At 38.9% G+C, this 72,089-nt stretch overlaps 4 protein-coding genes across 8 annotated transcripts in view; 2 read left to right on the top strand and 2 right to left on the bottom strand.

Annotated features, from left to right (window-relative positions):
* The window catches only part of LOC133724815 (double-stranded RNA-binding protein 1-like), a 5,519-nt gene extending 5,297 nt beyond the window's left edge, over positions 1–222 (top strand). For all 3 annotated transcript variants that reach the window (XM_062151664.1, XM_062151665.1, XM_062151663.1), the window contains one exon: positions 1–222. This exon is cut by the window's left edge and continues 274 nt beyond it. In XM_062151664.1, the coding sequence (XP_062007648.1) occupies positions 1–88 (88 nt within the window). In that variant the 3' untranslated portion in view covers positions 89–222.
* Positions 223–32,243: 32,021 nt separating this feature from the next.
* LOC133740379 (uncharacterized) lies at positions 32,244–33,204 on the top strand. The gene is made up of 3 exons (XM_062168334.1): positions 32,244–32,381; positions 32,472–32,825; positions 32,918–33,204. Exons 1-3 carry the CDS (start codon positions 32,298–32,300, stop codon positions 33,056–33,058), a joined length of 579 nt encoding a protein of 192 aa, XP_062024318.1. The 5' UTR covers positions 32,244–32,297; the 3' UTR covers positions 33,059–33,204.
* A 3,564-nt stretch (positions 33,205–36,768) lies between these two features.
* Positions 36,769–54,968, bottom strand: LOC133727309 (uncharacterized). Its single transcript, XM_062154906.1, has 3 exons — positions 52,802–54,968; positions 36,883–36,962; positions 36,769–36,780 (listed from the first exon to the last, which is right to left on the bottom strand). Exons 1-3 carry the CDS (start codon positions 54,702–54,704, stop codon positions 36,769–36,771), a joined length of 1,995 nt encoding a protein of 664 aa, XP_062010890.1. The 5' UTR covers positions 54,705–54,968.
* An 11,455-nt stretch (positions 54,969–66,423) lies between these two features.
* On the bottom strand, positions 66,424–68,285 carry LOC133736561 (uncharacterized). 3 transcript variants are annotated; one of them, XR_009859617.1, is made up of 4 exons: positions 67,934–68,285; positions 67,699–67,835; positions 66,901–66,958; positions 66,424–66,797 (listed from the first exon to the last, which is right to left on the bottom strand). XR_009859617.1 is itself a non-coding variant. In XM_062164106.1 (3 exons), the coding sequence occupies exons 1-3, from the start codon at positions 68,162–68,164 to the stop codon at positions 66,732–66,734; spliced, it is 324 nt and encodes a 107-aa protein (XP_062020090.1). In that variant the 5' UTR covers positions 68,165–68,280; the 3' UTR covers positions 66,424–66,731. The 3 variants fall into 3 exon arrangements, 1 of the variants encoding a protein (XP_062020090.1); XR_009859615.1 differs by having other exon boundaries at positions 67,965–68,285; XM_062164106.1 differs by lacking the exon at positions 67,699–67,835 and having other exon boundaries at positions 67,965–68,280.
* Between the last annotated feature and the right edge of the window lie 3,804 nt (positions 68,286–72,089).

Here is a 72,089-nt window from a genome sequence, read left to right as displayed (position 1 = left end):
CCCAGAAGACTGCGTTGTGTTGTCCCTTAGTGATGAAACTTGGGTTGCTGTATCGCCCATGAAGACAGAAGGTATAACAAATCAGTGAAATCACTCATAATGTGGTGGTTTGCCATAGATGGTTTCTTTGTTGTAAAATAGCAGTTGCCTTTCTGTATATTGATGTACTTTGCTTGAACCTCTTGCTTGGATTATATAGTGCTGGAAAACCATTATCATGAATTTCTGAAACTGAGGCATTTTCCTGATTGTTCAAAGTAGAATTAGTTTGAAAGATCTTGTATGCTCTCTGTTTTACTACCGGGCAAAACAACCGCTAGTTTATGAAAAGTGTTTGTATGATCTTTTGCTAGTAGCCTAGGCCATTTAGGAAGAGAAAAATCAGACTGCAAATTTACCATTCATCTTCACTTTGGTGGAGCTACAGCTCCAGGTGAACGCTGCAAATTCTAATGTGCAGTCACTACCAAAGTGTTCTCCCCTTGCAGCCAAACCTTTGAAGTGCTAGCTACTAAGATCAGCGTAAGCTGGAGATAAGATATTGGAGGAAATTAAACCCATTTTGCATATGAAATTAATTTCCTCCAATTGATTTCATTGGTGATATACTTGAAAAAGCAAACTACAGCAGAGAAACTGGAGGTGAGATATTGGAGAAAATTAAACCCAGTATGCAGATGATGGCAATGGGATTAATTTCCTCCAATTCTCACATACAGCTTTGTGCAGCAACTCTCTTTGCTGAAGAGCTTCAATTCTCATCGGTATTTATAGCAAGAACGACGAAGACAATTCAAGCTCATAACTTGCTCAAGGGCATACAATATTCATGTCAATATGGTACTGTTGTTGTTTACGTTGACTGCATAACAAAGAGGAATGTATACAGAACAAAATGAATGAATGTAAAAAATAATAATGAATGAAAAGAAAATTAATAATAAGTAAAAAGAAAACTAAGAGAAATAAAAACGCGTGTTCTATCAGTGTTATTGACCCAATAAGCAACCAAAGTTGTTGTTGTTTTTTTTTTTTGGTCTGAAACCAAAGTTGTTGTTAATCAACCCTTTTTTCTTTTTTTTTCCTTTTCTTTTTAGGGTGATTCTAGTTGGACCTCCAAATTTAATATTTGGACCTCCAACTTTTTTCAATTATTAATAGATTTTATCAAGTCATATGAAAAGAAAAATAAGGACAAAGAGAGAAAAATGGGAAAAAAAAAAAAAAAAAAAAACCTCTTCTTACCTCCCTAAATATAACATTCAATTAAATTCTTTTTTTATTTCTTCCGAAATTTCCTTGTATTGCCATATAGTTTTATAATTTACCTAAAATAATTAAGTAAAAATAATAATTTCTATACATGGCCCATCATTTAATACAAAAATAAATTCAAAATAATCTGATTTGGAATTTCCTTAAACTAAATTCATTGAATATTATGATATAGTTATTACTCAATCTTCCAACCGAAAACTCTTGAAATCCTTCTTTTAGCAAATTCAAAAGGATTTCAGCAATATATCAAGATCGAGAACCTTTGATTAATTTTGGTGGAGGAGAGAGCTACTCATAAGAGAGCAATATCATGTGATTTTTATTCATTCTTCTTCTCATGGTTGAAGATAGAGATAAAAAGTAGAGTAATAAATTGTTGTATCTCATATTCAAGGGTGTTTTGGTAAAAATAAGGAGGTCTACTTAGCTTTTCAAGTATTCTAAAAAGTAAATTAGAGGTGTACTAAGTATGAGATGTCCAAATAGTAAATTTGGAGGTCCAACTAGAATCACCCTTCTTTTTATCCCCTCCCACTCATTTCATTATCTGAGTGAGAACATATGATATCTGCAATGTCAGTTATTCCAGATAATCAACAGGTCACAGCTCACCTTCTATTGACCTAGCAATCGACTCATCAACTTCAATAATGTAATTCTACCCATTTTTGGCAAGCGATGTTGTATTAGAAGTAGCTGAATGATAACACCATTTTCAGTCCGAAGTAGTGGACAAATAATAATATAAAATTTTAATTTGCTTCTATCGAATTTGGGATTCAGTGGTTACTTATTGAATATTTAAATAAATTTGGTTAGATTAATCTGCATAATGAAATTGAATATTAGATTGATCTACTTTACTTTATTTAGAAAGTTTATAGAATAACCTCGAATAATTTTCAAGTCATGAATGACACCTAATGACATGTCATGAGGACCAAACGATTTTTCTATCACATATATTTCAATCTTGATTTGTAACATGAAATCTCATGAAGTTGCATATGCATATAGTTTTCAACTTTTCATCATAATGTGTCTTATGATCAATGATCGATCAACAATTAAGAGATTTCTAAGATTAGATCATCAAGTGATTTCCAAATATATTCTCCTTCATTGAACACTTACCGATGGCGTAAGGTAACACATTCTTTGTCGTGTATTCATATATCTCCATACTTTTCTCTTCTGTATACACCCAAATGACATTTATAGGAATTCAAATGTTACTGCGAATTTCGAGATGAAGTCTAAATATATGCGTATTCAATCAAACACGATATGAGAATTGAATCTTTAGATCATATGTTCAAATCTTACTAGTAATGATTTTCTTTTAACGGCATAACCTACAAGTCGTGCTCAAGTCAACCTTAAAAAGGCCGGACTCATGCTGGTCTAGCGTTGTTTAGCACATATAGTCCTTGTTCTAAGCATCAAGTCACAATATGATCAGGTCTCCCTGTCCTGTACACTCTAATAACAGGAGAGTAAGTGTCCAATAGTGGTTGTATGATCAAAATATCACCATGTAAACACTTAAATTAAAATTAGCATTATTAGTCACTCATTACATAATATATTGGTTCAGATACATATGCTGCTCCAAATGACAATAGACCTTCCCCATTAATCAATAGTAGCTTGCCTGTTTTTTGATCTGTTCATCTATAAGGTCTCAGTTGAGCCTGCGGCAGACATTTTTACACTAAGTTAATTAGATGCAGTTTAAGTGTAACTACGGCATACAAGCTGTGCCATACGTGAATGTAGTACACACACATAGGGGAGAGAGAGAGAGGCTAGTTACATGGTGCAGTTCATGCGATTAGAGATTGGGAAACTAAGGTGCGCATTGCATATGATGGGTAGATCTTGGATGATGGAGGCTACAAAAGGAAAACCATATGTACGAGACATGTCCTCAATGCATTGACATATATCGCGAGGTCCGTTCTCACTACTTTTGGCCATCTTGTTCAATCTCCTCACCGAATCACAGCACTGCGTTGACGGTTGCGAAAATAACCCGGTGATGAACCTCATGCAGTTGCTGAACTCGTTCCAGGCTTGAGCACAGAAACTGGACGCTTGACCCATGGCCGATCCACAAATTAGTGCAAATATCATCACATAAGCAAAAAGGCGACCCATCAGAATATAATTGTTTTATTGAATGAATTCTGATGCTTTCTAGCTAATAGCTAGCTCGGGATTATCTATATATATTTGTGTGTGTAACAAATACGTAACAATATGGGAATCAGTTTAAACAAATCATCATCATGCTTTATCTATGAATATTATTTTTTTTTGTTACAATTATATATGAATGATTTTGATATGTAGTAAGAGAACTTCTTGTAAGCAAATTTGATGAACCTGACATTGTATAGAACCTAAGTATATATTCATATATGATTTATTTTTGAATTCAAATGTCAAGTATAAGTTAAGGACTTAAGAAAATCATTTTGGTCCAACTTATCACATCTGTTAGAATTTGAAATTCATAAATACAGTTATGACTCATGAGAGTTTATCTGGTTTTTTGAAAAAGCAGTTAAGATGCATTGTCAGTTTCTTGATGGAAGAAACTGACAATACAATGCTTTATATATCAGATATTTTGGTCCCTTCTGATGCACGATTCATTCTCATCAATTAGTCCCATCACTAAGAGAATACTAAAGGTGAAATCAGGAGAAGACTAAGATGGAAAACTCAACTGTGTCAAGTAAGTTTGTTCTGTCTGTTTTCTGCAGTTCATGTATTCTGCAGATATAGGATTGGTACAATGACTTCAATCCCAAGCCTAAATGCAGAATCTAATGATGCACGGTGATTTCATTTATATTGCTTTACATATTATACAGTTTATACAATATGCATACATAGGATATACATGATGTTTTCAATCCCTATTTCATACTTACATTCAGTGTTAGAGTTTGAATGGAAATCAGTTTCCATTGAAGAGGATTAGATCTGTCTCAAAGGGATCTGTTAAGGATTTTCTTCCTCACTCGGATCCATCTCAAGGGGATATTACCTCTCTAAGATCTGTCTAGAGGAGATTTCACCTCACTTGAATCTTCCTCAAGGAGATTTCTTCTCACTTGGATTTAACTCAAGGAGATTTCCAAACACTGTTGGAACAGAATTCAGTTTTTGAATATACATGATTTGATCTAGTATAGGTTCTAAATACTGTGTTTGTGATTGCTTAAGCATACTGTTTCTAACACTTCTTGAGAATACGGCATAAATTATGACATCATGAAGTACTCGATAAACATTGTGTGCTATATTTAGCAGGACAAAAGAGTGTGAAAATCACTAAGATTGAAAAACTAGGTAAGATATAAAAAATTTGTGTCAAGCAGAGAAATATTTCACCTCTATTTATTCTACCATTATTAGAAGCATATGTCTTCCTAATAAAAGTGCGTGTGCTACAGCCGAGTTGCTCTACAACCACGTGGATAGGCAGTTCCACCCGATGACAACAATAGTATGGACTTGAGTTCATCAATTTTTAGTTTTGCAAATCATAGCTGCATTAGGTGATGTTCTTTTTTGTCATGCGCTAAAGGAGTGAGACAATTACTTAATTTTTTTATTTTATTAATGTATTCACCTTCTCGCCATTTAAACATAAAAATAAAATAAAATAAAAAACATTGTTCTATAACTTAGCAAGTTGTGACCCTTTTTTACGGTGGCCCTTGATGACATATGTTATGCACCTTCCGGAGGCTTCTATGGTTCTAAGTCACAAATCTTTGATACAGCCCTTGTTGTTCTTTTTCCATGGGGTGGATATGCTAGGACTCTTATACATGTTGTTCTGGGCTAATGTGTTGAGCTACCTAAATGGGTTGTATTTTCATCTTGGGCTCTACACCAAGTCGGGTCATTCTGTAAACGGATGTCTAGGGTATAGTAGATAGAGATATTTAAGCAAATTGCCTCCATTGTAAAAGATCAAGGATGAATATGAATGTTGTTTCATTATTTTTCCGGTCATTTTTTTGGGGTTTTTTCTAGGCTTCTTTAGTTCCGATTTAATTTATTTATTTATTTTTGTAAGTATCGCAATCATAAGAGCTCTAAGTTGGAGGGTTTGTACTTGGTATTAGTACTTTGGCGGTAATTTACACCATGCCCGACAATGAGATGGACATTGTGTATCTTGGCTTTTATCACTCACAGAAAAGTCATTGGATTTATGCCAAATCTTAAATGGAAAGTCTGTCTTAGTCGATGAGATCACTGAGCCAAGAATATAGAAGACAAGTTAATTACTTAACTCCTTAGAGAACAAGGATTTCCAAATTTTATGATTTTCAATTCTTAATCCTTAATGAACAAATATTCTTTTCAAAAAAAAAGAAGGAATTTTCAATCCTTGCCGAACAAGGATTTGTCAATCCGTAACCAACAAGGAAACAGAAAATTAACGATTATATATAGGAGTTATTGTTTGAAAGGCTACATCAATCCTCAGTATCGCTAGCTAGCGCTACCAAAACCCTAAGCTTCCTTGTTCATCAGTACTTTCATGCGCACCTATACTGCAAAATCCAGGGCAAGCAGCGAAAAAGGCCGCTGCTGGTGCTACAGCTGCCTCGGCCTCGACCCTTAAACAAAAAGAATCCTTCACCACAGCAAGTGGAAGTTTTCCGGCAACTTTCCGACGATGTTGCTTTACAAGCAGAAGCCCAAGGAAACCAAAGGCGACAATATGATGCTGATCAGCATCAGTGTGGTGGGCAGTACTGGCCCGTTCCGGTTCGTCGTGAATAAGAAGGAACTAGTCGCTGCGGTCCTCCAAAGGGCCTTGAAGTCCTACGCGCGCTTAGGTCGGCTACCAGTTCTTGGCTCCGATCTCAAAGAGTTCGTCCTTTACTGCTCCACTGCCGCCGGCGTAGATGCTCTGAGTCCTTGGGAGACAATTGGATCCCGAGGGGCAGTTAATAACTTCATTCTATGCAAGAAGCCACCTACGACTCAGCCACTACCATTGGCTGCAGCTTCTGATCAGAAGAAGAGTCTGATCAAGGGGTGGATCAATAAGTCCTTCAATCTCAACATCTATTCCCATTGATTAACTTACTTAATTAGAATTCCCGGCTCGACTTTTACTTTGTTCTTGAAATTTTATCAAAAAAGTGTTTATTATTTTTTGGTTTGAACACAACAGTTCTCGCTGGCTTTGTGCTTTTCTATGCAATTCAGTTATCGACAAAAGTTGCTGATCTCTCGAAAACAAAGTTATTGATCGACCAAAGTTAAAAAGAAAAAAATAATGTCATCACTCATCACTTGTCATTTCTGTGAAATATATACACGAATTATTTCTTAGTTATAACTAGAAGCCCTTTTTTTCTAGATCCCACATCAATTACCCAACTCCTATAAGTAAATTTAGACTAATTTCTTTAGAAAATTACACACAAGTGTTATTTTGAAATTTTAATTAACCACAAGGCCACTTAATTTTTCTTGTACATATAACTATATAAGGTCACTTTCATCTTCCATTTATTTTTTCCTTGACGATTTTGCCCCTTTATAAACAAAACAAACAGTCTCTTTAAAATCAAAACCCTATCTCTCTCATCTCTCTAAAATCCAACTCCAATTCTCTCCCTCCGTCTCAGCCATGGCTGCCATGTACAAATCACCCACCGGTTCGAGTCGTTTCTCAAGTACCTAATACCGGAGCCCTAGCCCAAATCCAAGACTCGTGAATCAGCAACTCCAGATCTCACAGAATCAACTGGATCTTCCAGATCCTTTCGACTTCGCTGTTGTCTCCCTCCGCCGACTCTCCCACAGATCACTGTTGCAGTCGACGGATTCCATTGCTTCTCCCACAAATCGACAGCGACGACATCATCTCCACCTTTGAAGGCAAGTCGAACCTCTTATGGTAGCTTCAACCTCATTCCCATCACCGGGATCTGAGATTGCATATCTGAGCTTCAGTTTGAATCCGTCGTTTATGGTCAGAGAGCTCTCCAATTGTATGACGTCGTTGACGTCCTTGATTCTTTAACGTCAATGAAATCGGAACAGTTTTCTTCAATTTTATATTACTACATTTGGATGAAATCGAATCGGATTCGATCAAATCCCTTCCCACCACCGCCTCCGTTTCGTCATCTCAATTGCCTCTAATAAGACTCCAACAATGTCCTCGATTTTTTTTTTTTTTTTTGAAGAATTGGTTTGTTTTGATATCTTTTTTGTTTTTGTTAATGATGAATATTATTCCTCATATGAATTGGCTGTATAATGTGCGAGTAAGTGCTTGTCTAATACGACGATTTTCGCATTTGGCATCATTGAATTTTGATATCCAATCGAGAGTGTTGTCTTGCACTTGCACTTGTCTTGCATCATTTAAAAAAGAGAGCAAATGAAGCGGTTTTCAATGTCGGCGAGAGTAGCTTTCGGTGTTGGTGAGAGTAGCTTTGTGTTGTTGGTTAGAAGAGTTTTTGATGTTCATGACAGTATCTTTTGTTGTTGGTGGGAGTAACTTTTTTATTTTTTTTGGGTTAACAAAAGAGGATAAGGTGGCTCTATCCCAAGTTGCCACCTCCATATATTACTAAGTTCCTTAAGCCAAGGCACCACCACTGCTGATTTGAGTAACTTTTGGTGGTGATGATTGTAGCTTTTTGCGGTGGTGATAGTAGTTTTTGACATTGGGGAGAGCAGCTTTTGTGAGAGTTTGGGGAGAGCAGCTTTTGTTGGTAGTGAAGATAGTTTTTTGTGGTGATGATAGTAGCTTTTGATATTGGAGTAGCTCTCTAGTGTTAGTGAGAGTAGCTCGCTAGTGTTGGTGATAGTAACTTTTTGTTACGTCCTGGATCCAAGTTACCATTTTACTAGTCTTTCGGACGGTAAATGAGAGTTATTTTTATTTTTGGCTCCGTTTCGACCTTTTAGGGGGCCCTAAAAGTTGACTTTTTGTTCGGGTCAAAATTTGAGAAAATTTTCTTCATGAAAGTCGTAGAGGACGTTAAACCGAACGTGTGCACATGTTGTACGTAAAAATCAGAGTTCGTATGTGAAAGTTATAAGCGAAAAGGTAAAATTACTGTTTATGGTGAATTAGTATATATTCGAAAATTTACTGTGGTAGATCAGTTCTACCACTCTCTCTCTCCTCTCTGTTTCTCTCTCCCAGACCCCGTCAGCTTTGGCCGGCGGTTTCTCCCTCGTCCGACAACGGATTTGGACAAGGCCGGCGGCTATGGAACCCTCTCTTCCTCCTCTTCACGTCTGTAGGACTTTGGTGGCACGATTTGGGCCGTAGGAGGTGCAACAAGGCGGTGACGCGGTGGCCATTTCGAGTCTCCGACGATTTCTTATTTTTCGGCCACTTCCAGCTGCACCACCACCCATTTCTTGGAGTTCTCTTCATCCTGGGACAATCCATGGCAGTGGGTAGCGGCAATTTTGCCGGATTACAGCGAATCGACGACGAGAACCTCCGCATGGATTTAAGGTAAATTCGAGTATCTAGACTTGAAATTGAGCTTGGCCACAGTTATGAAAGATGTTTAGGGTGATGAGACGATGCTGTGGATGAAATTTGGTAGCCAGATATGGTGGTTGACCGGCGGCGCGTGGGGCCCAAGTGCAGTCGCCTGTGGCGGTGCGTGAGGGCGCGTCCGGCCGTTCCTGGTAGGTTGTTTTAGTATGTTGGATAGTACTTGTTGTTACGAAATTTATAGATATGAGTTTGGTGGGAATCAGAAGAGATTTGGATATCGATCGGAATTTCCGAAGTTCGATAGTTTGGTTATTGATTTACGAAAATCCCACCGTCGGATTTCTCTCAATTCTCCCCTAGAAACTTTGAATTAAAGAATTGGTGTTAATGATGAAGTTTTGGTTAAATCGGATAAGAAATAGAAATGTTAATTTATGAGGATTTGATGTGGGAATCGTATTTAATTTCCGGATTGTTATTCACGAATTATAATTGTGTATAGGGCGACGTGCCGAACTACTGCTCGACGTAGGAAACCGGTAGCGTGGTCACCTAAATAGTACTGTGAGTGGATATTTGTTTTTAAATTAATTATGCATGCAGTATTATTATTATTTTCCAATTGAGATTTAATTTATGATTTTAATTATTGAGTTTTATGGTTTTATGAGCTTTGATTTATTTAGATTTATTTATGAATTACGAGATTAGTGAATTTTCTTCCGAGGGCTTATAGTAGATTTTCGAGCTATTTATTAATGGATTATTGAGTTGGGGAATGATTTTTGGGAAGTAATTGATTAAGAAAATACTATGAGAATTGTTGATTTCGATTATTGATTTATATGATAATATACGAATACGAATGATTTATCAAATATTTGAGCATGATGGAATTATCGAGATTTCTTGAGTTTTGAGCTCCGCACTTATCAGCTTTGAAGTTATATTGAGATTTCTTTTCGAAAGCATTTACTGATTCACCGAGTATTTGATTTATGCTTTCGAGGATTTATTGAGATATTGAGCTTTGGCTTTGAGTTATCGTGATATTCTTAAGTTATGCTTTCGGTGAATTATTGATAATTTATTCAATTAATATCGAGTTTCTTTCCGGAAGCAATTATTTGAAAGAGGTTGATTCCAGTTTACTGAGGAGGTAAATAAGTTAGCGCACGCATGCATTACCTGGTCGGCAGTCCCTTCCAGGTAAGTCTGGCCGGCAGTCCCCTCCAGACAATATTCTGGTCGCCAATCCCCTCCAGAATATTCCGGTCGGCAGTTCCCTCCGATGCGTCATCTGGTAGGTAGTCCCCTCCAGATGACATGAGGTAGTTAGTCGGCAGTCCCCTCTAACTACCTATGGTTAGTCGGCAGTCCCCTCTAACCATCACCTCTTCGTCCGGTCGGCAGTCCCCTCATATGCGTCACTGGTCGGCAGTCCCCTCCAGGTGGCATGAGATGACTAATCGGCAGTCCCCTTTAGTCATCGTCTATTTTGAGATATGAGTAATTTAACGAGATGTTTGAAATATCATTATGTATTTGAGGGATGTGAGATTTTAAAGAGATTTTGAGATGTTCTATTTTACGTGATTGAGATTTTAGTAAAGATGATGATTAAGAGTGTTTTCAATATTTTTACTGCATGCGAGGTTTTAGAGAAAGCATTAAGTTCACTTGTTCATTCGAAATTACTTATTTTTCGTCCACTCATTCTAACGGTTTTCAAATGATTTTCCCCTAGGCCCTTCGGTTTCAAATGCCCAGTTTGCAGGCCAGATTAGCTTGAGGTCGAGCGTACATGGGGTTGAGGCATAACTGTCATAGCTTCCGCATTATAAAAGTGTCGGTCCTTTATCTTGTATTCTATCCTCTTGTACGCCCTGTGCATTAGATTGCTCTGATAACCCATGAGATTAATATTCTTAAGTTCAAATTTGTTATGTGAAATGAGAGATATTGTGATTTAGGGAGCAGGGTGGCTCCAGAAGAATAAGGGTGGATTATTTTAGAAGTGTAAATGTCTTTCTACAGGTTTTGGGTAGTCAACTTTTAGAGGAAGTTCCGCCAAATTTTTTGTAGAATTTCTTCTAAGGTGGGCCCCGCAGGGCCACTTCGGATTTCAGGGTGAAATCCGGGGCGGGTCCTGTCACTTTTGTTGTTGGTTTGAGTAGCTTTTGATGTTGGAGAGAGAACCTTTTGCTGTTGGTGAGAGTACCTTTCTGATGTTGGTGAGAGTAGCGATTGTTGCTGGTGAGAGTAGCTTTTGATGTTGGTAACAGTAACTTTTGTTGGTGGGGATAGTAGCTTTTGGTTTTGGGGAGCATATGGTTTTTTGGTAAGGAGTAGCTTTTGATGTTGGTGATATTAGCTTTTGTTACCTTGCCGGAGGTTGCCAGAAATCTCACCAAAATAGCTTTTGTTGCTAGTGACAATAGCTTTGTTGGTAACTGTAGCTTTTGTTGCTGGTGACAGTAGCTTTTGTGACCTCGCCGGAGGTTGCCGGAAATCTCACCAGAGTAGCTTTTGTTACCTGACATACCTGGCATTCAGGTTTCTCTCAAGAGTATAGATTAATAATTGCCTTATGTGCTATTTAATTCATACTGCTAGCACACAAAAATGATGCAACAAACACTTGTTCATCAATGTTCTCAAAGCGTAAACCTCAAGAAAAATGTGCGGTTATCAAGTGTTTTGTTTGGAGTCGATGGCAAGACTACTCTCCATTTTTGTGTTTTTTCGGTCGAAAGGTAAAATCAACCAACAAAAATTAGGCAGATTGCTGTAAAAAAATATCTTTATTTTTGTTAAGTGTTTTTTTTTTTTTCGTCTTTCTAAATGTGCCCAGCAAGTATTTAAAATTTTTTTTTGGGCTAAATACTAGTTAGTACCCTGTGGTTTAGGTCCAAAATCAATTCAGTCCCTGGACTTCTAATTTCATCAAAAACACCCCTGCACTTTCAATTTTGATCTAATAGGTCCAATTCGTTAATATTCTGTTATGGGTTCAAGTTATAGTTGGATTATTTGTTGAAAAACTAATTATTTTTAATAGTAGGACTCACTCCTAAATTGACTATGCAGACCACCTCGACACCACATCATAAAACATAGGCTATATATGAGCCACATTAACAAGTTAAATAACTCAATTGTTGGAAAACTAACAAATTGGACCAATTAGATTAAAATTGAAAGTGCAGGGGTGTTTTTGATGAAATTAGAAGTTCAGGGACTGAATTGATTTTGGACCTAAACCACAGGGTAGTAATTTGTATTTAACCCTTTTTTTTTTCACGAGCAAATATATAAAACCTCTAAATACGAGGTCTGCTCACCTGAGGGACAATTTTTAAGGGACTGTGAGAGACAAGTAAATCTGACGACTGGGCCTGGCAACGTGCGGGTATAGTGCGGGTACCGTGCAGGTTTTTAACGGGCCGGGTTCTTAACGGGCCGACACGGTAAGAACCTATTAGTTTAACGGGTTTCACGGGCTAAACCCGGCGAGTTTGTGGGTTACCCATTGGAACCCGTTAAGACTCGCGAACAAATTTTTTTTTTTTTTCCTTTTCAAACCCATGAGCACTTTTTTTTTTTTTCAAAGCCAGACCAGTAACAATCAACAATTACAAACAAACATACCAAACATAATGGAATGGGCAGAGAGCAAGGGATAGCACACGTCCCAAAGAAAAAAGCTGACAAAAGCCATTAGGCTGCTCCAACAAGAACAGCAAACAAAAACTTAAAAAGCTTAACCAAAGACACCCCAACTTTGCAGAACAAGCACATTTGTAGAAGTTGGAGGGAATTGCAAGGAATACAAGCTAATTTCAGAATTGAACTTAAGCATCATCTAACTCGTAGTGGGAGGGAGGTTCTCATTTCAGAATTTACAATTCTCCTCTACCAAAAATTTATGTATAAGAATACAAATGAGCTATCAAATAACAACAAATAGGATTTAACACGACTTGTTCAAGTAGCCTAAATTCATCTAAAGCTGGTAAACTCATACCACATTGAAATCAAACCAAACCAGAAACACCAATTCTCCGAAGCAGTAGAAATCAAATCATTTAAGAAATCCCCATACCTTGAGAACTTCCGCAAAACACAGTAAAATCTCAAAACTATAAGAAAGTGAAGACCTTTGGAGAGAGGAAGCGAAACACAGAGAGAAGAGAGAGAGAATTGAGTTTTGGGTGATGGAAAAGAAAAGGGTGAAGGCTGCTCTGCTCGCGTTTTTTGTGGTTGCCAAAAGATGGAAAGTGTCGAAATGGGTTTTGGGAAAGGTTTTGAGTTAATGGGTTCCAACGGGTTTAGCACGCAAGACCCGTTAATTTCCAGGTTTTTGGCGTGCGGGCTTTTCTTAGCACGGATTAATAAACGGGTGGGTTCGTGCGGGCTTTTAGCGTGCGGTTATCGAGCGGGTTTGCGGGTTACGGATTTAAATGCCGGGCCTACTGACGACTGAAAAGAAATGCATAGTTTTAAGTTATTATAATTTCAGTTTTTTAATTTAATATATGTGGTTGAGATGTGTTTGTCCCTCACAGTCCCTTAAAACTATCATTTAGGTGAGCAAGCCTTCTCTTAGTACAACAGGCAAGTTTTCCTATTATATCCTTTTTGTTTAATTAAACCTAGCAAAACTCATACAGTTGTTACTCGTCTGGGTGTGCAATTCTTAATTTCTGGTAGAGTGATCCCCTCTATATTTTATGAAGGGTCTCAGTGTAATCACACTGTGAATACCACAATTGTGTGCCTTGGCGAGCAGTATGTTGAAGGCTGGGACGAGTCTAGAGTGGATTGGTTTGCCGATTTTTTGCATTCCCGAAATGCAGATTCTGATAGTTTGATTTACAAATCTCAAAGTCGTGAAAATAGTTTTATTGTTGGTAATTACCTTGAGGAGGCTAAAAATCTACCGGCAGTTTTTGCTAGTTTTTCTATAAGTGTTTCAGAGCAGTGTTATATTGTACAAGGACAATTTATTGGTGTAATAAATCTTCCAAGTTGTTCTAGCTTAACTCTAGGATTTATCGTAGCTCTCAAATTGAGAAGGGATACCATTTGAAACGATTGTAATTGTTAACTGATTCAATGAACTTATTTTTCAAAAAAAAAAAAAAGTCAAAAAAAATAATGACGCTTCTCCATGGAAAAAAATATATAAAAAATATTTCAAAATAATATCTTACTAGAAACGGAATCATGAACTTTTAATTTCGTATCGTGTATAAATGATAAATATTTGATTGATGGAGAAAAATCTTATCGGAGTGCACATGACATTCTGATACATAAAGCAACGAATTGAATAAGCAATCCAAGATCAAATATGTTAGGTCCATAATTACCTAGTAATTATTCCCCTAATCTTGCATTTTTGCTTAACCTTTGTGTTTAATTATATATATTTATTATGTTTTTCTTTTCATGCTAGGAAATGATGGAGAAGCTTGGAAATGCACTAAAACTCAACTTTAGCATATTTTCCTACTCCGGCTAGGAGAAACCGAGCTAGGCAAGGAAGGAGGAGCGACAGACTGACCAAATGAACTCCAAATGAGCTGAAAATTTTCAGATCCATTCTAGACATCCTAAGGATCATTCGTATGAAGAGTGAAAGAGCTAGTTCGGAGTGGAAGGGCTTCAAAATATCGGTCCAATTTTCTGCACTAGAAGATGAAAACTGTAAAACCGGACCTGTATGGATTCCGGCAGCATTTCCGACCAAACCACGGCGAACTAAGCTCTATAATTTTACATGGATGATTTACACTCATGGAGGAACATTTGGTATGAAGAAGTCGAGGGCCAATTCCTAACTCTCGGTGGAGATTCAATTGAAGGAAGAAAGGAGAAGAAAGTGCACAAACGGACAAAAAATGGGTCAACGTGGTCAACGTCGGATTCCGGACATTTCCGGCCGAGTTGGCCGGCCGAGAGCATGTGTGGAGGACAAGGAAGAGCTGACTAGGGTTAGAGACTTTAGGTGGGAAGACTTTAGGTCTACGTTATTTTGAAATTCAAAATTTGAAAGATGACAAGTGGTCTCATTCTTACACCTTATACCTTTGTCTCCCATTTATTACCTTTTTCCCTACACAATGACCCTTCTACCCCAACTTTTTCTCTCCACCAAAATATCTATGGGCTTTTGACAGGACCCGCCCCGAATTTCGCCCTGAAATCCGAGGTGGCCCTGCGGGGCCCACCTTAGAGATAACTCTACCGGGAACTGGTCGAGTCACCACTAAAGTGGACTACCCAAAACAGTAACCCACGATAGATCAGAGCCAAACAAAGAAGTGCGGAAGCTATTCATCAACTATGCCTCGAACCATGTACGCCCGACCTCAACTAATAGCGCCTGCAAACTGGGCATTTGAAACCGAAGGGCCCAGGGAAAAGTACACGAAAAACGTTAGAGTGAGTGGACAAAAATAAACAAATTTAAACCAAATGGATTTCATACTTTCCCACACTTATTCCTTTTAAAAACACGATGCATGCAACATTTAAGAAAAACACATTTAGCTTTAAATCCAAGGATTTCAAAACGATAAACCGACTAGCCTCGCTAGTCAAAACATTCGAAAATCATGTATCGTAAACCGAAATCTCGTTTCTCAAGAAAATAAGACCAGCCCCGCTGGTTACGATAACATCGAAATCCACAATTCTCGTGAAAACATACCAGCCCCGCTGGTTACGAAAATAACGGACTAGCCCCGCTAGTCAAGTCACGAAAAAGTATGGGGAAGAAGTTATCACCATACAAGAAGGGAGCCTCCCAGGCTCGGGTCGGAGTGTCCCACACTCTGGAGCATCCCATGCTCTGCTCTTACTCACCCACAAACACATAGTAAGCAGGGAGGAGTACTAATAGGCTAGCTAGCAATAAATATGACGACCCAGGTATGGCGGGTAAAAACCATCTGAAATCTCGAAAATCAATAAGGCTTCCCCATCATCTCACGAGAAAATACATATGCCAATGACGTGACCCCGCACGCCAAAAATATTCTCGAAATCATAAACCAAATCTGAAATCATCAACAAGACATTCCAAATGCCAAATTCCATCGAAATCCCATTTCGAAAAATATTCAAAATTCTCAATATCGATGAAAAGAAATGTATTATAAATTTCCGGAAACCACCTCGGAAAATAATTCGTCGAAAATCACTTAAATCACAAGTTCAAATCCGAGCGAATAAAACTCACTTTCCAAAAATCATGATGGAAAATCCAAGCAATATTCCAAAACCGAAATCATATTCGAAACTAAAATAATATGATAATTAATAAAACATTATTCGAAAAATAAATGCATGCATCAATATTCAAAAGCAAACGTCCACTCACAGTACTATTGGCGACCACACAAACGAGTTCCTTCATCTAGCCATAGCTCGCAACAACGTCCTGTACACAAGTACATTTCCATAAACGACAATTCGAATAAATAATTACGAACCTAAACGAAACCCGAAAATCCCTATCTCCACTACTTCTCAAATTCAACCCAAATCTCTTCCACAACACCAATTCCTCAATCAACATATTCCACAACGAAAACGAGGAAAATCCGACGGCCGGATTTCCAACAATTCCATCACAAAACACCGAACTTCGAAAAATCACAAACAATTCCAAACTCCTCCAAAATTCACCAAACTTCATATACAAGCTCTACAACATATATACAATTTAATGGACTAAAAACTGGAATTAAATCACTGCTCAACACACCTCCACGCGCCACCAACAGTGGCGGCGCGTGGGCCCCACGCGCCGGCGGCCACCACCTCCGATGGCCACCAAACTTGGACAGTAGCATCTACTCAACACACTCAACCATTCATTCAACTACAACAAGTGCCAATTTTACCTGAAAGAGCTCCAATTCGGCCGATGAACACAAGCCCAGAAATTCCTCAAGAACCCTAAAATTTCAATTCATCAATTCGACATCTACACAACAAATCGTGACACAAGGCCATAGGGGAAATGATCAGTGATGAAAACCGAACCTTCGATGCCAATTTCGTGGCCGGAAACGGCCGGAATCGCCGGAAATCGACGAAACTCTCCAACTGCTACAGTGGACTTCACGGCTCAATTCCGAGCTCCACCGGTCGAGCCACCGCAAAGCACCACCCCAGGCGTGACAAGGGAGAGGAGGCGAGCCTGCCGGTGCCCGGATTCCGTCGTGGGTCGGCCGGAGAAGGAAGAAACCGGAGGAAGAAGAAATCGGGCCGAAGAGGAGAAAGGGTCGGGGGAGAAGAGAGAGAGAGAGCCGGTAAGTTTCCAAAAATGGAAACTTACCACAGTAAATTAGCTATTTATAGAAACTTACCATGAACAGTAACCATAAACAGTAACTTTACTATTTCGCTTATAACTTTCGCATACGAGCTCCGATTTTTACGTACCACATATCCACGCGCTCGGTTTAACGTCCCCTACAACTTCCATGAAGAACATTTTCTCAAATTTTGACCCGAACAAAAAGTCGACTTTTAGGGCCACTAAAAGTACTAAACCGAAAGTAAAAGTGAAAGTAAAGGTCGTTTACCGTCCAAATGACTAGTAAACGGGTGAATTTGGGTTCGGGACGTTACAATCTCCCCTCCTTATAAAAATTTCGTCCTCGAAATTAACACGGACAAGTAACAGCCATGCACGTCCCCAAATGTCACTTACCTAGTCGATCACGTTATGTAATACATCTTCTGAGACTCAGTTCATCGTCAGAACAAATATCTCAATAGCTTAACCATTACCACCAGTAACGACACCAAGATAGTAAGACCACTCAATTCCTCCAAAGCAATCCTCTGCACGTATTAAACTCAAACAACAACCAGTTTTCCCGAACGACAAAACACCGTTCACCAAGTCTTCCATAAACTGTATCCATAATGGGGAACAAATTGCACTCGTCCAATATCTTGTATCAAACCACACAACACACGGATCTAAAAGTGGTCCCACCACGTAACAATCCAATTTCCTCGAATTAATCACCACAGGAATACTCTACCATCACCAGGGATAGGCACAAAACAGTTAACCAATCGAATACGCAAAGAAAACCCTAAGAGGTCGGCGTACAAGAGGCATAGCACCAGAAGAAAACCAACTAGCTTTGTACCTTACACACTTGATGAATACCACAGCACCGAAGAGTACACGATGGGGAACCGCTGCAGTCGGGCCATCACTCGAGAGGTACTGGGCAACACCAAGCATATAAGGTAACAGAATAGAAACGAGTCTACAGAACCTAACAACCTAATGCTCTGATACCAAATTGACAGGACCCGCCCCGAATTTCGCCCTGAAATCCGAGGTGGCCCTGCGGGGCCCACCTTAGAGATAACTCTACCGGGAACTGGTCGAGTCACCACTAAAGTGGACTACCCAAAACAGTAACCCACGATAGATCAGAGCCAAACAAAGAAGTGCGGAAGCTATTCATCAACTATGCCTCGAACCATGTACGCCCGACCTCAACTAATAGCGCCTGCAAACTGGGCATTTGAAACCGAAGGGCCCAGGGAAAAGTACACGAAAAACGTTAGAGTGAGTGGACAAAAATAAACAAATTTAAACCAAATGGATTTCATACTTTCCCACACTTATTCCTTTTAAAAACACGATGCATGCAACATTTAAGAAAAACACATTTAGCTTTAAATCCAAGGATTTCAAAACGATAAACCGACTAGCCTCGCTAGTCAAAACATTCGAAAATCATGTATCGTAAACCGAAATCTCGTTTCTCAAGAAAATAAGACCAGCCCCGCTGGTTACGATAACATCGAAATCCACAATTCTCGTGAAAACATACCAGCCCCGCTGGTTACGAAAATAACGGACTAGCCCCGCTAGTCAAGTCACGAAAAAGTATGGGGAAGAAGTTATCACCATACAAGAAGGGAGCCTCCCAGGCTCGGGTCGGAGTGTCCCACACTCTGGAGCATCCCATGCTCTGCTCTTACTCACCCACAAACACATAGTAAGCAGGGAGGAGTACTAATAGGCTAGCTAGCAATAAATATGACGACCCAGGTATGGCGGGTAAAAACCATCTGAAATCTCGAAAATCAATAAGGCTTCCCCATCATCTCACGAGAAAATACATATGCCAATGACGTGACCCCGCACGCCAAAAATATTCTCGAAATCATAAACCAAATCTGAAATCATCAACAAGACATTCCAAATGCCAAATTCCATCGAAATCCCATTTCGAAAAATATTCAAAATTCTCAATATCGATGAAAAGAAATGTATTATAAATTTCCGGAAACCACCTCGGAAAATAATTCGTCGAAAATCACTTAAATCACAAGTTCAAATCCGAGCGAATAAAACTCACGTTCCAAAAATCATGATGGAAAATCCAAGCAATATTCCAAAACCGAAATCATATTCGAAACTAAAATAATATGATAATTAATAAAACATTATTCGAAAAATAAATGCATGCATCAATATTCAAAAGCAAACGTCCACTCACAGTACTATTGGCGACCACACAAACGAGTTCCTTCATCTAGCCATAGCTCGCAACAACGTCCTGTACACAAGTACATTTCCATAAACGACAATTCGAATAAATAATTACGAACCTAAACGAAACCCGAAAATCCCTATCTCCACTACTTCTCAAATTCAACCCAAATCTCTTCCACAACACCAATTCCTCAATCAACATATTCCACAACGAAAACGAGGAAAATCCGACGGCCGGATTTCCAACAATTCCATCACAAAACACCGAACTTCGAAAAATCACAAACAATTCCAAACTCCTCCAAAATTCACCAAACTTCATATACAAGCTCTACAACATATATACAATTTAATGGACTAAAAACTGGAATTAAATCACTGCTCAACACACCTCCACGTGCCACCAACAGTGGCGGCGCGTGGGCCCCACGCGCCGGCGGCCACCACCTCCGATGGCCACCAAACTTGGACAGTAGCATCTACTCAACACACTCAACCATTCATTCAACTACAACAAGTGCCAATTTTACCTGAAAGAGCTCCAATTCGGCCGATGAACACAAGCCCAGAAATTCCTCAAGAACCCTAAAATTTCAATTCATCAATTCGACATCTACACAACAAATCGTGACACAAGGCCATAGGGGAAATGATCAGTGATGAAAACCGAACCTTCGATGCCAATTTCGTGGCCGGAAACGGCCGGAATCGCCGGAAATCGACGAAACTCTCCAACTGCTACAGTGGACTTCACGGCTCAATTCCGAGCTCCACCGGTCGAGCCACCGCAAAGCACCACCCCAGGCGTGACAAGGGAGAGGAGGCGAGCCTGCCGGTGCCCGGATTCCGTCGTGGGTCGGCCGGAGAAGGAAGAAACCGGAGGAAGAAGAAATCGGGCCGAAGAGGAGAAAGGGTCGGGGGAGAAGAGAGAGAGAGAGCCGGTAAGTTTCCAAAAATGGAAACTTACCACAGTAAATTAGCTATTTATAGAAACTTACCATGAACAGTAACCATAAACAGTAACTTTACTATTTCGCTTATAACTTTCGCATACGAGCTCCGATTTTTACGTACCACATATCCACGCGCTCGGTTTAACGTCCCCTACAACTTCCATGAAGAACATTTTCTCAAATTTTGACCCGAACAAAAAGTCGACTTTTAGGGCCACTAAAAGTACTAAACCGAAAGTAAAAGTGAAAGTAAAGGTCGTTTACCGTCCAAATGACTAGTAAACGGGTGAATTTGGGTTCGGGACGTTACAGCTTTCTAGGTCATTTCTATGTGGAGTCAAAAACTAGATCCACATTTTGTGCTTACAAGTTTGTCCATCACATCTCACCATTGATTCCTTTGGATCTCCACCCTTGATTTGAATTGCCTTGGCCTTTAAATAGGCTCTTCTCTCTTTCAAAACCGTGCATCCCCTTGGTTCCCTCATTTTGGAGCATCAAAATCTCTCTTTTCTCTAGTTTTATGTTAGTTTTTCATACCTTGTACATAGTTCTTTGAGTTAGTGTGAGAAATAGGTGTGTAGGCACTTGGGTTTCACCAAAACCGAAGTTACTACACACTCTAAATCAATCACAACACTTGCTTTCACACATCCAAGCCTTTGTTCTTCTTTGTTCTTGAGTTTTGTGGATGTGTATGGTGTTTTGGGTTGTAAAACCGAAAATCCCATACCTTGAAGCAATTCTCTCATCATTTGACATCTTTGAGAGCTAGGTGGAAGGTTGGGTAGTTCTTCTCTTTTTCTCTCCTTCTCTCTTTAATTTGATGTTCATGGCTTGTATTTTTAATAGCATGTGTTGTGAGTAGTTGGATTTGAGGCTAGGGCAACTTATGTGCAAATAATGTAAATTTCCATGTGGTTTGATGTTTATGCATGTTTTGAATCTTTTGGCTACTATACTTTCATGCATCCTAAGTGTGTTTATAGATTTATCACCTCGAAGCATGTTTTAGGAAATTAATGAATCGGAAACATGAACTTGATAAACTCTTGATTTCTTCAGCATGTGTAGCTAAATAGGTGGTGGCTTAGCTTATTCCTACGGGAAGAACTAAGTTGCTTGAATTTCTTACCTTGAAATTAAAGCATGATGTTGTGAGTTTAGGTTCCGGAAGAATTTAGGCTCACGGCACCATAGGCCATTTAGGATCCGGAAGACTTGAATGGTATAAAGGTTGTGTAATTTAGCTTTGCTTCGGAAGAGATTGTTAAATTGCATGACTAGTTGGTTTCTTGGTAGCTTCAATAACGCACTAAGGGGAAATTTATCAAAGCATGTTATTACATTAAATATGGATTACATTTCGTGCATGGGTAAGGTTAGGTGCGATGCCTAAGTTTCTATTCTTCTCATTGATTTAGTCTCTACATTTTTATTTGTTTATTTTATTTTATGCAACTTAATTTTCTTTATCCAAATTAGAATCAACCAAGCCGCTCACTACCACAATTGTAAATACCATCCTCATGATCTTTAGCTTCCAAAGGGCTAAGGTTGTGAATTTGTAAAAAGGTAGACTTTGCATGTGTTTTCTAGGTTTATTTTTGCGGTAATCTAGCTAGGATAGAGTTACTCAATCCCTTGGACCCTTGGGTACGATACTCTTACTTTTTTTCCATTTACTAAAATTTGACCTCCTAATCTTGGGAGTAGGAGACATCATACACCAAATTTGCACACACTTTCATACTCAATGATGCCGCCAACAAAATATGTAATCAAAACCCGAGAACATAAATAATCAAAACACGATCCTGAAGAATTCAACGGTTTCAGAGAGAATCACAAACCCATTGAGCAATTACAAAACCATTGATCAAGCTCGTCTATTCTCTTTGCCAAAACAAAAACAAAAACAAAAACAAAAACAAAAATAAAAATAATATATATATATATATATATATATATATATATATATATATATATATACAGATCTTATCCAGAGCGAGGCCTCGCTCTGAAATTAAAGTGCGAGGTTGGAGTTTAGGGCCACTTTTCGGTCTCATATCCACATCTCGACCGTTCAGTTTTTAGGTACTAATGTATAGATCATCTCTGCAAAATTTCAGCCAAATTGATGATCTTTAAGGTATCTAACTCGCTTAAACCAGTGGACGAACTGAATCTGTCCAACCTGAACCGTACTAGCTTTAAGGCAGTTATCAATGCCTTAACGACCATCAATTTGGCTGAAATTTTGCAGAGTTGATCTATACATTAGTACCTAAAAACTGAACGGTCGAGATGTGGATATGAGACCGAAAAGTGGCCCTAAACTCCAACCTCGCACGTTAATTTCAGAGCGAGGCCTCGCTCTGGATAGGATCTGTATATATATATATATATATATATATATATATTAAAAAAGCTCATCTATTTTGGTTGATGAATCAAAAAACCTACTCAGCAATTACAAAAATCAATTATGCTTGATCAATCACACCACACAACTAATTCGAACCCCAATATATGAGCACCTTGTAATTGGGAGAGTAAAGTAAAGCAGCTTACCCAAACCCAATACGCCGCCGCCAATCGAGTGACTTATTCGAAACCACAACATATATCAACGCCTTCTAATTTACGAATTGGGGAGGTGAATCAAATTGGGGGAGAAGGATAACGATGAGCGAGATGATGGTGAAAAGGAGAAGAGTATCGATCAGGTGCCTCCCACCGCAGCCGGAACTCGCAACCTCAATCACCTCCTCTGATACGGGTGAATCAAATTCGGAGGCGGAGAGAGACAAGGAGAACGATGAGAGAGAGGGATCAATCGATCTGAGTAGGCCTGGCAACGTACGGGTACCGTGTGGTTTTTTAACCGGTCGGGTTCTTAACGGGCCGACACAGTAAGAACCCGTTAGCTTAACGGGTTTTACAGGCTAAACCCGGCGGGTTTGTGGGTTACCCGTTGGAACCCGTTAAGACCCGTGAACATAATTTTTTTTCTTTTCAAACCCATTGGAACCCGCAGACCCGTAAGCAGATTTCTTTTCATTCACATTAAAGTGTCAGCCTTTAGTCCACTACACCCAAAAAGACAATGTAAACATGGAAACATCAAACTGTGATGAACACTGATAGGAGCATTTTAATGCGACGTTTTAATATTTAATTCTCCATATTTTGCTTAGTTATTTCCTTTACTTAATCATTTTTTTAAGGGCTAAATACTGTTTAGTACCCTGTGGTATAGGTCGAACATCGATTCAGTCCCTCGACTTTCAATTTCATCAAAAACACCCCTACAATATCATTTTCTCATCCAATAGCTCCATCCGACTCCATTTCGTCAATTTCAGACGTTAAGTGCTGACATGGCATGTCCAACTCATCAAAGGTGGGCCCCACACGGAAGTGAAATTCCCAAACTGGCCCTGACCAACAAAATATGGAAAAATCTAAAATAAATTCCAGACTTTGAGGTTGGGGAGACTCGAACCCCTCCCAACCCATATGCAAATGAAAGCCCCAACCACCAGACCACTTGCATGATATGGATATACTGCAAATAAAAATAATATATATCTGAAAAAAAAACACTTTGTCGTCGTCGTCACTTTGAGTCCGAGCTTGCCGTCGGAAAAATTGAGGCTCCGGTAGAGCGGCGTTGCGGAGGGTGTGGGAGACGAAGAGGAGGAGGTTCCGCTTTCAGGCAGGCTCTGCAAAAAGTTTCTCTCAACAAAATTCAAATAGCTCACTCAAAGATCACAACTTTTCGCCAATAATGGCTTCCAACTCCAGATTCAACCTCATAGACGACAACGATTTCCAAATCCCTCTGACCCAAAAGAAAACATTCCTCCTCCACTTTGCTAATTCGCCCCCAAAGACTCCATTTTCAACCAAACCCAGGTCTCCAAATCCACGCCAATCGGAGATTGCAGCTTGGATTCACTGCCTGAAAGCCTCGACTGGGCCACCTATGGCGCCGTTGACATCACCGCTTCTTATTGTTCTTCTATGTGCGTGGATGAGGAAAATGAGAAAGTGTGATGATCCGATGGAGCCTGGAGTTTTTGGGCAAAAGTGTGACGATGATGACACTGTTTTTTTATTATATAGATATTTTTGTTTGCAATATATCAATACCATGCAAGTGGTCTAGTGGTTGGGGCTTTCATTTGCATATGTGTTGGGAGGGGTTTGAGTCTCCCCAACCTCAAAGTTTGGAATTTATTTTAGATTTTTCCATATTCTGTTGGCCAGGGTCAGTTTGAGAATTTCACTTCTGTGTGGGCCTCACCTTTGATGAGTTGGACATGCCATGTCAGCACTTAACGTCTGAAATTTGCGGAATGGAGTCGGAGGGAGCTATTGGACGAGAAAATGATATTGTAGGGGTATTTTTGATGAAATTGAAAGTCGATGGACTGAATCGATGTTTGGCCCATACCACAGGGTACTAAACAGTATTTAGCCCTTTTATTAATTTAGTTTATATTTTCTAGGTACATCAGAGAAAATGACAAGGAAATGAGCTTAAAGACACATGAGAAGGATGTGAGACGTTGGAGATGACAAAGGCAAGGCACAAGGATGTAGAAATGAGCTGAAATGAAGAAATCAAGTTTTCCTGGTCCAGCCAGGAAATGCTTGTCCGACTAGGAAACCCAGTCAAAGTAGGAATCCTAATGACACAAGGAATCCCAGTTGAACTAGGAAAGCAAAAGAAGATTCTGGAAGGTTCAAGAACATTTCATATGAAGAGTCCTTATTTGACTAGGAGTCTTGAAGACATGAGGAGTCCTAATGGGGCTAGGAAACCTCAAAGCACTAGGAGACCATGTGGCTTCAGGATGACTCAAAACTCAAGATTCTTCTAGAATACTTGGGAATTTTCAGCAAAATGAAGAACCCTAGATATTATAGGGGTCTTGGAGGTAAAAGGAGTAATTTTTGGGGATAAATACATGATTTTCCTTGAAAATAAAAGAAGATTCTGGAAAGTGACGTTTTTGAAGTTATCATGGAGAGTTTTAAGGGATTTACAATATTCAGGAAGGTTGAAAACAGGTCCAGATACATTCCTCGAGCTCTACACTCCATCCTTGGCCGAAATTAAGGAGATAAATCAGAAAATAATTATGTAATTAATGCAAAAATAATCTCCCTAGAATCAAGGTGCTAATTTGAAGGCTTCTTATTGGTTGGATGACACAGGAAGGATGATGTGGAATTATCTGATTGACTAATGCTGTGTGGATTAATCAGATAAATCCTAGAAAATAAAAAGAAGAATTTTGAAGACTTGGAGACTAAGTTGCCATCCTCCTATAAATATGACCACTTCACACACCACTTCACCCACCAATTCTTTCATTCTTTTCACACACAAAGATTCTCTCCATTCTCTAGTCTTCAGAAACTCTGCGTCTCAACCAAGGAGGAGAAGAAGTCATGTAATACATCAAGATCCTAGCCGCCATCCACCCTTGTGTCGTCCCTAGAAGATTGCTTGCTTTCAAGGATCTTCAAGTTCTTCGTCTTAAGGCTTTGTCATTCATCTTTTCACGGTGTATTTCATACTTTCTTTTGTTTTCCTTTGTTTGATTCTTAGAGTTATGAATTCTAGTTAACATGACGTTAAGGGCAAAGTTTAAAGCCCGTTTATATGTTTTGAAATAAAGTTACAATTTCTATATGTTGATTTCTATGTTGCTTATGTGAGATTGCTTGATTGATTTTGGATTACAGAAAACTTTTGCATGTTTATGTTCTTTAGTGGCCAACTTAGGATACATGCATGTAATGGGAGCTAGATTTAGGTAATAATTCACCTAATAGTTTTGTGAACCTAAATCATAAATAGTGAAGGTTTTGGACAAAAGTTGAAATCAATTAAGGAGGATTGCAAATAGATGAACCTTTTCATACTAGGTTGTGCACTTTGGTTGACATCCTTTCTTTGTTCGTCATGCGTTGAATGTGTTCTTGATTAGCTAGTTTTCTAGACTATGATTGCATGTTCAATAGGTTTAATTTAGGTGCTTGCACTTAGATTTTTTTTTAGGGAAATGGAATCAGGTTTCAATATATTACGACGTCACAGCGTCAAGCTAGAGGGTTTCAAGAAACCACTCATAGTACAAGTGCAAGCACAATACAGACTGCGCAAGCAGCCAAAATCTCCTAACCAAACTGCCCAAAGCAGCCAAATTATTACTAACCAACAAAACTAAAACCTAAAGGAACTGCAGAAAAGAAAAGCAAAAAAATAAAACTTCCCTAATCCTACCCTATCTGAGGATGGAACCACTGTCTTGAGCATCTTGACGCCTAAGACCCAAATGGTGTACGTCGCAACAAATCAACACAGTCACACGATAACATCCAGAAGACAGAAGTAGGGCTAGACAAGAGACTGACTACCTCCCCAAAAGCCCAGTCCAGCCCAAACCAAGTGAAAAGGAAAGAGGAGAGCTGGGCCAAAACAAGGCCCAGGTCACTAGGCTGCAATCACAACCCAGCAAGGAAGAGGCGCAAGCCCACTGCCGAGATCCATCTTCCTCACACCAGCCGGACAAGACCAGCCTTCCAGGAAGGCAGTCCCGCCAATCACCGTTCCGGCGGCCTCCAGGGCTCCTCCACCATCACTGGGTCCTCCTAGAGTCCGGCCCGGAAGACTACTTCAAAAAAACGATCACCGGAAGCCCGGAATACCTCCTTCGCCGACTTAGAAAACCAGCACCCTCTCTTGAAGGCCGCGGTTGTCGCAAAGTCTTGTGAAGCCGCCGCCGAATCCCAAGATCAAGCTTTGGCACCTAGACGACTCTGAACAGATTCACCACCGTGATCAACCGCGCCTTCGTCACCGATTGCAGCTCTCGCTACCCTCGCCCGTCGCCGCGCCGGAGCCTCGCCGATACTTGGTCTAGGGAACCCGCGTTCACCGCCGCCAACGTGCAAAACCCTAGGTTTTGCTCTACAAGATCGCTCCTAATAATATATGATTGTCTTGTGTGTGCTTTCACTTAGATTAAATATTCAAGGAAAGTAAAAAATGGGAAATCGTTTGCTTATTAACGTTTCACATGGTCAATTTCTTTCTCATGACATAGAAGATCAACTATAGGATTTGTGATTGGATTTCATTCATATGATTGTGGTTTTGATCTTTGTTCCTTGCGTTTCACCCATGTATATGTATTTTACATTTTTATTTTTGTTTCTTTTAATTTTTAATTTTATAATCCTAAAACCCACTTATTTGTGTTTACTTGTATATATTTTTATTCTTTGATTTTTTTTTTGTAAATAATACTTTATACTTGTATTAATTCTTTACTTGTTTATGCAATTACAGGTGTACCCTCAATCCCCGGCTAGAACTATCCCTACTTATTCTATACTGACAACTACATTTTACAGGGTTAAATTGCGCGCTACTTTCAGCGTATCAAACACCCACATTGAGATTAATAGAAAGCATGAGAATTTGTGAGATTAAGACCTAGAAGGAAAAAAAAATGGAGGGAGAAAGCGAAGACCTTTGGAGAGGAAGCAAAACCTCTCTGTGAAAAGAAAAGGGCGGAGGCTGCTAAAGGTTTTGGTTTTTTTTTTTTTTTTTTTTTTTTGGTAGTTAACGGGTTCCAACTGGTTCTAACGGGTTTGGCACGCACGGCCCGTTAATTTGAGGATTTTTGGCGTGCAGGCTTTTCTCAGCACGAATTAATAAATGGACGGGTTCGTGCGAGCTTTTTGCTTGCGGGTTTGCGGGTTACGGGTTTAAATGCCAGGTATAGATCTGGGATTCTGAGATAGGCTTTAGGGTTGTGTTGCTATCACGTGCCTCCCATGTGTATCTCAACTGTATGTCTGTACCCATCCAAAACCTGCCGCGGTTAGGTGACCGCGCGTGTCAGTCAGGCGCACCCTAACAGCTTGGTGCAGGTGGACCTTGGTCCACAGAATACTCTTCGATTAGTATTATTGTGTTGGGTTCATTTTTATAAGATGTCTTTGAGCTCGCTAGCTAGGAAGAAGTCACAGTATTCTGGGTTACTTTCTTCTGGGGCTAAAATGTGGAGTCACGTGATGTGCCGAGCTCTAGAGCTTAAAAGAAGGGACGACTGAAATGATGAATGGTTGGGGTTCATTCATTAATAGATTAGATAAATAAAAAAGTTGTGAGTTGAAATCAAATCATCCTATTTACATAGAGAAGATTTGTGCTACGAAACAAAACTGTTCAGGGAATATCTATTTTCAGTGAATATCTCAAATTCAGGCAAATTATTGATAAAAAAAAATAATAATTCAGGCAAATTAATTGCCAAAAAGAAAAAGTTAGGCAAGTTTTTTAAGGATTCAAATTTTCTGAAATATATTTTTACTAAGTCGGATAATAATCATGATCAAGCGGGAACCCGAGCGCGTGAAAGTGGCCCCCACCTTGGATTGGACCAAACGAAAGTCTCTCCTGCTTTAGCCATGACTTTTAATCAGACTAAGACCATAATCCCCCAAAACAAAACAAAATTACTCAGCTATACATGAGCTGATGAAAACAATAAGAAATAATAATATATTTCACCGTTGGGTAGTATAATATATTTATCTAATCTATTAATAAATACTTGTAAAAAGTTGTAAAAAAAAGACATGAATGAATACTGTAAAAGAAAGTATTAATACGTAATTTAAAACATTAAAGTTTGATTTACAACTGGTAAATATATTATACGTTAAATTAATTTTTATAATAGATTTTTTTGTCAAAAATATTTAGTCATTTTTCAACCCCCCACATGTAACTTTCTAGTTCCGTCACTGATCGAAATGCAGCAAAGAACATGTGCAGCTCTCAGCTTTAAGAAAAGGAAAAGAAAGCAAACTTGACATTGTGTTGGGGTTTTCTGATGATTCTTTCTTATTGGCATCAATTCTATTTTGTTTTTGGATCTTCAACTTGGTGTTGTAAGGCCAACAAAAAACACTTGGGGGTGATTTTGGGAGGCAAAGTGTAGTGTTGGGATGAACAAAAGTAAGGGTTGTCTGAGTTCTTACATGGACAGATTTGTTGTACAATTTTCAGTGTATTTCTTGGTTGTAGTTAACTTGATTTTATGTATCACTAATTAGAATTTTTTCTAGTGATTGAACAAATTCAACAAATAGATTTGAATCTATCATTATAAAGGATGATAGTAACATACTTGAGTTGTTAAGAAGCCTATTTCCTGGTAAGCAAAGGGATTACGACAAAGGAGGGGTTTTTCCTTAGCCTGTCTTTCATGTCAAATTAAGCACCTCTCTTTCGATCTCACCGGAAGAGATCTTGGTATTCCATTATCAGTCACTTGAGTAATGTCTCTGTGAATTGTAAGAAGGAATAAAAGAACTTGAGTGTAGAGTGAACCAAAAAGTAAATCAAATGAAAATGATGTACAAAGACAGTTGAAATTATGAGTCATACACTAATGGTTGGTTACTAGGGGATTTTAAAAGTTGGAACACAATTAATTTGAAACGCCAATGGTTAATTAGCTAGCACAGGTTAAAAACCTAATTGACTTCTTCCATTAGCAGAACCAACTGAAATAATTTTGCTCCAACCGCCAACACAGATACATGGGAATCAAACTAGTAAGTTCATATTATGCATCCACCGTAAGCTACATTTGTGATCAAAAGTAAACATATAAACGAGAATCTTAGATGAGCAATTTAATTATTTGATTCAATATCCATGCCATCCACAGACTTGCTCATTTTGAAATCAACCACAGCCTTGTCAAAAGTGTTGCTAACATGCTAGCACATCACGCACCGTGAGATCCTGACGTGCATCTTTGAATACATCTTTTGCTGGATCACCTGTAAAATTCATGAAATGGCCAGGTTAAGACTAAACTTAGAATTGCAATTCGTAACAATATGTGTAGTAGCACACGAGAATCTTTCTGGGACTGTGATGGAGCAGGCAATGGTAAGTTACGTAACAGACAAAGGCATAGACATAATTAAGGTTAGTATTTGACCGAAAATTCTAAAATGGACCATGGCGTAGGTAGACTTGAGCAATTGGGAACCGCCGTGACTGACACGCGCTGAATTTGGGCCTTTGGTGCAGGTGGACTTGGTTCTCTTCGTTGTTTGACTGCCTACCAAAGCAGGAATCTTTCGATATTTTTTTTTCTTAAAAATGATTTGGGAAATGTGCAGGAAATCTATCAGTCGATGTGGGGATATGTGCTATGTATCTTAGAGCTGCAACTCTCCCCACCCATCTAGAACTTCTAATTTCTCCAGATGCCATGATTATATATGTGAAGCTATTAAGTTTTAAGAAAAAATATATGTACAGAAAAACGGACTGCTCAGGTCGCTTCATGCAGCATTCTTAATTGTTCAACTAAAATAAAAAATAAAAAAATAAAAAAAAATAGAAAGACATTAATAGAATCCCATCTTTCTATAGTGCACTCATGAAGCAGCTCTTTCTGTAATGAAACGCATTCAGAGTCTTCAGAACCACAACTGGGCTCTAATTCATGAAATATAAACTTATATGCACCCAACTAAGGTAAGAGTTTTGGTTTACAGCTAAAAGCGACACATGCACTTTCCAGCAATTACCTGGCCTTTTGAAACTTCATTAGTACGTACACCCAAAAATGGTAAATTTTTGTATTTCAATTACCTGGCCTTGGCTTGACTTTCCAGCAATGCTTCTACTCTTATTCACTTCCATTGTTAAGTTCCCATAAGCTTGCAACCACATCATATTCATTATTCTATGCTCTTTTGAAACTTTAAACTCAGAAAAATAGCTCACATGTCATTTTCATTTGTCTACCTATCACTGCTTTGCGTTCTTCTACAACTTCTTACCTTAACAATAACAGGGAAACAAGCATTGAATCAGCAACATCATCCACAGACACTATGAACAAGGAAAAAATGGACTGAAATATCATGTCACTTTTTGTGTAAATAGAAGTGGAGGCAGCAGCTTTTTGGACAACCTCCATAGCTAATCATCACTAGGCTAACAACTTCTCCGTAACTGATGCCACTTTTGATATAGTCACTAGGGTAGCCTATAAGTAGATCAGTGTATTTTTGAGAAGCTGTTTTAACAGCATCTGTAATATATATTTGAGCATGACCAAAACATCTATATTAATGGTAATATTAGCTCCTGAGTCCTGATATGGAGCATGAATCAATGTATTTTTGAGAAGCTGTTTTATATATTTGTACTAAATTTTTTATCTTTCAAAACTTGCACAGTTCATTCCAAAACCCGCAGCAACGCGTGGGCATGTATGCTAGTCTAATCAAATGCAGAGATCCAAAACTATAAATCCTCTAAAATATATTGAAAATTATACCTGAATGAGTGAACCTTTTGATCATCCTAATGAAATGATAGGGTGAGAGAGAGAGATGATTAAATCAATCTTCACTAGATGATTAAAACAAGAAAAAGCATCATCGATAAAATGATGAGAGAGAGAGAGAGAGACATGAAGAAAAAAAAGTCCAACACAAAAGCAACCTCAAACCAACACGTGCAACGTCAAACAGTCAAACTCAAAGAGACATGAGACATGAAAGTATGAAACTCAAAGACATGAGACATGAAGAAACAAAAGGTCCAACGCAAAAGCAACCAATAGTCCAACACAAAAGCCTCGGTGTGCAATTTGGTGTGTGAAAGCACCGGTGTTGGGATTTTCTGATTTATTGAGGATTAGATTTTTTTTTTTTTGGCAAGATATTGAGGATAAGATTTTGCATTTCGCCCCGTAATTTAGGGCTTTTTGCTTTCACCGGGGAGTTGAAGTTTCTCTTTTGAGAGGAATCGGGACCATTTAGCGCGCGTGCTTTTAAGCACTATAAATAATGAAATCTCGCATAGCAGGCTCACTAGCTCAGATACGAACCAACATATCTCTGAAGGTTCCTTATACTAGCCGAACAAGCCATGTTTAACTCCAAAGTGCCCAGCAGCTCTACCGCTGAGGGAGGAGTTCACTCCTCCCTTCCTGACCTCAACGAGGCATTCGTGGTACGTATAAAATTTCATTTTGTTATATTAATTAGTTCGTTCTTGCATTATTCGAATCCCATATATTGATAAATTATGGCGGTCATCCAGGAGAATGAGGCTGGAGAAAGTAATGTTGCTTTTGCTATTGGCGAGGAGGAGAGGGCCAATTCCAAGAAAAGAAAGGTGGAGGCTACTATTCTTATCGGTCAGGCTCAGGCTGACTATGCCAAGAAACATTGTAAGGAGGCGGAAGCCGAGTTTCAGAAGACGGTGGAGTCTCTAAGGGAAATGGTTGCAAATTTCTGTACGGACATGCTAACTCTGATGGACAAATTAGCGAAGCAGCCTCCATGCAAAGGGCCTGAAATTATAGATCCTCCCCCCGCGGCCTTTAAGCCCAGTAGCTCTACCTCTGAGGGAGGAGTGAAGCCCTCCCTTCCTGACCTCAACGAGGCATTCGTGGTATATATATAAAATTTCATTTTGTTATATTAATTAGTTCGTTCTTGCATTATTCGAATCCCATATATTGATAAATTATGGCGGTCATCCAGGAGAATGAGGCTGGAGAAAGTAATGTAGCTTTCGCTATTGGCGAGGAGGACAAGGCCAATTCCAAGAAAAGGAAGGTGGAGGCTACTAGTGGTGGGGAAGGACCGAAGGACATCATGCCAACTTTTCCAGCAATCCCCTAAACTGAAATAGATGACTACCGGCGGGTTTTCTTTTTGGGGGAGAAAGAGAGCTCATTTCTCTTAACCTTCCTAGTTGCTAAGCTTTGTCGTTATTTAGTTAATTTTTTTTTTTTGGTACATGTCGTTCTCTTAAGTGAGTCTGTACCTCTAACGACACGTGATTTGAATGAATGAATCCAATAGTCTACAATAATTCTAGTTTGGTTTTTTTATTCTTTCTGTCTCCCATTCTTCTCTTTCCTTCACGCCTGCCGCCTCTCTCTCTCTCTCTCTCTCGCCCCCCCCCCCTCTCCTCCTCCTCTCACTCAGCAATACAAAAAGGGGGGTGAAATTTGCACCCCCAAATTTGCAAACCACACCCCATTTTATTATTTTAATAATATTTCAACTCCCATCCTTTTACACTTCCTAAAATACCCTTAGAGTCAGATTTGATATTCTCTCTCTCACACACGCACACCATAAATCGAGTCCACCTCAATCTCCGTCGGCCGGAGCATTCCGCCGGGATCTGAAGAATTGCTTATATCCGATCCTCGATTTCCACGCCAAAATCGGATCTCCATTCCTAATCAACTCCTACCCTTTGCCTACAAATCGAACCCAGCGCCGGTTCGCCGGATCTGGCGACCAATCTCCACTATGACAACATGCTCTTCGCCCAAATCGACGCCGTCTACGCCGCCCTCGATCCAACGGTTCCGATTTCGGAAGAGAAAGCAATAGTGATCGAGAAGAGTTATCTGATTCCTGAACTGGAGATTCCCACATCGGTGAGAGTAAGAGTGAAAACTACGAGCTTAAACTACGCTAATTACCTTCAGATACTTGGCAAGTACCAAGAGAAGCCGCCTCTGCCTTTCATCTCCGGCTCCAATTACTCTGGCGTCGTCAACACCGTCAGCCCCGGCGTCTCTAAGTTTAAAGTCGGCGATGCTGTTTGCTCCGTCGCCGCCCTCGGGTCCTTTGCTCAGTTCATCGTCGTCGATCAGTCACTTCTGTGAGTTCTCTGTTATATAATTGAGTTGAATTTGATTGCGGAAACTTTTGGTGTTGGAAGGTTTGAAGTGCCGGAAGGGTGTGGTTTGGTGGCTGCTGATGCACTGCCGGTTGCATTTCGGACCTCTCATGTGGCTCTTCTTCACCAGGCCAATTTGAGCTCCGGTCAAGTAAGTACATTTGTGATTGGGTTTATGTAATTCATGTGTGGATGTGTTGGTGTAATTCATGTTTGGCTTCATTGCTTTTGTTGTTTGTGGGAAATTGGGATTGTGTCTGGGTTTGAATTGGAGATTGATTGTGTCTTGGGTGATGAATTTGCAGGGGAGCTGAGAATATGCAGTATTTGGAGTCATTGGGGGTTGATCATGTGGACTCCAGCAGTCAAAGTATTATCCAAAGTGTGAAGGACTTTTTGAAAACCAGAAAGCTTAAAGGCGTTGATGTTTTGTATGATCCAGTTCGGTCTCTGCTCTTTAACCTTGCAGCTAGAAAGAGGAACCCAGCTTGGGCTTGTTTTCAGAGGAGAGAGAGAGAAGAGAAGAATAAGAGTTGTCGTGGTTTTGGAGAAAAGAGAGAGAGAGAGGACCAAATCTGACTATAAGGGTATTTTAGGAAGTGTAAAAAGATAGGAGTTGAAATATTATTAAAAAAATAAAATGGGGTGTGGTTTGCAAATTTGGGGGTGCAAATTTCACCCCCCTACAAAAATCAACTAATCAATACAAGCCAAGTGGGTTTCAATGGGTATGAAGGAAGAAACCCGCAGTTGTGGTTTCAAAAGGTATGAAGGAACAAACATCAACTAATCAATAAAAGACCAAATTAATGGGTATGATACTGTGGTTGATCCTGAGATTGGTCAAAGAAATTTTACAAGGAAGAAACCCATGAATGTAAAACCCAGCCCCAAATCAAACCAATCGATTGAATCGCCCAAATTCAGCCCCAAATTTAATCTTTAACTTGCAAGAGCATAGAAAGGGGGGAGAGGGAGGGAGAGAGACACCCCCGGGAAGATGCAAGAGTTTCTTCTCATCATTTGATCTTTGAAGAGTTTCGGGCTAGATCCAGATTTCTCTTCATCATTGAATTAAAGAAGAAATGAACAATGATTTCCAAAAGTTTCAGCCAAAATGCGTCAATTGGGATTGACCCCAAATGTTTACTTTTGCCTTTTGGTGCTCCTCAGAAAGATAGAAACAAAGGAGAGACAGCATGACAGAGAGAGAGAGGAGAGAGAGAGAGAGAGAGAGTGTGCTGACAACAATGGAACAAAACGATAAGAAAGAGTAGAGAAGTCCCTACTATCTCAACAGCTTGAATGGGTATTAAATTCCTAACTCAAGAGATGTAGACCCGCGATGCTGCAGGTTTCTTTTCTTTCTGAATTTTATACATAATAAAGTAACGACTATTAATTCAAAATTTGTTGGTTTAAGTCCATGGCTTATATGTTATATAAATCTGTTATAGAAAAGACATTAACTTATCTGCAGAGTCATTCTTGTTTATAAACTTAAGAAGTTTATTTTTATCTAAACTATGATACATGTATAAATCATTTTATTTGTCATTCTGTGAATGGATTTTAGTATAGTTATAATTATTCATGATTTAGAATCTCACATGCTACATTTGGTTGTAAAAATTTTGATGCCGAACAATTGGATTTGATTAACTTTTGCAGAGGTGATTTTTGCATCTAGACCAAGAAAATGTACAATCTTGAGTTTTGAATTATATTTCATAAGAAGTTTATTCTTATCTAAACTATGATACATGTATAAATCATTTTATTTGTCATTCTGTGAATGGATTTTAGTATAGTTATAATTATTCATGATTTAGAATCTCACATGCTACATTTGGTTGTAAAAATTTTGATGCCGAACAATTGGATTTGATTAACTTTTGCAGAGGTGATTTTTGCATCTAGACCTAGAAAATGTACAATCTTGAGTTTTGAATTATATTTCATAATTTACCGTAGTTTGCAAATTACAAATGTACATGACTACATGTAAGGAATTCCTCCGAACTAGTTCAAGCTTGCAGTTAACTAGCTACCTGATCAGCCACTTTGAGTACATAATTGTCTTTTCGGATCATAAGGAAGCAATCCTAGTCTTTTCGGATCATCATATGATATAACTGGGTAGTACTGTGGGATCATGCAGAAAAAGCAAAAATATCAATGGTCCTGCTTTCCTATATTCTTCTAGGTCCTATCCTTACTAATGGAATTGATGTATTGGCAATTGCTTTTTTCCTCTATGTTACTAATAGAATTGTTGGTTTCTGTTTTTTTACTTGAATCTTATTTAATTATGTTGTTGATAGGTGGGATCTGATTTTTGTATAGTTTGTGCTCTAGGTTTTTGGCCTGATTTGATGTGAATTTGGAGGTTTTTAGCACTTCTAAAGGTAACTACTGTTTTGATTCTGTTGTTGTTTTGGACTTTTGGGTTGTGTTTTTTTGGATTATAGAGTGCTTGAATTTGCAAAAAAAAAAAAAAAAAAAAAGAACAGGGTTTATAAATAGTTCTTTCACTGTTTCGTTAGTGGTGGTGATTTTGGGCGAGCAAGCTTTTGGGTGTAGAAAGAATTTGACTTTTTTGTCTCAATTTTTTGGGTTTCACTTTTGGTTCATGACATCTTAACTGTGCACTGCGAAATTTCAAACTCCCAGCTAAAACATTACAAAAATATCATGGAGCCATCTATAGGTAAAAACATATAGATTAATAATTATATGGAAACCAATTTCACTCCCCCTATATATGTGATTCATCCTGTTTCTTTCTGTTGAAAATTTACCAAACCAATAAACATTGATCCAAAAATGATGATATCATGACATTATCTACAGTTAGGGAACCATTGATTTCTAATTGCTTGCGGTCTAAAACATCCCCATGAGCAACAGCAAAGTTGAACACAAAAAACCATAGGGAAAAATTCACCAACAGTGTCTGGACACTTAGGGGACTTTCAGAATGATACCTGAACTTACAAAGTTATCAATGTGATACTTGAACTCATTATTTCATATTAACGTTGTACCTACGACCAATTTCTGTCACGGAGCCGTTAATTCTGACCACGTGTGACGCACGTGAGGTGCAAAATGAGGGCAAAACAGTCTTTTTCAATTCATCAAATCCTAAATGAATTAATTCAAAATTAAAAATAAAAACTGAATAATTTTTTCTTTCTTTCTTTCTTTCTTTCTTTCTTCTTCTTTTTGCTTTGTTCTATTACCCAATCCAATACACTCTGACCACGAATCAAAAACTAAAAATCAACACTTCCTTGACCATGAAATTCAAAGAAACCTATTTATTATGATCTTCTTCAATTTGGATTTGGATCCTTCAGAAGCTGATTCAAATTTCATTTGGATTTGGATACCCACCAAACTATCTCCTCCCGAAACTCCATCTCCAAATCCAGTTTAGTCAACTTTCCTCCTCCACCACCACTCCCACCCTAGTGACAGCGATCAAGATAAAGTATTTGAACCTAGCAATTCTTCATGTTCATCTTCTTAAACCCAGCAAAAACCAAAAAAAAAAAAAAATCCCAGCAATTGTTCATGTTCTTGAACCCATTCATGTTCATCTTCTTAAACCCAGCAAACCCATTTGAGCTTTCGAGAGGAGAGATGATTGAGCTTCTCTATAAACCCAAGAAAATGAGTTCATAAATTGTAGCTCAAGTATTGCTGCTTTGCCATTTATCAATAAATAGAGGGAAAGATTACTGTGGACATAGGGGACACGATAACTCAGAGGAAGTCGGAACTCTGGGAATCCGTGGTTTTATGACACATAAAAGCACCAGCAATGGCAAGCCAATAATTGATTATAGAGAAGCTTATTGGCAGTAATCAATGACATCTTCATATATAACTCATTCAAAACTCATTCCAGCCATTAATCTCAAATTGAACTAACAATCAAGAGGGTGATTTTGGTGTCCTTCTCTGTGTGCAGAATGTGGCTACAGGAGAATATAGGGGTGAGAGACCAGCAGGAGGCCTCTTGAATCACGTTCACCCACCTACCTAAATTCAGATCCGGACTAGCTGATCCAAAGTTCCAAACCAAGGTCGGTGAACAAGAACTATCACCCGATCCCAGCCCGCCGCAACAAAACAATCGGAAGAAGGTCCCATGCAGCCCCAAATTCGAACTCCATTCGAAATCCGACTTCGATCCCGCCGCCGCCCAACTCGCCGCTTTAGTCCAATCCAACGCCAAGCCAGCGACCATGATCAGAACCCCGGGCACTGGTCGGAGCCGCAATCTCAGGCTACAACAACTGAACCTACACCCCCGGCAATCCTGGTCAGGGACGTTTTGATGGGGATATTTATCCAGTCAAGATGATTGGATTGGATTGGGGTTTTTTTTTTTTTTCGAGAGTGTATTGGATTGGATAATAGAACAAAGTGAAAAAATTTATTCAGCTTTTATTTTTATTTTTTTATTGGAAGCTTTTATTTTCAATATAATAATTATTCAGTTTTTATTTTTAATTTTAATTTTGAATTAATTCATTTAGGATTTGATGGATTGAAAAAGTCTTTTTTGCCCTCATTTTGCACCTCACGTGCGTCACGCGTGGTCAGAATTAACGGCTCCGTGACGGAAATTGGTCGTAGGTACGACATTAATACGAAATAATGAGTCCAGGTATCACATTGATAACTTTGTAAGTTCAGGTATCATTCTGAAAGTCTCCTAAGTGTCCAGACACTGTTGGTGAATTTTTCCCAAAACCATAATATAGACCTCTCTGCAATTGATTTCTCTATCTTCTGAGAAGAGAAACATTTTTCTAACAATTTCAAGACAATAAATTTACAAATATTTTGTGATTGTATACATTTGTAAATTAGGTGCTAGCCAAGGCAAATTACTACTTGCAGAATTTGAGGAAGCAAAGGAATATACCATTCGAATTTGGTTCCTTTTTTTTTTTTTTTTTTCGTTGAAGGACATTGAATTTTCAATGATGCACGAACCCATAAACTGTCATGAACAATGAACCCAGATATTGCGAACAATTGGATATTGAATATTAAGGACATGAAGTGATGCAGAACGGATGGCAGTCCAATTCGAAGAGCAGTTTGATCGTGCAAAATGAGGAAAACGAAAAGTTACAAGTAGCCACGCCACAGCTCGGTGTCCGATTGGAACGTGCGGTAGCTTTCCGGAAAGGGAATCGCGCCAAGAACGAAACTCGTCGCTATGCCACGACGTGTGGGCTTTTTCGGGCTTTCGGGGTCGTTTAGGGCCTCAAAACTGCGTTTTTCTATTTTTCCATAGTTTTGGTTTTCTAGTTTATTTTGGATTGTTTTCGTTTTTACCCATGGGCTTTAGGGTTTCATTGTTAGTCGCCCTAGGGTTTCTTTCTTATATATAAGCAGCCTTAAGCGGCTGCAGAACCTATCTTTTATCTTATTATCAATCAAATAGAGAATTTTCTCTTTTATCTCTGGTGGACTCCAGAACCCTTTGTTAGGTTTATCGCTTGTAAACCTAGTTTATCATTCTGACTGTGTCATGAAGAGAACTCATGTTTCTCCCCTCCCACAGCTTTTAAGCCAAAAAAAAAAAAAAAAAAAAGGGAGACTCAAATCAGCAACACTAAGCAATTACACACACATTCATCAGATAACCTTGTTTTTTCCTCTGCATAGTGATTGCAATGGATCCATTGCTACACGTGGAATCAAAATTGTTCAGTAAGCAAACCAAAATCAATTGCCAAACCAATCTCTTTCTTGCAGTGATATATATTGTCCATTTACCTTGTTTGAACCCCTTATATAAATTCCAAATCTTCAAGACCTGAAAAAAAAAAAAATGTTAAAACCTTCAATTGCAGGACTCAAACTTTAATTTGCAATCTGCATAAGCATGCCTTACGCCTTTACCTTTGTATTGTTCAAGTCTTCCTCTTTCTGTTTCAGTCATGAGTCATGACAATTGCAAATGGATGGACCCCTGCAAATACCGAAAATTCTTCAGTGCACGGTGGTGGAACTGCACATACAATCTTGATAGACACGTGGTTCAATCTGAGACGCACAATACGTGGGGTCAGCACTTAAGTCATCTGGGTCATTGATTAAAATGACTTTTCTTTTGACAGTCAACGTGGACTGTGAACAAAAAACAGACAATGTTCTCTGCAGGTAAAAAATTGTAGATGGTAAAAACGAAAGAGCTAAATGGGCAATCCGACCCTGTTGCTCAGACCCTGAGAAGTGAGTACTAATGTACTCTATTGCGACCAGAATCTGGAGGGTTGGCTCATCGATTCTGGTTCTTGTGCCTCTTGGTCTTCTTTGGTTTTGGAAGTCGGAGCAATTGTCAAAGTTGGGAAGAATAGAAAGATGGATCAAACTCTCTCTCTCTCTTCCTGTTCTTCTCTCTCCTCGTCTTCCTCGCTCTTGCTGAAGTGGTCGAAGGGAATCCATTGATCCGTCAAGTCGTGGACGACGACAATGAAGGCCACCACCACGGTCACGACGACGAGCGGATGCACAGAGCCAAGCACCACTTCTCGCTGTTGAAGCGCAAATTCTGCAAGTCGTACGCGAGCGATGAGGAGCAGGACTACAGGTTCGAGGTGTTGAAGAACAACATGAGGAAGGCGAAGAGGCACCAGCGATTGGCTCAAACGGCCCAACACGGCGTGCGGCCGGACGGGAAGCAACACAGGTCTGGGAAAGGTACCGGGAGTGATTGGATGGTTGGAGCGGGTTTTGGGCCTTTGTTTGGGCCAGGTCTGTCACACCCCGAATTCTGAATGAAGGATTCATATTCGAAGCATGAAACTCAAATACCCTGTTCATAATCTCAGAATTTTTCTCTCAAAACCAACCACACCTTACACCTCTTAATATTACATAAACCAAATCCCCAAGCTACTTATTACAGCACACTCTCACCAAATCAAATTGTAAGGCTCGAATGAGCATAACTCTCCTCATAAAAACAAATGATATAAATCCAATACTAATACTCTAAACCGCACGATCACTGCCCTGATTCTCCTGACCTGTAAGATTACCCGCTACACAATTTGAATAGTGTACCGGGAATTGCAACAACACAAAACCCGGTAAGCTTTTGACAGCCCGTATGAGTAAACAAGAAAGAACTGTTGATTTATTCAATTATATTTATTATAACTCAAGTAAACAATCAACACAGTCACACGGTAACTCGAAAAATCACATAAACATAAAAGCAAGTATATTCTCGATACTCTCTTTTAAAACTCAACATTTGACTGATCACAACCAACAAATATTGCAACATTAATATGTGAAATAACATTAAAGCAAAGCATGCTCGATTCTCTTTTCACTAACACCTTCACATATTAACAATATATCACAGATAGATATTTGATCAAAATAATATAAGTACACTTCTCTTTTTAGTGAATTTTCGGATTAACTGGTAATAATTCATAAAACCACGTGCTATGATCCAACGTACTATACCAAAGCACGGGTAAGCCAGATTGACAATTCATAAATCCACATGCTAGGGTCCAACGTACTATACCAAAGCATGGGACAACCAGGTTGACTGGTAACAAATCACAAATACAAGTGCTAGGGTCCAACGTACTATACCCAAAGCACAAGTAAGCCAGGTTGACTGGTAACAAATCACAAATCCACGTACTAGGGTCCAACGTACTATACCCAAAGTACGGGTAAGCCGCAGCATACCAGGGTCCAACGTACTATACCCAAGTATGTATACTCAAAGTACTCAAAGTAAGCAACCTTCCTAAGAGTATAATAGTGCACTATCTGTAGGGACTAGGGCCCAACGCTAACTTCCACATAACACCAAAACACATTTACCAGTAATTCACTTAAGCACGGGGTAGTAGATAACACCCGGCTTCACAATTGTACTTCTCAGACATAATCAAATTCACAAAATACAATCTTTCTGAATTATAGATCGTATATATGTATATGTACACCCAAATAATGAACATATTATTTCAAGACAAATCTTTATTTCTTAAAATAATTTCCACATAATCACAATTGGGCATATAAATAGCTTTCACACCACATGATCAACATTTCATTATTCAACAATTAAATGCGAGATTAATAGCTTGAATAATATCCAATTCATTATCAATCATTTCATCACACCAATCACACGTCAACCAATATATATATTCCACGTAAATATATATATACGTAATCATCCGCTCAGGGATGACCACTAATACCAACTATAGTTCAAGCATAAAAACCGTGAAATTCATTTGTATAATAAAATCATTTTACTTACCTATGGACCGTAGTTGATCAAGTCCATATGATTTAAAACAAATATTTATTCCACAAATATTTTCACACAATTGCGACAAAAATAAAGTAATTAAATTTATTCGGTTCGTAATATGAACCACGTGAGGTTTACTCACCTCTAATCCAGCTGCGTCTTCTAAAAAGCCAAATATATCAATCCGAATCGTCCACCAAATCAATCCATCGATCACCTAATCCAATAATGATCTTAACTTAGCCAACAACTCATAAACGTACTTAAATGACGATCCAACGGTCGGATTCAAATTAAATGATGATCCAACGGTCAGATCCTCACAGATCGCCTTTAGGATCATCCTCCTAAATTATCATGAAGATCCAACGGTCTGATCTTCCTGAATCGCCCTTACTAATATCTCCATAATTTTATATGAAAATCCGACGGTCGGATTCTCACGAATCGCCTTCCGAATTACTGTTTTACAATTATACGAAGATCCAACGGTCGGATCTTCGCCCGTGACCTCACAAAGTCATCGGGACAGTCATACGATCAACATAATAAAATTTGAAGCAAAACCGATGGTCTGATCTCCGCAGATCGTAAACCGAAGATAAAACGTAAAAACCGTAAATAGTAACGTAAAAACGTAAATCCACTATTTATCAACTTTTTCTAACATGACCATGTTATATATCAAAACGCTCGTATGGATGCATAGATCATCGCCTAGATAATGAAAACTCGAAATATGGCCTGACGCGCCGCCACAAGCGGTGGTCAGTGGGCGGTCAACGCGGCGGTCAACTCCGGGTCAACCACCTCCGATGGCAAAGCGACCAACTACAAACTTGTTCAAAATGAAAGGGTGATCGACTTCCATACCTGGAGCTAAGTCTGGTTTGGCCTAGATCGTCCTAGATCAAGCTTGGAAGTTGGATTAATCTCGTGCGTCTGATCAGATTCCAGATTGAATCAGAGACGTCGAAATCTTCAACTCGTGATCTTTCACTCCACACTCAAAATCGTCGTGCAAGGCTCATATGGGTATGATCAGGGGGAGAAGGACAACCCAAAACCGAGAGGATCGGTTGAGGTGATGCCAGAAAACTGGAAATCCGGCCGGGTTGGATTTTGGGCACGGGGAGGCTTCGATCCACGTCTGGGGGCAGCGGCGGGGCAAGGCGACAGCAGGGGGTGACTGGGCGTGCGGAGGCGAGCTCGGGAAGTGCCGGGTTGTGGCCGGAGGACGCCGGAGGAGTGAGATGGGGCCGGGTCGGGTCGAGCGGTTCGGCCGCGTGGGAGAGGAGAGAGAACGGAGAGTTTCGGGGGCCAAAACGCAAAAATGAGAAAATTTCGTCCTTAATGAAATAATTCGGATTTTTGACCTATTTATAGAAAAATCTCAATTTTCAAATATTCATAACTTATTCATACGAACTCCGAATATTGCGTTCCACATATGCACGAGATCGTATCGACGAGCTCTACAACTTTCATGAAGGAAGTTTTCCCAAATTCCGTATGTATAAAAAGTCAATTTCCACGAGCCCCTAAATAACGTTCGTTTTCGAAAACAAAATCGTTCGAACTAATTCCACAACTTTTCCAAGCTTCGTACTCGCTCCTACTATCGTGAAATCATTTCTAAAAATCCATGGAATTTAATTTGGATTTTTCGGGGTATTACAGGGTCTAGAGCTGACCATTGGTTTAGGCTTGGATATGGGCCCAACTATTATGAAAGGAAAATTCTACAAAATGTTAACGTATGACATGCATACAATTGCCTTAAAAGTGGTAATTTGAGTCCTCAAAATAGTAATATTAGTCCTCAAAGTGGTAACATGAGTCCTTAAAGTGATAAATTTTCTTAGTTACCACATGAGTCCTCAAAATAGTAATATTAGTCCTCAAAGTGGTAACATGAGTCCTTAAAGTGGTAAATTTTCTTAGTTTACCATATGAGTCCTCAAAATAGTAATATTAGTCCTCAAAGTGGTAACATGAGTCCTTAAAGTGGTAAAAATAGTTGATGTATGAGAAATGTTAACATACTATAGCTTTACCCATTATGAAAAGAAGAACACATGAGAAGTTTTCGGTTTTTGAGCGAAAGAATGCATGAGAATTGAAAATATTTTTAGTTTATGGACATTGAATGTCAGTACGAAATTTATTTAATTAAAGTTAAATTTTATTAACCCGAATTGGTCCTTTGTTAATTAAATTCTGGAAATTAATGATTAAGAGCGTTGTTTTGCATAGCCATTTTAATAAACACTGGAAACTGTGTAGAAGTGGGTGGTCAACAGTTTAGAAGTGAGTACGTAATTTCTATAAAATAATATATATTTTGTAAATTATTTATTTAAATTTTGATACTTTTATTCGTGACAATTAGATAAATATATAAAAGATAGAGGGCGCAGGAAGGTGTAGGCATAATCTTTCTGCGCATAACCGCACATCAAAAATGCTAGTATGAATTCTTCAATTCTCATTTTCCATTTATCCTGATCAAGCTACCATACTTGACTAGAACCGAAGGAAGATCTATCACACCAAAAAAACTAGATCTCAAAGCAAGGTATGTTAATTACTTACTAGTTAGAGTAAAAATTTAGCTTTAGCGAACAAGTCTCTTCTCTTAATAATAGTATAAATAAAAACATATGATAATTGAAAATATTTGAAGTTTATTTACATTTAATTCAATGTTTTAATGATTAAAGTCATTTTCACAACTTATTTTGCATCAGTGATATAGTTTAGGCATACGAGAGTGCGGGGTTGAACAATGCATCAATAAGAGTGGCGACAAAGTGGTCATTGAAATATTTGTAATAAAAAAAAAAAGTAATTTGTGTACATAGTGCGAACCCAAAAAATAAAAATTGGACATGGATAAATTAGACAATACCCATCTATTTATACGCTTATACTTCCCTAAAGGGAGCTGAATCATGAGAGTATAAACTTTGAAATTTTTTTACATTGGTTGATATAGCTTATGCCCACGAGAGTGTGAGAGCTGAAAAATCGAAAAAAGAAGTTGTGAAAGAGCGGTTATGAGCATATTAGTTTTATGTGGTACTTAGGGTTGACCTAGTAGATCGAGACCCAAACAACGATGAAAATAGCTGAAATTTTGACCATAATCATATATTCTTATCATGATAACATCCAACAGTCGATTTTAATAAAATATATTTCCTCTACATTGTTCCTCATGGAAGGTATACTATTTGATACAACTAATAATCAAGTTAGACCACATTAGTAGACATACAAAGATTTTGTGCGATCCAAATAATCGAAATTGGAAATCGATAAATTTGACATTGCCCATCTGTTTGTAGCATATTAATAAGTATTTTGTAAAAAAATTAACCTGATTCGCCTTCATTTCGTCATTAAATAAAGCGGTCAACCCTTTATACGCTTCTACTTCCCTAAGGGGAGTTGAACCACAAGGAGATAAACTTTCCAAAATTTTTACATTAGCTGATATAGCTCATACCCAGGAGAGTGTGAGAGCTGACAGATCAAAAAAATAAGTTGCGAATGAGCGGTTATGAGCATATTAATTTTATGTGTTATTTAGGGTTTGGGGTTGACCTGGTAGATCGAGACCTAAACAACGGTGAAAATAGCTGAAATTTTGACCATAATCATATATTCTTATCATGATAACATCCAACGGTCGATTTTAATAAAATATATTTCCTCTACATTGTTTCTCATGGAATGTAAATTATTTGATACAACTAATAAACAAGTTAGACCACATTAGTAAACATATAAAGATTTTGTGTGATCCAAATAATCGAAATTGAAAATCGATAAATTTGACATTACCGATCTATTTATAACATATTAATAAGTAAAATTTATAATTAAATCGTAATTTAATTATATCAATAATTTATATCAATAAACAAACTAAAATATATTAAAATTATTTTACCGATGGACGGCTGTGACATTACCGATCTCACATTTAATTTATATCAATAAACAAACTAAAATATATTAAAATTAAAATTTTCTAATTAAATCGTAATTTGATTTAGTTCTTTTTTTTAAAAAAAAATTTGACATTGGAATTGGAAATCGATAAATTTGATTTGTGTGAATCGAAATTGGAAATCGATAAATTTGACATTACTCATCTATTTATAGCATATTAATAGGTATTTCGTAAAAAAATTAACCCGATTCGCCGTCATTTATACATTAAATAAAGCGGTCAACCCTTTATACGCTTCTACTTCTCTAAGGGGAGCTGAACCACGAGGAGATAAACTTCCCAAAATTTTTACATTAGCTGATATAGCTCATACCCACGAGAGTGTGAGAGTTGACAGATTTTAAAAAAAATAAGTTGCAAATGAGCGGTTATGAGCATATTAATTTTATGTGATATTTAGGGTTTATGGTTGATCTAGTAGATCGAGACCCAAATAACGATGAAAATAGCTGAAATTTTGATCATAATCATATATTCCTATCATGATAACATCCAACGGTCGATTTTGATAAAGTTTATTTCCTCTACATTGTTCCTCATGGAAGGTATACTATTTGATACAACTAATAAATAAGTTAGATCACATTAGTAGACATATAAGGATTTTGTGTGATTCAAATAATCGAAATTGAAAATCGATAAATTTGACATTATCCATCTATTTATAGCATATTTATAGGTTTGTAAAAAAATTAACCCGATTTTCCATAATTTCGACATTAAATAAAGCGGTCAACCTTTTATACACTTCTACTTCCCTACAGGAAGCTGAACCACGAGGAGATAAACTTCCTGAAATTTTTACATTAGCTGATATAGCTCATACCCACCAGAGTGGGAGAGCTGACAGATCGGAAAAAGAAGTTGCGAATGAGCAGTTATGAGCATGTCATTTGATGGGTATATATATAGTTCCACATGGATTGACACGGAAACGATGAACAAATAAGGTAATTTTTGTACCATAGCTATTCATCAATGCAATAGTTGCTATCACGGTCAAATTAGCCAATTTATGTTTCCTCCACCTTGTTCATCTTAAAATGTATACATTTATATGTGATGCGGCTAAAATAGCCTCACAATTTAACCCTGCAAAATGTAGTTGTCAGTATAGGATAAGCAGGGATCGTTCAGTCCGGGGATTGTAGGGTACACCTACACAAAAAGGTCAATTAACAAATAAAAGAATAAAATGGGGGTTTTGAGATTTGGTTCCTAATCTACTTAAAATAAAACCAAAACAAATAAAACTATATACAATGATCGACTTCCCTAACCTAGACCAATACCACTCGGAAATTACTAAGTGTAAAAACAGAAAATCCATTTCAACATGCTACAAAACTGTGCCCATCTTGAATGCATAGATAAGAGCTCAAATGAAAAGCCTCAGCGGATCAATCCATTTATCTGATTCGTTCTAATGTAGGCTTGGATCGGAAAAGTCCTTACCAAGCCTAATACTACTAATTTTCGAAAACACTCAGCGTAATTCTCTTAACTAGTAGTATTATCTAACCCTCGAATCAACTCACACGTGCAAATTAACCATTACACATAGAATTTAACACGTAATTTCCAGAATCGTTTAATCATTAAAGCATGATTTTTACCACTTTTTAGAACTAATTGCTACTTGTTTAACTCAGCGCCTTAACAAATAACAATTACCCTTGGCAAATTAAGCAAACACACAAGAATACTCAGCGTGATTCTAGCATGCAAACTTATGAACCTAACTCTGAAAATTACCTAAACACATAAAAGGGCACAAGATTGTAACATGCATCATAAAAGAATTCTCGAAATTAACTCAATAATAAATTGAAAATCTCAAAAATATTAATAAAAATATTCTGAAAATTTCATGTCTCCAATTACACAACTCGCAAATCCGAACACACAAAACCGAAACAAAAATTGTGAGTAGAGTCATAGTTACACTTTGAAGCTTTCCTCAGCGGCTTGGCAACAAGGTGATGAACTCGTCTCTGCTATGGTGGTGGAGCGTCCTTGACTCAGCGCCTAAGAACTTCGTAGATTGATGGATGGATGGTGGTCACGGTCTTGTAGGTGATGGAAGTTTAAGGAGTGAATTGGGCAGAGTCTTGGAATAGTTTTTGGCCAGGAAGTGATGGAAATTCTGTTCTGGACGTTGCCTATTTATAGGGGAGCATTGGTTGGCTTTTGTCGATCATACCCTTCATCATTGGACGGATGGGATTGCATCATAATTCCTTTAATTTTCCAACTGAAAACGTCTCCTTTATGGCCTTAACTCCTCTCATAATGGGGTCTTTTAACAGCTGAAACGTCTTTCTCCTTTATTCCCGAACTAAAAACGTCTTTCTCCTTTATTTATTTTCCAGCTGAAACGTCTTTCTCCTTTATTTCCCTTCTTCATTGCTTGGTCAAACGTCTTAAATTTCCTACAAAAAGGTGGAGAATATCAGATTTTTTTAAGAGAAAATAAAGGGAATTAATGTAAAGACCGCAAAAACGTCGACGGTAAGGAATCCTGATCCCGTTAGGATTTTTTTTCATAAATTTCGCATTTTGCTCCTATTTTACGCCAAACACTGTACAAGACTCTTAAACTGACTCGATAACTCAAAACACGAAACTTAAGGGAGAAACAAGTCTAAAATGGGGCATATACTCAATAATATCGTCGCACTTTATGCTCCTATCAAATACCCCACACTTAACTTTTGCTAGTCCCTTAGCAAAACAGAAATACAAAACAAAACAAAGACTCGACAAAAAGCAAGTAAATGACTCTACTACCCCTAACTGTTGTCTCAGAGACTCCAAACTCATGGCTTTCACGTTAAACACTTAATCAAAATCGCATAGATAATTCCATGGTTAATAAACATGTAACGCTCATATGACTAAGTAAGATGTGGAGAACTTAAGTTATACAGTGAATGATAGCATGTTTCGAACAAGTCCAATCCAAACTCACAAGGCATACTCTCGATTTTTCTCTCAGAAATGGCTATGCTTAAAAGCTTCACACTCAAGTATATGCAAGAGAACAAATTGTAAGGCAACAAACAGCTTGCATATTTCATCAATAAACGCATTTTGTGAAGAATTATTAAAGACCTCAAGAAATGACTAAGTGCACAAATGGACCTAAACCATAAGCTCGACTGCGTACCTGACTCCACTAACCAAAGACTGCCCATCTCAAGGATCAAGTCAGCACTTAAAATAGGTTGTAATGGGGCTAAGCTAGGGTTTTCGAAATGAAGATTAAGGATACAAAAATCCTAAGGACCTAGCAGAGCATATATGGACCACTTTATGTCATCATTTTTGTAGACCAAATATCATTGTTTTGGGCCAAACCTTCACTCTAACCAACATGGGAATGGACAAAGGCATAATTTTCAACTTTGAGCCTTCTACAAATTTGAAAGTCCAAAACCACACTTCAACAATTTCCCAAGAGTTTTCTTTTCAATTTTTCTTCTCTTTTGCCACTTTTCTTTCTTTCTTTCTTTTTCATTTTCATTTTCTTTCAATTTTTTTTTTTATGGCAAATTTTTTTTTCTCTTTTTTTTTTTTTCTTGGATTTTCCCCACCCCACACTTGTCTTTCATCGTCACCCCTACACATTATGTCATGCTCTACTAAGTCCCTAGGACAAGGGTAGAGATATCCTGTACTAAGCTCATGGTAGGGTAGTGAGGGTGATGAAACAAAGGTTTTCAACGTAGGCTCAAAGGGGTTCACTCTAAGGAGTCCCACGACGGGCACAATTGGGGACACATGCTTGTTTGGCTATGGTGGTTACCCTAATGCCTTCTATCCTATCCAGGATCAGTGCATATTATGGCATACAAGTTTTGACAGTCACAACAGCCGAGTTCTAGTACTCTCTAGTCCATTAAAATCTATGGCACATGATCATTGGATTTTCAAAGAATGATGAGGTTTTGCAAATACAGCCACGAAATTCTAGAATTATCAATTAAGCACTCGAAAAGAAAGTATTTTAGCTCAAAAGCTCACTTAGGGTCAAATGAATCAGACTTAATCCTAGCATGCTTAATGAACCAAGTTACAATCCTATCTCAAATCTTCATACAAGTATCACAACGTCGATTAACCACAGAATTCAATTAAGTCCTATTTCGATTGTGAAAACCTTCAGCCATGAATTCAGAGACATGTTCATCCTAGACGTTAGGAGCATCCTAAGACTCAAACAAACAAAAAGACTATAAAACCAACAAAATAAATTTTTTTTTTTTTTTTTTTTTTTTTTTAAACTGAAAAAATTCTGAAAATAAAGGTGTAAACCCACCCCATACTTAGAATCTACATTGTCCTCAATGGGAAGGGTAAAATAAACAAACAAACAAACAAAGACACAAGTACAATTCAACCTAAGCAAGTGAAGGGATAGAAATGTCAAACTCTCGTTGATGGCTCCTCCACAGCTTCTGTTGAAATGGGTTGCCTCCCATGCAGCGCTTAATATTTATAGTCCTTCAGCCGGGACTCTTCTCCTTGTTCACACGTCATGGGGTGCCTCCTGGAGGGGTATCTCTTCCAATGTGTGCCCCACGAAGGACTCATAGTAGGGCTTGAGACGATGCCCATTTACCTTGAACTCCTTCCCCGTCTTCTCACTCTTGATCTCTACAGCACCATGAGCAAACACATTTGTAACTATAAATGGGCCAACCCAACGAGAACGAAGTTTACCAGGGAATAGCTTAAGTCTGGAATGGAATAACAGAACTTTCTGGCCCACTTGGAAGCTTTTTCCGCGGATCATTTTGTCATGGTAGGCCTTTGTCTTCTCCTTGTAGATCCATGAAGCATCGTAGGCCTCATTCCTTATCTCCTCAAGCTCATTTAGCTGTAGCTTCCTATGTAGGCCCGCTTCATCATAATCCATGTTGAACTTTTGGACAGCCCACCAAGCCTTGTGCTCTAGCTCCACTGGAAGGTGGCATGCCTTTCCGTAGGCCAACCTAAAGGGAGACATCCCAATAGGCGTCTTGTAGGCTGTTCTGTAGGCCCACAATGCATCATCTAATCTCTGGCTCCAATCCTTCCTTGTTGGGCCCACTGTCTTTTCGAGTATCCTCTTGATCTCCCTGTTGGACACCTCTGCTTGGCCACTGGTCTGAGGGTGGTAGGGCGTGGACACCTTATGGGTTACCCCATACTTCTTCAGCAAAGCCTCGATTGTCCGGTTGCAAAAATGAGAACCTCCATCACTGATCAGCACACGTGGCACACCAAACCTGGAAAATATGTTAGTTTTCAAGAAACCTGCAACCACTTTTGAATCGTTAGTCCTGGTGGCTTTTGCTTCCACCCACTTTGATACATAGTCCACAGCCAATAGTATATATAAACAGCCATTAGACGAAGGAAATGGGCCCATAAAGTCAATGCCCCAAACATCGAAAATTTCTACAGTTATTATTGGGCTCATGGGCATTTGATCTTTTGGGCCAAGATTACCAGTCCGTTGGCATCTATCACAAGAAATACAAAACAAGTTTGCATCCTTGAAGATAGTGGGCCAATAAAATCCACAGTCTAAGACCTTCAAGGCCGTTCTACGAGGCCCAAAGTGGCCTCCACAAGCCTCACTATGGCAAAATGACAGAATTGACCTATGCTCAGACTCTGGGACACATCTCCTAATGACTTGGTCACTACAATGTTTCCATAAATAGGGCTCATCCCAAATAAAGTGCCTAGCCATTTTCTTCAATTTATCCTTACTAGCTTTGGAAAGTGTGTCAGGAAATGTCCTAGTGACTAAATAGTTAACTATATCCGCATACCAGGGCACACTAACCTCTATCCCAAAGAGCTGCTCATCTGGGAAAGTTTCCTGTAGGGGCTGGATGTCCTCCTCATGTACTATCCTGCTCAAATGGTCCGCCACCACATTCTCGCTTCCCTTCTTGTCCTTGATCGCTAGGTCAAACTCCTGCAGCAGCAAGATCCATCTAATCAATCTGGGCTTGGCCTCCTTCTTGATCATCAGATATCTCAAGGCTGCATGGTCAGAGTAAACAATTACTTTAGAGTGCAATAAATAAGAACGAAACTTATCTAAAGCAAAGACTACAGCCAAGAGTTCTTTTTCAGTGGTGGAGTAGTTGAGCTGGGCGTCGTTGAGGGTCCGAGAAGCATAGTAAATAGCATAGGGCTTCTTATCCTTCCTCTGGCCCAACACAGCTCCAACAGCATAGTCTGATGCATCACACATAAGCTCGAAGGGTAGACTCCAATCCGGTGGGCACATGATGGGGGCCGTGGTCAACAACTCCTTGAGCTTTTCAAACGCCTTCTTGCAATCCTCATTGAACACAAAGGGCACGCCCTTTTGCAATAGGGCACACATAGGTCTCGCCACCTTGGAGAAGTCTTTGATGAACCGCCTGTAAAATCCTGCATGGCCAAGAAAAGAGCGTACCTCCCTCACAGTTGTGGGGGAGGGTAAGTGACGTACAAGATCAACCTTAGCCTTATCTACCTCAATGCCCCTAGCAGATATTATGTGTCCTAACACTATCCCTTGTGTCACCATGAAGTGACACTTCTCCCAATTCAGCACAAGGTTAGTTTCTACACACCTCTCAAGTATCAATCCTAGATTCTCTAAACAAGTATCAAAATCTTTACCGAAGACACTAAAGTCGTCCATAAAGACTTCAATAATATTTTCAATGTATTCTGAGAAAATGGAAAGCATACATCTTTGGAAAGTACCTGGTGCGTTGCATAAGCCGAAGGGCATGCGCCTATAAGCAAAGGTCCCAAAGGGGCACGTGAAGGTCGTCTTCTCCTGATCCTCGTGGGCTATGCAGATCTGGTTGTACCCACTATATCCGTCCAAGAAGCAATAGTAGGAATGGCCCGCTAAGCGCTCCAACATCTGGTCAATAAAAGGCAAGGGCATATGATCCTTCCTCGTTGTGGCATTCAGCTTCCGGTAGTCGATACATACCCTATGACCAGTCACTAATCTCTGGGGCACTAGCTCATTATCCTCGTTCTGTACCACTGTCACCCCAGACTTCTTGGGCACCACTTGCACTGGAGAGACCCACTTACTATCAGAAATGGGGTAGATCACCCCACAATCTAGCAACTTGATCACCTCGTCTTGGACCACCTTCATCATGGGCGGATGTAGACGCCTTTGGGCTTCTCTTGTGGGCTTGGCGCCATCTTCTAACAGGATCCGGTGGACACACGTGGTTGGGCTGATCCCCTTGATATCTGCTAGAGTCCAACCAATGGCAGTCTTGTGCTTCTTCAACACGTCCACCAACTTCCTTTCTTGCTCTACCTCCAGCGTTGACGATATGATCACTGGGAGGGTCTCCTTTTCTCCTAGGTACGCGTACTTCAAATGCTCAGGGAGTACCTTCAATTCCAACTTGGGTGCCTGAACAATAGAGCGTAGCATTTTATTAGTAGAAACCGGAATTGACAAATAGGAAATTGACCTCTTTATAGGCTGAGCCTCCAGTGAGGCCACAGTCTTGATCACTCTAGGCTCCTCAACGTCCCACTCAACCTTGGGGATAGGTTCCCCATTTGCATCATATCCGACAACCTCCTCTAGGGTCAGAGCCAATTCATCCTCAACCATTACTTCAGAGAAAACCTGCGCGAGTGAATCAACTACATCAATAGCAAAGCAAGGTTTCAAGTCAGAAACAGGGTACCTCATGGCTTCAAGAATGTTGAAGCGTATAACATCACCATCAAACTCCATGGTGAGAGTCCCTTTGTACACGTCGATCTTCGTTCTTGCAGTCCTCATAAAGGGACGCCCTAAAAGTAATGGAGTGGTATTTAGGGGTGATTCCTCCATGTCCAATACGTAGAAATCCGCAGGGAATATCAGATGGTTTACCTGCACAAGAACATCCTCAACATACCCTTGAGGGTATTTGTTAGACCTATCAGCAAGTTGAATGACAACATTATCCCTTTTAAGAGGGCCTAGACCTAGGGACACATACAAATTATAAGGCATAACATTTATGGATGCCCCTAAGTCTAACATCACATTTTCAAACCTGGTGTCACCAATGATACAGGGAACAGAAAAACTCCCTGGGTCCTTCAACTTTGGGGGTAGTTTCCTCTGGATAACGGCTGATACCGTCTCGCTCATTTTCACCACCTCCTTCAATCTTGTCTGCCTCCTTGTGGTGCAAAGCTCCTTCAAGAACTTGGCGTATTTAGGCACTTGTTTGATGCACTCAATCAGGGGCATATTCACTTGAACCTTCTTGAAGATTTCCAAGATCTCTTGATCAGATTTATCTTTCTTCGTCTTGGCAAACCTGCTTGGGAAAGGTATAGAAACAACTGGGTTAGTCTTAATTAAACCACTAGAGTTAGGAATTGTACCTTTGGGTGCCTCAGCTTGGGGCACGTTAACTTCCACCCTTGATGTAGCTAGGTCCTTCTCAACATCCTCCTTAGACACCTCCACAACGTCTTCTTCTTCATTATGGGCCGCTTGGATCTTCTTGTGGGCTCTGGGAGGTTCAACTAGTACGCGTCCACTCCTAGTGATGATGGCTTGGGCGTGCTCATTCCTTGGGTTAGGCACTGTGTTGCTCGGTAGCTTCCCTGTTTCAGCAATTCGACCCATGAAATCCACCACTTGGCCCATTTGATTCTTGAGCTCTGCAATATCCTTTGAATGGGTCGCCTGTCCTACAACCAAAGCTTGAGTAGCCGTGTTAAGTTGTTGTTGCCCCGCAGCAAGGGACTTCAACAGTTCATCATAATTAGGGGCACTCAAAGTATTAGAAACAGGAGGTGGAGGGACAGAATTGGGAATACCAAAAGTTTGAGGTACCTGAGGCCTCAAAAACAAACCTGGTGGGCGCTGAGAATTCTGACCTGGGCCTTGAGGTGGTCTCAAGGTGTTATCATTGTTGGCCCAACGAAAGTTGGGGTGATCTCTGAGCCCAGGATTGTACGTATTGGAGTAAGGGTTGTACCTCGGGCCGCCTTGACCTCCATGATACCCTAGGGCGTTAACAGATTCCCATCCTTCTGGAGAGGCAAGCTGGGGACATTTATCAGTGGGGTGCCCTTGAGTCGAGCACATCCCACACACTTGAGCCATTGCTCCTCCTCCATTACCGTTTAAGACTTGAGACAGCAGAGTAGACATCTTGTTGACCTTGTCTTCAAGAGCAGAGTTAGTGGACACCTCATGTACCCTCCGTTGAGTGGAAAGCACCCCCTCATATTGCTGATACTTTAGTGCACGATTAGTAAGTAGCTCCCTTGCATCAGCAGGTGTCTTATCCATAAAGGACCCTCCAGCAGCAGCATCTAACAGACCACGCTCATTAGCGGTGAGTCCTTCATAAAAATAGGTAAGGAGGGACCCCTCACTCATCCCATGGTTAGGGCATGATGCTACAAGGCTCTTAAACCTGTCCCAATAATTGCAGAAATTCTCCTCATGTCCTTGCGTGATTCCACTAATCTGCTTCCTCAAAACAGTGACCTTTGAGGCAGGAAAGTACTTCGTAAGGAACTCGCCCTTCATCCTATCCCAAGTGTTGATAGTCCCAGCAGGCAGCTCAAATAGCCAAGTCTTGGCCTTGTCCTCCAAAGTAAAGGGGAATGCCTTCATCTTCAAGATATTGATATCAGCTCCTTTAGGGCACATACTCCCACAGACAAACTCGAACTCCTTGAGATGCTTATTGGTGTCTTCACTACTCATCCCATGAAACTTGGGTAGGTGATGCAGAAACCCACTCTTTAACTCAAAATCATCATTAAGCCCCTCTCCTGGTTCTGGATAGGCAATGCATAAGGGCGCAGCACCCCCACCTGTAGGATTAGACAGTTGCCTAATAGTCTCAGCCATTGGTGCTTGTACTTGCTCAACACGGGCGTGCTCTTCCTCTTCTTCCTCTTCTGTATTCGCAACGTCCTCTTCAGTGACCTCCTCTTCCTCCTCTTCAAAGACTTGTTCTTCTCCTTCTTCAGAATGGTCAGGTTTGTTGATCTCCTCGGTTGATCTAGTTGAGGAGTTATAACCTGAATAGTTAGAGTCCTGAGAATCCCTCCTTTCTAGAAGAGGGCGGTCTGAAAAAGTGAGTTCTGCCCTTTGCTTAGCACGTTCCAATTTCTCAAAGAGCTCCTTAGTCTTATCAGAGACAGTGGACATTCATGGACCTTTAAGACCAAATCAAGTGTTAGTAACATATACAAGGTTCGAAATACAAACATTATGTCTTTCCTACTTTCTAAGTTACTTTTACATTTACATACTTAGGTACTGGAACAGAGGACCTCGTTTGTGCAATGGGACTATAGAACAGCTACCCTCGACAAGGTCATGTTTAATCCAATATACCTTAAGCATGTCACATAACATTTTTTATTTTTTTTTTATCTTTTTTTTTTTTTAAGTTCAAAAATTGATGCGGCTAAAATAGCCTCACAATTTAACCCTGCAAAATGTAGTTGTCAGTATAGGATAAGCAGGGATCGTTCAGTCCGGGGATTGTAGGGTACACCTACACAAAAAGGTCAATTAACAAATAAAAGAATAAAATGGGGGTTTTGAGATTTGGTTCCTAATCTACTTAAAATAAAACCAAAACAAATAAAACTATATACAATGATCGACTTCCCTAACCTAGACCAATACCACTCGGAAATTACTAAGTGTAAAAACAGAAAATCCATTTCAACATGCTACAAAACTGTGCCCATCTTGAATGCATAGATAAGAGCTCAAATGAAAAGCCTCAGCGGATCAATCCATTTATCTGATTCGTTCTAATGTAGGCTTGGATCGGAAAAGTCCTTACCAAGCCTAATACTACTAATTTTCGAAAACACTCAGCGTAATTCTCTTAACTAGTAGTATTATCTAACCCTCGAATCAACTCACACGTGCAAATTAACCATTACACATAGAATTTAACACGTAATTTCCAGAATCGTTTAATCATTAAAGCATGATTTTTACCACTTTTTAGAACTAATTGCTACTTGTTTAACTCAGCGCCTTAACAAATAACAATTACCCTTGGCAAATTAAGCAAACACACAAGAATACTCAGCGTGATTCTAGCATGCAAACTTATGAACCTAACTCTGAAAATTACCTAAACACATAAAAGGGCACAAGATTGTAACATGCATCATAAAAGAATTCTCGAAATTAACTCAATAATAAATTGAAAATCTCAAAAATATTAATAAAAATATTCTGAAAATTTCATGTCTCCAATTACACAACTCGCAAATCCGAACACACAAAACCGAAACAAAAATTGTGAGTAGAGTCATAGTTACACTTTGAAGCTTTCCTCAGCGGCTTGGCAACAAGGTGATGAACTCGTCTCTGCTATGGTGGTGGAGCGTCCTTGACTCAGCGCCTAAGAACTTCGTAGATTGATGGATGGATGGTGGTCACGGTCTTGTAGGTGATGGAAGTTTAAGGAGTGAATTGGGCAGAGTCTTGGAATAGTTTTTGGCCAGGAAGTGATGGAAATTCTGTTCTGGACGTTGCCTATTTATAGGGGAGCATTGGTTGGCTTTTGTCGATCATACCCTTCATCATTGGACGGATGGGATTGCATCATAATTCCTTTAATTTTCCAACTGAAAACGTCTCCTTTATGGCCTTAACTCCTCTCATAATGGGGTCTTTTAACAGCTGAAACGTCTTTCTCCTTTATTCCCGAACTAAAAACGTCTTTCTCCTTTATTTATTTTCCAGCTGAAACGTCTTTCTCCTTTATTTCCCTTCTTCATTGCTTGGTCAAATGTCTTAAATTTCCTACAAAAAGGTGGAGAATATCAGATTTTTTTAAGAGAAAATAAAGGGAATTAATGTAAAGACCGCAAAAACGTCGACGGTAAGGAATCCTGATCCCGTTAGGATTTTTTTTCATAAATTTCGCATTTTGCTCCTATTTTACGCCAAACACTGTACAAGACTCTTAAACTGACTCGATAACTCAAAACACGAAACTTAAGGGAGAAACAAGTCTAAAATGGGGCATATACTCAATAATATCGTCGCACTTTATGCTCCTATCAATATGACCAATAGACAAGTTAGATCATATTAGATATGTTAGGATAATGTGAATCAAGACCAAAATTATGACCAAAGAGTACTGATGTTAACATTGTCATTTTTCCCCGCATTGGTCACGTCTGATACGTTTCCTCAATATTGTTGGTGTATAACTTGTATATAATAAATTGACAAGTTAAACCACATTACTAGGCATGTCAAACTTTTATGCAACTTAAATGAAGGTTCAATGTATTTACCTCCTTATAACATGCACTATGTCAAAAAAGTAACCCTATTCGTCGTGGTTTCGGCCATGGCCATGGTGATCAACCATATTTACTATTATATAAGAGTAATTGAACCATAACTCATAGAGCTCAATTTTACGAGAATGGGGGACAAACTGCATTCCCACAAAACGAAAAAACTACATTCGATGTAACATGTAATAATATATACTATGTGAAAAAAAAATTAAAAAATTGACCTCAGTCGTTGTTTATTTAGATCTTAGAGTTATCAACTCTTATCTACTAAAATATAATTTTACTAAAACAATTATAACGGATTCACTGCCACTTTGATTTTCGAGCAGTTCGTGAGAGAGTATTCAGTACACTGACATGCACTTATACCAACAGAAATAGACGGTTAGAAAACATAAAAATATAAAAAAAAGATTTTCTATATATATATATATATATATCAACAACTAAGATCTATTAGATTTGCTAGTTCACTTGCATTGTCGATGTATAGAAGAATTTTTCCTATTTAGTTTCTCTTTGAAAAATCTAGGTATTGGGTTTTAGTAGAGATATTTTAATTTAAATTTTCAGAATATTTCAATTTTGCCGCTAAAAATTTTGGGGAATATTTCAATGTTGCCGCTAAGCAGATTTCGAGAAAGAGTGGTCTTCTTCTTTTATTTCTTCAATTTTAACTTTCTTCTTTCTTTGTGGTCTTCTTCTTCCCGACCTAGACCTAGACGCCCATCCCAATCGCAAACAAAACCCTCACCAGTCACCACCGTGATCCAAATCTGTTACCCCTTCTAATCCATACTCTCATCTCTCAATCACAGACGAAGCAATCGCCCTCGATTCCTGCACACAGCAGAAACTTCCTCTTCTTGTGCTCGATTCAATACAGTTAAACTTCAAGGACTTCCGGTATTCAATTTGACTATCAGTTTTTGTTGAACTCAAATTGATTTTTTTTTTGTTGCTGTTTTGTATAATTGGATCTTGTTCAATCTAGGTGGGTGGTTTTAGATAATTTATATTTTATTTCTTTTTTCTTTTTGTGATCTAAGGCCGTGGAAAACTGAAGTTATCTCGAAGAAAGTAGTTATTGCACTTGGCAAGAGTGTAGCTGGAAGTATCGAAGAGTAAGATTTGAGCTTCTCTTTTCTTCTAATAACCTGAAATGGTGTATATCAGTTGTGTCTATGGATTATTGAAATATGAGAGGAAGAATATCATTCCTCTTGATCTTTATTCCGATGAAAAGATGATACAACATCCTAGCTTTATATAGGCAGCTTACAAACAATTAATGCATGTGTGAATGACAATTAATGCATGTGTGAATGCAGGAACAAATTGCAGCAGCCAGCCAATGTTGACAGCAACCAATGTTGACAGCAAACAAATACAACATGTGTAAATGCATGTACAAAATGCAGCAGCCAACCAACATTGACAGCAGCCAATGTTGACAGCAGCTCCTATACTTCCAACACTCCCCCTCAAGCTGGATCAGGGAAGTCCCTTGAGCCAAGCTTGGAAAGCAGACGTTCAAACTGAGCGGAAGCGAGAATCTTCGTAAAAATATCTGCTAGTTGATCGCATGATCGTGTGTATACTGTTTCAATAAGCTTAGACTGAACCTGATCTCGAACAAAGTGACAATCTACTTCAATATGTTTGGTGCGTTCATGGAAGACAGAATTGGCTGCAATATGCATGGCAGCCTGGTTGTCACAATGTAGAGTTATGGGTGCAGGGCATATAATGCCTAAGTCACCCAACAATGTCTTTAACCATATGAGTTCACAAGCTATGGATGCCATTGCACGATACTCAGCTTCGACACTAGAACGAGCAACCACCGTTTGTTTCTTACTTTTCCAAGTAACTAGATTGCCTCCAATGAAGGTACAGTATCCAGTTGTAGACTTTCGATCAATGGAATTGCCTGCCCAGTCAGAGTCTGAGTAGCCCACAAGGTTGAAGTGACCATTGTTCTTCATAATAATTCCTCGATCAACTGTGCCCTTTAAGTAGCGAAGAATCCTTTTGACAATTTGTAGATGATGAGTTGTAGGAGAGTGCATGAATTGACTAACCAAACTCACAGCGTAAGTGATATCTGGTCTTGTAATGGTGAGATAGATGAGCTTACCCACAAGACATTGATAAACACAAATATCCGAGAGAGGCTCTCCTTCAACATCTATTTTAAGTCTGCTACTAAGAGGAGTGCGTGCAGGCTTACTCTCCTTCATTCCTGCCTCATCAAGAAGATCAACAACATATTTACGTTGATTTAAGAACATACCATTCGAGGAGTGATCCATTTCAATTCCCAGAAAGTACTTCAATGGTCCAAGATCTTTGATGGCAAAGGTGTTGTGCAAGGCTAACTTGAGAGACTTAATCTCATCCACATTATCTCCAGCGATGATTAAGTCATCCACATATACTAGAACAACCAACGTGCCAGCCTTGCCATGTCGAACAAATAGGGAGGAGTCTGCATGACTTCGCTTAAAGCTTGAGGCAAGAAGGACCGAACTCAGTTTGGAATACCAAGCACGTGGGGATTGTTTCAAACCATATAAGGCCTTGTGAAGTTTGCACACCATTCCAGCTTCGCTTTCATGTGGGTGACCAGGAGGTAATCTCATATACACATCTTCTTCTAGATCTCCGTGCAAGAATGCATTCTTGACGTCCATTTGGTATAGAGACCAGCCGCAATTTATAGCAACAGATAACAAAACTCGAACTGAGTTCATTTTAGCAACTGGAGCAAAAGTCTCTTTATAATCAACACCAAAGGTTTGAGTGAAGCCACGAGCAACTAACCTTGCCTTGTGCCGCTCAATTGAACCATCGGAGTTGAACTTGATTTTGTAAATCCATTTTGCCCCTACAATTTTCTGGCCTTTGGGAAGTTTGACTATACTCCAAGTTCTGTTGTCATCAAGGGCTTTGAGTTCGTCATGCATAGCTTTCTTCCAAACGGGTGACTGATTTGCTTCTTCAAAATTCCTTGGTTCAGTTTCTTTGGAAATCTTGATGAGGAAAGCACTATGAGAAGAGGAGGTATTGATGGAATGAGCAACTTGTGCAAGAGGATAACGTGGTGTGTAAGTCTCATAGTCCTGAAGTCTTGGTGGTGGATGTCTCATCCTTGGTGGGTTTCTTCGAGGTTGAGATGTGTTTGGTACAACTTCTTGTTGATCATCTTGAGTGTTGGACTCTGTCGGCACCTCTTCAGTGTTTGAAAATTGTTGAACTAGTTGTGGTGAACTAGGAGTGCCAATTGCAGCTTCAACAGGAATTGGAGTGGGAAACAAGTCAAAAATATGCTCCCCCTGAGGTTCATTGTCAGATAACTGAAAGAAAGAGTCAGACTCATCAAAATGAACATCCCTTGAAACAAACAATTTTCTGGTCTGTGAATTGTAACACTTGTATCCCTTTTGGGTAGATGAGTACCCGAGGAACACACATTTGACAGCTCTAGGATCAAACTTATCTCGGTGATTTGACTGAACATGTACAAAACACGTACAGCCAAATACTCGAAGGTGTGTTATGTCAACTTTTCGACCTTTTAGAACTTCAAAAGGAGATTTGAAATTTAACACACTGCTAGGCAATCTGTTGATGATGTAAGCTGCAGTTTGAATTCCTTGAGACCAGAATTTTTTTGGAACATTTGTTTGAAGCATTAAGGCCCTAGCCTTCTCAAGTAAATCTCTATTTTTACGTTCTGCAATACCATTTTGTTGTGGTGTTCCCACACAGCTGGTTTGATAAATAATCCCTTGAGCGCTAAGATAATCAGTCATGATTTTGGATGTGTATTCAGTGCCATTGTCTGACCTTAAAATGCAATTTTTTGATGAAAAATGATTTGTGACAAGGTTATGAAAATCTTGGAAACACTTGAAAACTTCACTCTTGAATTTCAAAAGATACACAAAAGTGGTTCGAGTAAAATCATCAATAAAGGTGACATAAAACCTATAGCCATCAAATGATTCTAGGGATGCTGGTCCCCAAACATCAGAATGTATAATTTCAAAAGGCTGAGTTGCTCTGGATTGAGAGATTTGAAAAGGCAACCTAGTAAATTTTGACATATGACATGTCTCACACTTATGGGAGACTTTACAAAAACTAGGGAATAACATTGACAAAACATTAAAGGAAGGATGGGCTAGGCGTTTATGCCACAATTGTTGCTGTATTGCAGATTTGGACTCTGTTAGAAAACACTTTGAAAAACTTGATGAAGTTGATATGTAGTACAAGCCATTTAGAAAGAACCCTTCACCAATCTTCTCCTTGGACACTCGATCCTGAAAAACAACATTATGAGGAGAGAAAATAGCTAGGCAATCCAATAAGGTTGTTAACCTTCCTACAGACAAGAGTTGGAATGGGAATGAGGGTACAAATAATACAAATGACTCGATGCTATCAGAAAAAAGCTTTAATTTTCCTTTTCCTAAGATGGGAACATTGTTGCCATTTGCAATTGAGACATGTGAAGGTTTTGAGAAGATTTCAAACTCATGTAATATGGAAGAATTGTTTGTCATGTGATCTGAGGCACCTGAATCCACTATCCAAAAATCATGATTCTTACTGACATCTAAAGCAGTAGAAATGGCACAAATAATACCTGGTATATCCTCTGAAGAAGCCATGTTTGATTTCGCCAAAAAACCAGCAAACTTTCCAAGCATAGCAGTTGTGCTTCCATTTTCATTTCTCTCTAAACTGCCTTGCTTCTTTTCCAGATATGTAGCAAACTCATTTATAAGACTTATTGGATTGGATGTGAAGTTCATCATACCTTCAGAAGTGTTGCCTGAGGTTTCCCTTTGGATTAGAGATGTAAGGGCTTCTCTGAGTGGTGCCTCTTTGATTCTTCTGCTCCTCATTGAACTTAGGTTTCAGTTCTGGATGCAATATCCAACATCTCTCTCTTATGTGGCCTATACCAGCTCGTCCAATGCCTTCACAATGTGTGCACTTTAGATCTGGCCTCTTGCCCTTGTATGTTCTGTCGCTTGTGACACTTTTGTTTGCAGCAAATGCTCTAGCTTCTGACCCTCTAATACTGGTGTTCACATTCATCACCCTTTTGCACACTTCTTCACGTTGAATGGAGTTGCATACCGTTGCGAACGAAGGAAGCTCCGGGGTCATCAAAAGATGGCTTTTGAGATCCTCATATTCAGATCCCAGACTTGCAAGTAATTGGAATATTTTATCTTCTTCAGCTCGTTTCAACAATATGGTGGCATCAGTGGTGTGAGGCCTATACATATCAAGTTCATTCCACTTGGCCTTTAGGTTGCCAAGATGTTGAACAAATGAGAGATTACCTTGTTGAATCCCTGCAAGATCCTTTTTGAGTTGGAACACTCTTGCTGCATTGTTTAGGTTGCCATACATGTCTTTGACAGCATCCCAAAGATGTCGAGATGACTCTGAATAGCTAAAGATTTCTGCAAGTTTTGGCTCCATTGAATTAAGGAGCCATGACATGACAAGTTGATCGTTGGATAACCAACTTTCATATTCAGATGATGAGGCATCTGGGATCTTGCTTTTGTTGTTGATGAAGCTGAGCTTTGATCTTCCACCAAGGGCTAGAGTGATGGCTCTTGACCAAGGAAGGTAGTTGAACTCATTTAGAAGCACTGAGCACAGACGCTGATTTGGATTCCCTTCTGGGCTTTCTATCTTTGCAACGAGGGAACCTTCTCCTTTTGTCATCTTAATGAGGATGATAGAGGAATACAAGAGTTTTGTAGGAACAATGCAGATGCAGGTCCTATGAGGATTTCTGCTCTGATACCATATTGAAATATGAGAGGAAGAATATCATTCCTCTTGATCTTTATTCCGATGAAAAGATGATACAACATCCTAGCTTTATATAGGCAGCTTACAAACAATTAATGCATGTGTGAATGACAATTAATGCATGTGTGAATGCAGGAACAAATTGCAGCAGCCAGCCAATGTTGACAGCAAACAAATACAACATGTGTAAATGCATGTACAAAATGCAGCAGCCAACCAACATTGACAGCAGCCAATGTTGACAGCAGCTCCTATACTTCCAACATTTTGAGTGTCTGATTTTGATAAAGCTATCTGAAGAGTATAAGATATTATAGAGGGATTTTGTAGTAGGTTGGGAGAAGCCCAATGTGTTTATGAATATCCCTATTTGTAATATGAACTATATTGTTGTTCTGTTGTCAAAGCTTGCTAGAAATAGTTTTTTTTTTTTTTTCATGTCCTGACTCAGCTATCAATTCCTTGTAGCTGTCAAGCGATCTGAGGATGCACTGAATTTGTAGCTATGGAATACTGTAAAATTTTCCCATGGTGCATTTAGGTTTGTCTTCTTAGTCATATGACTGTTTAATTTTACATATTTCCATTGACAGTATGTTATATTTTTACATATATTAGATGGATTATCTGTTGGCTAACTTTCATTTTCGGTTGTCAAGCAAGTTTTTATGGAGCCTGAGATGGCAGTATAATTGTTATGCTCAAGGGTCTCCATAAGCATTTCTAGTTCACAGCTTTTCAGATTATTCATTAGGTATCTTAATGATAAATCTCTAATTTATACTTTTAATTCCTGATATACTGCATAAATTTCTAGCATGGTTAGGGTTGGTTTGATTGGTTTTGGTCTATAATGCTAGGCCAATTTTGGTTTGGTTGGTCTATTCTAGTGAACCTTTGGGTAATGCCTGATTACTGGTCTACCATATTTGTATTCTGAAAATTGTGATCTTCCTATACAAACGAGCTATAAGAAACTAATACATGATGTTGTCATTTTATAGAAGACCTTGAGGAAACTTGTATAGAATTGTTGCAGACTCTCTGTTTTCTTGTATGCCTTGAGGTATGAAATGTTTTATTTTCAGTCTTATCATTCGTGCTTCTGTGTATATGATCAGGTTATTCTTGTGCTGGGTAAGAGCACAGAAGTTGTTGGAGTTGGAGCTGAACAAGGAACCATGGGTAACAAGATGCTGCCTCTAGATGAGTGTAACCAATGTGACTGGTTGGAACTCCTCTTGTAACTTTTGTGGACTAAAAAACAGCTTTCCTTTATGGACAATGTTTATATTTAACATGTACTACAAATGATGTTCTTACCAACAAATGCTTTACATATTATCTGCAAGAGTGCAAGTTAAACTATTTTTTTGAATCAAGAAAGAAATTTCATTAGATAGAACCTCAAGTGAGGTGGTTACAATCATAATTGATAACATCAAGAATACATTTTGGAGTCTGGTCTAGCCACACCGAAGTATGATTGCCTTCAAAGCCTATGCCAGCACATTTTGCACAAACGAGGTGCATAGCAAGGCTGCACTCAAGGAATTAATGCCATGGCACATTTGATGTCATCTATCAGACCTCCATTTGCAAGGAGACTATGGTCTAAGCATGAGTCTTCAGCAATTGCGTCAATACAATCATTTTCAATAACATGTTGTAACTGTAGAGACTGCAGGAGATCAAGTCCTGATCGAATAGCATATAGCTCACTCTGTTTTGGTGTGCCAGTTCAACTATGAACTATGGTTAAACTATTAAATTCTATATAAGGGTTCCATTTATACAGGATACAAGCAACTGATACACAATTTCTATTTCCATACAAGGAATTCATCAACAACAGGATTCCCATTTTATACAAAAATTCACAGTACATACAAGATTTCTATACTAGGATTGAGCTTGTAATCAAGAACTTAAACTTTACAATATTTGGCATATCTCACGGTTAAGTTTGGTGCACCCTAGCCTCTGCACTGGGCCAAATCCCATTTCATCAATTGCATTTGGCTTTGCATTTGACAAACCTAAAACTGTTTCTTTGAAATCTTTCGGATTGCAGCCAGCTCGTATAGTCAGCCCACCCTGTTCTGCCACATTATGGGAACTTCCCACCAACGTTCACTTTAAACTCATGCCTAAGGACTGAATCACCAAATTTAACCTGCACAAAATCAGTTTAAGCTGCAGTCATGAGTCATCCACTAAACATATCAAAACATACGCAAGTCTAATTATCCGGCATCAACTTCAATTATTAAACGTACCAGATTATCCGGCATCAACCTTCTACATTTAACCTTTGCCTCAGGAGTAACCATTTTCCTGTGTCAGAAAGATACATCCATTGAATGAGGTAAACAAATTCATAATTAATGACAACAAGTGGGCAGATTCTGTAAGAGCATAAATTGACACCAAGTCCTCAAGGTCAGTGTTTTCCTATTAGATTATCTAACACTACAGCGCATCAGATACATGTGCAAAATTTTGTAGAAGTTTTGGTCAGTCACTGCTGCAAATAAAAAGCTCCAACTGAGTGTAAATATTAGCCTATACAATATTCTAAATTTTGTTTAAGTTATGAGCATGATACTGTATGGATGTCAACTTTCTGAGAAGAAAAACATGGACCATACTTGACAGAAAACAGACTAAATGGACTAGAAGCATTAACCTTGAGCAATGACCAAGTCATACCGAGCTAAAAATGTAGAAGTCGCAGGAAAATTAGATTGATCAATAAATTTATACTTCCACATCCATTTAGTTTTTTCCACAAGTGTAATGTTTCATTGTTGAACAAGAAAGATAGGGAACTGCATTTTTTTCAAGTGTTATGAAATTGTATATTTGAGTGTTGTATCCTACGGTGTTATTTTATTACAATGGTGTATATATAACTCCCAGACAAACAATATTGCTAATTCATCATGGTCCATGATACTCTGAAGATCTGGAATAAAAAAAAAGATGCCAATTCAATTCATCTCCACATTAGCCAACGAATCAAATAGTATGTAGGCTACTCAGGTTGTAATAGTAGACAATGACTAAAAGCTGACCTGATATTCATCTCCAAATTCTTCCTTAAAAGGCTGCTGCAGAAGCTCGATGACCGTCACCGCACCATTCAAGGCTACTCCATTATCTGATCCACCGTTGTTATCCCCACTACTATGTCGTAGTTGTCCGGATCCAACTGCAAATTTGAAAACACATAAATGATCGAAACACCCAATTTCGAATTAAATCGTAAAATTGAATACCAAATTAACGCCAGGACCAGGAACTTGGAACCTTTCTATGATATTGGGGTTGTCGGGGTTACCGAGAGGGAGAGGAGGACCGAGCTGCCACGAATCGGAGTTGGGAACTCCGCTGACAATGATGAAGTTGGGGAGGAGAGAGCCGAGAAGAGGGTTGATGCGCGAGAAGTGGAGAGCGCTTGAGGATTCTGGAGGAAGCGAATGACTGTTGTTCTTGGAGAGAGAGAGGGTCCAGATCAAATTCGAAGGTATGGAGGAACATTTGGTTATGGTAAAACTTTGATCTACTCGTTCCCAGTTTTTGGTCTTCCGCGCACTAACCCCTATTCACTAACGCCGTCCATCAATTTGGACATCACGTGTCCAGCACATGTGCCGTGTACATAAACGGCCGTGTACTGAAGACAACGAAAATCATGAAATTAATCCAAATCATTTTGTCCCATTCATAGCAAATCAATTGCATACTAAACCAAACAGTAAAAGCTCAACAAAACAGTGACGTAAGAAGGGAAAGACTAAGCTAAAATGGGTCAGGATTTGTTCAAATTGTCCAGGAATTGAGACCAATTGAAAAAAAAGAAACCACAGGTCTTTGGGAAACCAAATTTAGTTCAATGGAGAAGAACAGAGGGGTTACCTGGAACCATAATTACTCAGATACCTGGAAGATTTAAAGAAAACAACAGGAAAAAAATCAATTAGGTGGGAAACTCCAAAATCTTTTGAAAACGAAACCTCAAAAGTTTTCCAGAGAACAAATAGCGTGCAAAAAAAAAATACCATATGTATTTAGTTTTGTATGAAAAAAACCATAGGTAGAGTAATGTACAAATCAAATGACGGGAGTTAATTGAATATAAAAGGAACAAGATATGATAAACATGTTAAACACAAATAAGGTTTCTGATTCTTCCTTGCAGTTCTAAATGCAGCAGAACTTGACACACTTGTTGAAATTTCATTAATTCTTAATATTTTTGTGGAATCACCTCATAAAACAAAATCTACATCCAAGTAATCTGCAAGCTAATAAAGAACATCTTAACTGAGGAATAGACTGAAATCTCAACCCAAGGCCTATAAGCCATATTCAACCCCAGCAGTTAATAAACTTTCAACAACAAACACAAAGAAGAAAACTAAGTTCTATGAAGTTCAGAAACAAGGCAAACCAAAATTTCAAAATTGAAGCAGCTAAGAAGTTAGAACCCAAGAGACCATCCATACATTGGCCAAACTAAGAATATTGTAATCTCTACTAAGAATATTGTAATACATTGGCCAAATCCCTAGCAAATGCAGACAATATCATGTTACTACAATGAAAACAAAAAACTGAAAGATAAATCACAAAAGCTCAGAGTTAAAAAAAAAAAAAAAAAACAATAAACCAACATATCAGATCAAATACCTTCCACAACTTTTCTTTCAACCAAGCAGCAGCCCTTCTCCTTCTTTCAAGCAAGCAAGAGCTCCTCTCCTCTGTGTTTGACGAACAACAAAACCCCAAAACAAAAACAGATTTGATCAAGTCCCAAAACAATCCCAAACTCTATAAACCCTAAACCAAAACTACCAATCCTAATCAATAATAGCCCATATCAATTTTCCAACCAAAAAAAAATCAAAAAATCTCACCCAAGATTGTATACTCTGTAAAGCATCCAACAAAACCTACACGATAAACGATTACCCCACAAATCAACCACTTCATTCACAAACCAAATCATATAATACAATCATTCATATGCAAGTTATAGGAATCCAACATGCAGAATCGAAGCCAATATGCAGAATCAATAACTTACCCACCTCCTAGTCTTTACCTCCAGATCATAGTTATTCATAACTATAGGTATAAAAAGATGAAAATCAGGTTTTACATGTAGTTTTAGGCACTCTTTTCTGCCCAGTATTCACTCTCTCCCTCCTGTATAAGCAAGCATTTCAAACTTCAAAACCATTTTCAAATCAAATCAAAATTTTCAAATGTTTAACAATCAGCCAAAAAAAAAAAAAAACAACTTTTCAGCAGAGTAGTTGTCAATGCATGGAAACTGGAGGAAGTGTCATGGTAACGAACATCTGCATGTAACTGAGGAAGCACAAAGGCTCTGAGGAATAAAGTGGTGGAAAGAAACCAAGCAATATACAAATGTAACTGGAGGAAGTACCATTTTGAAGGAGCTCCCCCTACACTTCAAGCTATAGCAATATACTAAAGTCTGCATGAAAAGGCGAAGAACAAAAAACCCAACAACTACATACCACTACATGCGAAGAACCCAACCAAAAACGAAGAGAAAAAGAGAGAGACAGAAGATGGCGACAATGACCCCAACACCTTGACCCAACAAAAACAAAACAAACACCGATTCCAACAGGTAGAAAACGGAGAGAAAACATTAACCCATTGAAGCAAATCATATGCACCTGAGTTTCCAACAAACCCGAAATCGCCAACAAAACAAAATCGCCAAAGAAAGTACTCTCCTGCTTTCCTCGATCTAATTCCAATCTTCGTCTTCCCTCTCGTTGCTAACATGAACTCCTGCATCACTGAAACCCCAAATCAGTCACATGCAAGGAACAAACAAATCCTAAATCGAAAGAAAACAATCACGATCACAACATGCAGAACCTATTCTCTGCAACTCTCTCCCAAGAACGCAGAGCTGAGGCAAAAACGAAGAGAAAGAAAAAAGGTCGCGTCCACCGAAACAAACCATAAAAGGAAAACAAACACAATCACAACACACAACACCTATTCTCTGCAATTCTCTCCCTCTCTTTCACTCTACCAACGACAGAAACACAGAGGTCAGCCAAGAATGAAGAAAGGCAAAAAGTAGGGGTGGGCATTTTGTACCGAAAATGCGGTTACCGACCCGAATCGCACCGAAAAAACGGTTCGGCAACCGCACCGAACTAAAACGGTGTCTTTTTATGATCACACCGCACCGAACCGTATAAAAGCAGTTCGGTTGCGGTTTTGGGTCATAAACCGCCCGATTTAAACCGACCCACACCGAATTTATTTTAATTACATTTTATTTATTTATTATTTCTCTATTGATGGAAATGTTGGTTTTCAATATATAAGAAATCCATTTTTGATTGGGTTTTCAGTTTGTAATATGTTGCTATGTTTGCTTGATCATTGATATCTATGTGTGTGTGTGTGTGTGTGTAATAAGTTGTTATGGTCTTTCTGCAAGTTGCTTGATATTTAGGTGACATTTGCTGATTTGTGTGGACTCTAAATGAATTCAAAATTTATTTATGCCTTATTGAAATTGTTAGGTAAAATTAAGCGTGATTTTGGCCCTCTCTTTCTAGTTGAAATTAATAAATCGCTCCAAACCGACCCGCACCGCACCGAAAGATGGTGTAACCGAAATAATCGGTTCAACCCTTTTGTAATGCGGTTGCGGTTTGATATATAGGCCAACCGAAAAAAAGCGGTTTGGTTGCGGTTTGGGCCTCAAACCGAACCGAACCGCACCGCTCCCACCTCTAGCAAAAAGGGTCGCTTCTACCACCTCAGCGCGTTTTATACCCAGGCCAAACAGCAAACCGCAATTAAGCAAAGAATGGAGGGCAAAACTGTAATTTCACAATGTTGGCTCGGCTCGAGCCGACACTGTTACTAAGTCGATGACCAGTTAACTGAGAATTAGAAGATACTAGAATAGGTGCCCGCGCGTTGCTGCGGGTGTTCAAACAAAATCTGCAAGTTTGGACGGCTAGAGACTTATGTTTGCAACTAACATTACCATTAATATGAATGTTCTGAGAATGTGCAAATATACAATACAACTGCGGTTGACACAGCTTGTCAAAAATATATTGTTCTACTTATAGGCTAACCTAGCTACATTTCATCTGTCTGCTGAAAAGAGGTGTTAATGTTCGTTACCATGTATCAGCGGGAGGTTCTTCAAAATGGTGCTTCCTCCAGGTTACATTTGTATATTGGTTGGTTGGTTGGTTCAAAAATATACATGAAAAGCGACATGACACTTCAATCTATTTTCAAAAATCTATTCCTCACTTCAATCTGCATGTAGCGGGAGGTTCTTCAAAATGGTGCTTCCTCCACTTACATTTGTATATTGCTTGGTTGCATGTAACAGAGGGGCTGTTTTTCACGCCCCGAATTTTGAATAAATAAATTCAAATCT

The sequence above is a fragment of the Rosa rugosa genome, chromosome 1, assembly GCF_958449725.1.
Source record: "Rosa rugosa chromosome 1, drRosRugo1.1, whole genome shotgun sequence".
Classification (NCBI taxonomy): Eukaryota; Viridiplantae; Streptophyta; class Magnoliopsida; order Rosales; family Rosaceae; genus Rosa; species Rosa rugosa.
Note: the sequence above shows the minus strand (reverse complement) of the source record. Positions and strands in the feature narration are given on the sequence as shown.

What these genes read in the sequence shown, in the direction of transcription:
- LOC133740379 (XM_062168334.1), top strand. Translation starts at nt 32,298, where the DNA reads ATGTTTAACTCCAAAGTGCCCAGCAGCTCTACCGCTGAGGGAGGAGTT. An exon ending in ACCTCAACGAGGCATTCGTG is followed by an intron (nt 32,382 to 32,471) that starts GTACGTATAAAA and finishes GCGGTCATCCAG; the next exon opens with GAGAATGAGGCTGGAGAAAG. An exon ending in ACCTCAACGAGGCATTCGTG is followed by an intron (nt 32,826 to 32,917) that starts GTATATATATAA and finishes GCGGTCATCCAG; the next exon opens with GAGAATGAGGCTGGAGAAAG.
- LOC133727309 (XM_062154906.1), bottom strand. Translation starts at nt 54,704, where the DNA reads ATGCCCCTGATTGAGTGCATCAAACAAGTGCCTAAATACGCCAAGTTC. An exon ending in GAGACCTATGTGTGCCCTAT is followed by an intron (nt 36,963 to 52,801) that starts TGCAAAAGGGCG and finishes GGGATGTTTTAG; the next exon opens with ACCGCAAGCAATTAGAAATC.
- LOC133736561 (XM_062164106.1), bottom strand. Translation starts at nt 68,164, where the DNA reads ATGTTCCTCCATACCTTCGAATTTGATCTGGACCCTCTCTCTCTCCAA. An exon ending in CGGTCCTCCTCTCCCTCTCG is followed by an intron (nt 66,959 to 67,964) that starts GTAACCCCGACA and finishes TTTCTGACACAG; the next exon opens with GAAAATGGTTACTCCTGAGG. An exon ending in GGTTGATGCCGGATAATCTG is followed by an intron (nt 66,798 to 66,900) that starts GTACGTTTAATA and finishes GATTTTGTGCAG; the next exon opens with GTTAAATTTGGTGATTCAGT.